This window comes from Myotis yumanensis, unplaced genomic scaffold, assembly GCF_028538775.1.
Source record: "Myotis yumanensis isolate MYYU_CA2020_CCGP unplaced genomic scaffold, mMyoYum1.0.hap1 SCAF_1, whole genome shotgun sequence".
In the NCBI taxonomy this organism is placed as follows: Eukaryota; Metazoa; Chordata; class Mammalia; order Chiroptera; family Vespertilionidae; genus Myotis; species Myotis yumanensis.
The window spans coordinates 140,962,297-141,022,879 of NW_027223752.1; the positions used below are offsets into that span (position 1 = coordinate 140,962,297).

General features: G+C 39.3%; 1 protein-coding gene across 2 annotated transcripts; it reads right to left on the bottom strand.

Annotated features, from left to right (window-relative positions):
* Window positions 1-23,726: 23,726 nt before the first annotated feature.
* Window positions 23,727-53,623, bottom strand: HACD1 (3-hydroxyacyl-CoA dehydratase 1). 2 transcript variants are annotated; one of them, XM_070408064.1, is made up of 8 exons: window positions 53,370-53,544; window positions 38,340-38,457; window positions 38,142-38,160; window positions 37,977-38,065; window positions 35,071-35,192; window positions 34,253-34,396; window positions 30,234-30,412; window positions 23,727-26,849 (listed from the first exon to the last, which is right to left on the bottom strand). In XM_070408064.1, exons 1-8 carry the CDS (start codon window positions 53,504-53,506, stop codon window positions 26,767-26,769), a joined length of 891 nt encoding a protein of 296 aa, XP_070264165.1. In that variant the 5' UTR covers window positions 53,507-53,544; the 3' UTR covers window positions 23,727-26,766. The 2 variants fall into 2 exon arrangements, with proteins under 2 accessions (XP_070264165.1, XP_070264168.1); XM_070408067.1 differs by lacking the exon at window positions 34,253-34,396 and having other exon boundaries at window positions 53,370-53,623.
* Window positions 53,624-60,583: the final 6,960 nt, after the last annotated feature.

The following is a 60,583-nucleotide window of genomic DNA, read 5'->3' on the forward strand; positions in this document are numbered from 1 at the left end:
ATTGCACAAGAACACATACTAAGATGGGTGAAAGTGTAACTGTTAAACAATCTATTCAAAAAATTTTTCTGGCCCTAGCTGTTTGGCTCAGTGGATAGAGCCTCCGCCTGCAGACTGAAGGGTCCTCAGGTTCAATTCCAGTCAAGGGCACGTGGTTCAGTTGCAGGTTCAATCCCCAGTAAGGGATGTGCAGAAGGCAGCCAATCAATGATTCTCTCTCATCATTGATGTTTCTATCTCTCCCTCCCTCTCCCTTCCTCTCTGAAATCAATAAAAGTATTTAAAAAATTTTTTCTGCTTCTAATTCATCCTTGATCTTTGACCTTCAATCAAAATCATATAAAATTAGTGGCCCAGTGCATGGATTTGTGCACATTTAAAGGAAATTAATTAGAAGAAATATTTTAATATCGCTATTCGCCCTTTCTCTATAATAGAAATGTCAACAAAAACAACCAAATTCATGATTGACAATGACATATCGAAACACACAAGTGTGATTGGTGCCAGCGAGAGCTTTATATGTATCACGCATGCACAAGTCAACGTTTATTTTTAAATTGCCAGTGCGAGTCATATCTACCAGCTGGTCGGTCGGTCACTTAGCCTTTTATATGTATAGATAAGGCAAATCCTTTTTCCAGATAACATCTTTTCAACTGTTTGAGGAGAGCTGTAATATGACTCATAGGTCTTCTCTCTTCTTTTTTTATTTTTTCCATTTCTCAACTTAACGTATGGGTTTTACTCTAGAATTATAGACTAAAACAGAGCCAATACTTCCACTTTTCTTTGAGGAGTGAATACATTCATGGAAGTAAAGAACATTAAGTGTACATCCTAATGAAGACTTATATCTATTTACATTTACTTCATTGTGACCCAAATCAAGATATAAAATATTGACAGAATGCTAGAGCCTTTTTTATGCTCTTCCCAGTCAATTCTACACTCCCAGCAATGACAACCACAATTCATCATTGAGTGGTTTTGTCTGTTTTTGAACTTAATATACATGGAATGAGACTGTATTTACTCTTTTGGGTCTGGCTTATTATACTCAACATAATATCTGTAAGTGTCATCCATATTGTTGTGGGTAGCAATAGTTTATTCTTTGATATTGCTGAGTATAAATTTTATGTGGTATGGCTATATTTATTTATTCATCTATTAAACTTTGGGTTGTTGGCAGTTTTAGACTGTTATAAATGAAGTTGCTGGGAACATTCGTGTATATATATATCTTTTGATGGATATATACATTCATTTCTCTTGAGTACCTAACCAGGAGCCTTTAGAAAACACAGCCAGTTCTACAAAGAGGTAGAACTCCCACCAGCAATGTATGAGAGTTCCAGTTGCTTTACATTTTAGCCATTATGAAGGTACCAAATGCTTATTATGTATTTATTCAGAGGGCCATAGTTTTTCTCCTTTATTCTGCTAAAGTGGGGAATTACATTAATTAATTTTCAAATATCACGTCAACCTTGTATTCCTGGGATAAATTTCATTTTGTCACAGCGTATTATGCAAATAGACCTGCTAAATTTGTTTAAGATTTTTCTGTATGTGTTCATTAAAGCAATTAACCTGTAATTTTCTCTTATCAAAATGTTCTTGACAGGGTTAGATGATAAAAGTTGTCTTGGCAAATGTCACCAAGATGGCTGGATAGGAGTCTTCTGACTTTGATTTGTCAGCAATTTGACTACTGTGTGCCTAAGCCTGTTTGTTGTTGTTGTTATTTTTGTTTGGTTTTATTCTCTTGGGATTTGCTGAACTTCTTGAATCTGTGGGTTAATATTAATCTTTAATCTTAGAATAATGTTTGACCATTACCTCTTCAGATATTGCTCTTGATCCATTCTCTCTTTCCTTTTCATCAACTACATTTTACTGTTTGTTTTGTTTCCCACTTATCTATATTTTTAATATTCTGTTCTTTTATTCTTCACTCTCTGTATCAGCTTAGATATTTTCTCTTCACCTGCCTTCAAGGAACTAATTGTATCTTCTTTTGTGCCAACTCTTCTCTTACACCCATGCAATGATTTGATTTCACATTTTATTTTTAAATTTCTGGAATGTAGATTTGATTCATTGTTTAATAGATATAATTTTCTTGCTGAAATTCTTCATCTTTTATTCCATTTTGGCCAACTTTGTCTCTATTTTCTTTAACTTGGTAATCTGTTCTCTTAAACTCTCCGAAAGTTAATTCCAATATATGCAGAATCTATGGGTCTCCTTCTGTTGTCTGCTTTTTCTCTTGATTATTGGACATATTTTTTCACTTTTTTGAATGGCTTTTTAAAAATGTTATGCTACACATTGTGTATAAAAGAACAATAGAGATTAAAATCAACATTTTATCCTTTAGCAACTTCCCTGTTTGCATTTTCCTCTTTATGAGACATTATGCAAATTAAAATTATTAGCATTAAATTTATTATCGTCACTCTGTCTTTCCAGCCCAACTCTTTTTTTTTTAATCCTCACCTGAGGATATTTTTTTTATTGATGAGAGAGAGAGAGAGAGAGAGAGAGAATTCAATCAGTTGCCTCCTGTATATGCCCCAAACAGAGGACAGAACTCGAAACCTGGGTACGTGTCCTGAGTGGGAATTGAACCTGCCACCTTTTGGTATAGGGGAGCCACACCAGCCAGGGCTCCAGCCCAGCTTCTTGACCTCCCATGCAAATATTCTCTAGGTAAAAAATTGCTATGTGCTTGGGATGCCTCTGTAGTTCATTCTGTCTTGCAAGCCTATGCAACACTCAAAATTTTACCAGTTTTTCTTTCCAGCAGTAGCATTTCCCTGTCTAGGCTAAGCCTTCCGTCTACAGCCAGACTCAGCAAACGTCCTTCAGGAAGACAGGCTAGCAATCTCTGCTTATTAGGCAGGCCTCTTCCTCTCTGAAACTTTGTTTCCTCTAGTCTGGTATAGTGCCCAGATCAGCAGCTACTGCAGCATCTGGGGACTTGTTAGAAATGACAATTCCCTGGCCCCAACTCATGCCAACTGAATCAGAAGCTCTGCGGAGTGGAAGCCAGTAGTCTGTTTCAACAAGCCTTCCTGATACATGTAAAAGTTTAAGGACAACTGATCTAGTCCTCTTTGTTTGATCAGCTTTCCAAAGTCTTTAAAAAATTATTTTTTGTAAATTATCTACTCTTCTCACTACTTGTTATCTACATCCTACCCAGAAACAAAAGTTCCCTGCTCTTGTTCTTGCTACTTTGTTAACAAGGTAAATGACTGGAATATTTGTTATGTGATAGCCAATATTATCTCCCTTCTCTTTGAGGGCATCAAGTTTGTTTTAGGAAATTGTTTCATCCACCACATACTTTGAGTGATGTGAACTTCATCTGCAAGTTCAGGGAGGGCAGAACCAATCACATTATTCCATCCATTCATCCATAGTCATTGTCTCAAGAGAGGACACATAAGCCCACCAAGGTCAGTGATGCCTGAGGGTTTCTAGAAGAGAGTCATCTTTCCCACTTCCACTGTTCTTTTTATGGAATGAGATCATAAAGTTTGAAGCTTGGCTTCTTTTGATTAAAAAATGAGGAACCTGAAACTATCAGTGGCCACTTGGTAAAGCCTGAGAATGCAGCCTACTGTAACATGGGAATCAGATGGCATTATTTGCACCCTGAAGCAGGCCACTCCTAAACCCTACACTATATGTAGACTTTTCATGTGCAAGTGGTATGACCAACCATTCTAGTTTGCCTAGGGCTCAGGAGTTTCCCAGGAAGAGGGATTTTTAGTGCTAAAACTTTCAAAGTCCTGGGTAAACCTGTGTGACTTATCTCCGCTAGATGCAAGAGATATTTAGAATTAATATATCTTTATATACTATCATTGGGGGAAAGATGAAAATTGTCACTACAAAAGAAAAACAGAGTCTTTTTTGTGATGTTGTTTTTCTCACTCTATTTTTCTTCCATTTTGTTTCGTCCAAGTTTTAGGAAAGATGATGCATTTTAAACTTAAGTCACAGCATGTCCATTTTCTGTTGCAAAATTGCTACAGGGCTTTTAAAGAAACTAAGCCATATATTCATCTAAGTCCATTTATCAAAATGATGAATGAGTGGGAATGCATTTATAACACATCATTAGCCAACAGTTTTCTGGAAAAGTACTGGGCAAGTTTGTTTCCCTAAGAAGTAATAAACTAAGAATAGTAAGAAACAAATTTAACGCTAATAATTTTAATTTGCATAATGTCTCATAAAATGTGTTTACAAAATGCCTGAAGAAATTTTTGTGAATTACATAGACATAGTAAAAGCTTTCCAGCTTATTAAATTAAAATTAGGGATATAATGTACAGCATGGGGAAAATAGTCACTATTATCATGATAATTTTGTATGGTGACAGATGGTTACTAGGTTTTTTGCTGTGATCACATCATAAGGAATAAAAATGTTAAATCACTATGTTGTACACCAGAAACTATAATGATATTATATGTCTACTATACCTAATAACAAAAAAGGTTAGGGAATATAGTTTCAATTTTTATTCTGTTGTTCCATTTGGTTAAACTTTATCTGCATTTGTATCCTCAGATGTTCAGTAGGAATAATGGCAATGACCTATTGCATTCGGTCATGATGAGGAAAAAAACTAAGACTATGTGCTTTAATAAATAACATCTGAGGTTTCCAAAACTACGTTGCAGGACACTTTTGGTTCCTTAAAAAAAATATAGCAAACAAACTCAAAAGTATGAAGATACATGCTGGCCAGTGCGACTCAGTGGTTATAGCATCGGCCCTCACACCTAAGGATCTTGTGTTTGATCTCTAGTCAAGGAAACATACCTGGGTTGCAGGTCTAATCCCTGACCAGGTCAGGGTGCATGCAGGAGGCAACCAATGGATGTGTCTCTCTCACACAGATCTCTCTTTCTCTCCCTCTTTCTTCCCTCCCTTCCACTCTCTCTAAACATCATAAATATCCTCGGGTGAGTATTAGCAAGAGATAATAAAGAAAAAAATACCAAAAAAAGTGTGAAGTTACAACACCCATTATTTTAAGAACATGATCCTAAACAGTGACACAAAATAAACCCTACCTTTCCCCTTCTGTGACACAGCTGTCATCTTAGCTTTTGATCGTGGCTGTTAATTTAGTCTGTGACTACTTCAGTTCCAGCTGAGCGAAAGAAACTGTAGTTCATTAAAATCCATTTTGCAGTTCAAACAACTGCCAGCCATACAAGCTGCCCTTGCAATTAAGGAAATGTAAAGTGATCCCCCACAGAGAGGAATGAAGTCAAGTCAGAAGCCAGGCCAACAAATCTTTGTCTCCTTATTGCTTCCCAGAAAAGCCTTGGCAGGGAACATGACCAGACCATGAACTAGAATAAGTGGGTGAAGGTTTGCTTGGATCATGCTTCTATATATCTACAACACGAAAGGACTCCTCCCCTGGACTGCACTAGATCCTAGATCCTATACAGGTTCTATATGCTTTCAATAACTCTGCGGCAACCAAGTTTTATATTATCAGGAGATCTGGAGAGTCTTAAGAATGATCACAACATTGGGTAGATCACATCTACACTGCTTTCCTTCTGAATTCCCTTATTAGAAATTCAAATAAGCCTCAGGCAGCTATAATTCTACTTTTCAGTGCATTCTCATAACTGAACTATAAATTTTTTTGCGCGTGAAGTAATTCTTTTTTATCTCCCAGCATAAGGAAATATGAATTCTGCACACAATTATGGCAGTGCTTATTCAAAATATCATTTATCCTATGTCTTCCTGAAAAACAAAATTATTTTACTAAACACCACACTGCTGTCCTCCTGATATCATTTTTGTGTGTCCTTAATTTTAATGCCTCTGTAGGTTGTTTGCTTGATTAGTTTTAGGGAAAATAGGAGAACCTGAATATAGTTCATTACCATGAATGACTCATTTTGAAAGCTTGTTTAAATCAGATATTAGTAATCAAATACAAAGTTATGCTCTATCAAGTCTGACAATTCAAAAGCTGCTTGGAATCCATGAAGTCAATAGAGAATAATTACAATACAATACAGAATAATTATGGCTTAAACCCCAAACAATTCATCAGCTCACTGGTTCTCTCACTCCCCCCACAATTTCTCAACGTCTCCCTTTGTCCTTCCTCTTCCCACCTGCTTCCTGCCACAGACACCCATGCGCACACTTATCTGTTATTGGACACATTTAAATCAAGCTAAGAAAAGATTATATGCAGAAAATGAAGTGGTTTATTTCTCCTTTCATCATACACACATCCTCTCCTATCTTGTAATATCTTTCAAATCTCTATTGTGCAGAATTATTATCAAGATAAACACATAGACCAATGAAATAAACACAAATCCCCAAGTAGATCCTATATGGATTTCTATGTTTTCAAACAATTGAGAGAACCATCATAAAGGAAATAAAGGAATAACAGCATGTATGCACCAAAGCACTTGTGTCCATTGCAAAGGGCATGTGAGAAACCTGCATTTATAACAGACGATACAGAGGAGAAGAAATTGCGGCAAAACCAATAAAAGAGAAACATCTCTACCAGATAAACAGCTTTTTCAAATTTATAGAGAAAACATCAAGAATTCCATAGATTCGAACAATAAAAATGTTCATCTTAGTAATCAATATTGAGACAACTCTGAAATACCATTTCACACCTACTAAATCCATTTCAGAAAACGTTTCATAAATGCTTGTGAGGCTGGAATAAAAGGGTAAGGTTAATAGCACTGAAAATTAGTACACACTTCTGGAAAAGCAACACAGTGGAAAAATGCATCTAGAATAATTAAAAACATTTGTACTATTGAATATAGTAATACAATTGACCTATTTATATTACTTTATTCTAAAGAAATAATTTAGTAGAATAAAGACTATCTGCTGAAATGTGTTCACTTCAGAATTATTTATACAATAATGCAACTGTACAATTATAAAAAACAATTCAACAGATTAAAAAACTGCAGAACTTGCTCACGGCATCCTTATTTATAAAAGTGGGGGAGGTCATAAGGGTATAAAGCACAGCTTAGGGTATATAGTCAATAATACCGTAATAACTATGTGTGGTGCCAGGTGGGTATTAGACTTATCAGGGGGATCACTTTGTAAAGTATATAAATGTCTGACCCACTATATTGTACACCTACAACTAATCAAATATTGAATGTCAACAATAAATATTTTTTAATTTTTAAGAGAAATCAGATTAATATCCAAATTAATATCCAAATTAATATCCAATTAATAAAATCAAATTAATATCCAAAAAAGAGAAGTTATGCCCTAGCCTGTTTGACTCAGTGGATAGAGTATTGGCCTGTGGACTGAAGGAACCCAGGTTCGATTCCGGCCAAGGGCACATGCCCAGGTTGAGGGCTCGGTCCCCAGTGGGGGGCGTGCAGGAGGCAGCTGATCAATGATTCTCATCCTTGATATTTCTGTCTCCCTATTCCTCTCCCTTCCTCTCTGAAATCAATTAAAATATATTTTGGGGAAAAAAAGAGAGAAGTAATATAAATAATACGGGTTCCATGACATGATATGGCCATTTTAAATAATCATTCCGATTTCGTACATAACTATGAGAATGACTCTGTATGACTCTTCTGCTCTGCTGCCTCAATACAGAAAGGCACACTGACCTTGAAGTCATGTGAAATATGGCACAGCCATAGGACGGAAGGAGCCTGGGTCCCCAAGTCAACGGGGTGAGCTGCACACCAATCCGTGTGTGTGTGTGTGTGTGTGTCTGTGTTTATTGCTTAAAGTTTTACATATGTCTCCTTTTCCCTGATTGACTCCCCCTCCCCTGGCACCAATCCATTTTTGACTGTGAGGTGAGCTGCTGAGACTTCTGGATATTTGACATTGGTTAGAGTAGCTGGCTTTACTGCTCCCTGGCCTGCAGTTTGATGATTTCCAATTAGCTTTAGCAAGGAATTAAAGGAAACAAACTCAGTCAGGCAAACATTCCAGTTAGAACTTTGTAGCTCCCACACAGAAACCCTGACTCTTAAAGGTCTTTCAATAAAAACTGTTCGTTCTGTCATCTGTCACTTCTCCTTCTTCCTGTTTAGACTTTAATTTTTTACCTAAGCAAAAACTCATAATTTTGGTGTCAAATTATCATATCAATAAGCATTTGAAAACAGCCTACTCCACGTCATATGGAGGAAGGAGAAATATAGCCAATTGCATCAGGTGGGTGTTGGGTGGACATAACTGCAGCTGATGATTAAACCAAGGGAAAGGAAGTTTAAGAGCGTATGGCCAGCCGTAGCCGGGCGGTGCAATTGTTTGGAGCATTGCCCAGTACACCAAAACGTTTTGGGTTCGATCCCTGGTAGGGGAGCATCTGGGAGGCAACCAATCCATTCCTCCCTCTCTCTCTCTCTCTCTCTCTCTCTCTCTTAAAAAAATAGCTTATGGCCATGGGGTGCATGCATATGCCAAAATTCAGTCCCTGTGACTCTTATGGTTCAAAAAGTTTAAAGTCAATGTGATTACCACATTTCTGGAGTTCAAAGGCTTTGGGGAGAAGGTGGAGAAGAGTTGTTTGAATTGTCAGAATATGTTGTCATCATCAGGGAGGGCAATACTTAGAGATGTGCCAGCACTGGCTCTCTCACGCCCATGCAGGTATCACTAATGATCTTGGCATTCTTTCTGGCCGATTCTGCATCCTGGGCACAGAGCCCTCGCAGCTGCTAACAATCAATCAGTTGGAAGGTGACATCAGAGATTCTTGTCCTGCTACAAAGGCTGAGAATTTCTCTAAGGATCTTGCAATTGTAGTTCAAGACTGCTTGCCCTCAGATAGAAGAAGGGACAAATGAAGCGGCCAAAATGATTTAAGTGCCTTAAAAAGGAGTAAAAAAATAAGAAATCCGAACTCTTGAACAGAAAAAAAAAGTACATATTTTTTAAATCTTAAAAGTCACAAATTCTACCATTAACTTTACTGATACAAATAAAACAGGAGTGTGTAAGTTTCAGTCTATAGTTATCAATCCAAATAATCTAGTCAGAATTGATGTGTGATCAGAACCGAAGTCTAGTTTGTTCTTAGCTTAACTTATATTACTTGAGAGCTTTTTAAGTAAAACTATTATTAAATGACGCCTGGAATTAAAAGTGAACTTCAATGTGGCAACATACATGCATTGTCCAGCCCTCTCCTCCTGATAGGTCCCCATTCTATCACAATGTACCCCGACTGGAATGACCATCACACATTTGTCTTCTATCTCCTTCAACTTTTCCCTCTGGGCCCTGCCTGTGTTATCATTTTTCATCCCGGTTTAGAAGATACCTTGTGTACCAGCCATGCAGAACTTCCTGGAGTGTCCTACCCCAAACTCCTCAGAACTGCCTGGCCCTGCTCAGGCCGCGGCGCCTCTGCCCAGCACACCCAGCCCCACTCTCCCACTCACATGGAACCCACATAACGCTTCCAGTCACCTCCAGCCTGGCCTTTGCAGACTCTTCTGTGCTCCCATAGCATAAATACAAAGCACTTGGCACACATTTTTAACTGCAGGCTGACTTGTGTGTGTGTTTTTTTAACAGATTGTAAGCCCCTGGAAGGCAGAAACAACCTTTCATCTTTGCATGCCCAGGGCACAGTGTTGGCATATAGGTAGCTGTTTAATAAATTTGTTATATGTTGGATGGAGTGATTTCTGCAGCTTATAGCTATTTTGAAAAAGAATGCGAAGATCACCTGTTAACCTAATCCCACACTTCAAAGCTTTTTAGTTTGCTGGGACACAGTCGAGTAGTATGGTTACTAAGGTATAGTAGAGATTATATTTGTTGAGACTATACTTTTTTGTGTGCTTTGTTATAGTTTATAAATTGTTTACTGGAAATCCTAACAAGTTGCTCGTCTTGCAGATCAGTTGCTGTATTTCAGGCACACATTAACAATGGGAGCGTGCAGCACACACTTGTGGGATTCAGCCTTCTGTTGATACAAACCACTCACTTATTCATTCCATAAACGTTTAATGCCCACTCTATGGAGCTCTTCTAGGTGCTGGAGATGCAGCAATAAAAGAAAACAAAAAGACCAATAAGCCTACCTTCATCGGTTTTCATTCTACATAAAGGGAGGACACGAACCGTACCAATTGTATTTTCTCAAGCGTTATGAAAAATATTAAGTGGCGGATCCAGACTGTAGCAAAGGGAAGAGGGTTGCTGCTTCACGGGGTAGTCAGGGAAGGCCTCGCTGATAAAGGGACATTTTGAACAAAAACCTAAAAGGGAGGGAGGGGGACAGCAAGTGCAAAGGCCCTGAGGCAAGAGCATGGTTGGCATTTTCTAGGAAGAGCAAGGTGTTAAGTGTGGCTGCAGCAAAGAGGAAAAAGACAAGGCAGAAGGAGACTGAGGCGGTGGGGGAGCCAGGAGCTCGTGCAGGGCTTCTAGGTTATAGGCAGAACTTTGGATTTCATTCTAAGTGGGGAATTACTGGAAGGTTTTGAGAAGAGGAATGTCATGATTTTACTTGTGTTTTAAAGATAACTCTGACGGCTGTTAAGAGCAGATGACAGGGAGCCAGGAATGAGTTGGGGAAAGTAGTTAGGAACTACCCCAACGACACAGGTGAAACAACATTGTGGCCAAATCCAGAATGATATCAGTGAAGGCAGGATGCAGTTTGAAGGTCAAGTCAAGGAACGGTGAGGTGTGAGAGAAATGAAACATCGATGACAAATGAAGGGTGAGGGGAACAGAGCAGATTCACCATTTGCTGAGGTGTGGGATTTCATTAATGCGTGTCTCTGGGGAAAAAGAGATCCTGTCTTCTGTATTTCCTTTTTCTGTTAGGTAAGGTCATATTTATTTTACATGCTTAATTTTCTGAGGATTATTTGAGGGTGTATCTTTTCCTCTTCTATTTTTTCAGTCACCAAACCTTGAAACCTCCACATCTCAAAATGTCTCAGCCACCTTGACCCTTTCTCTCAGGTCCCCCCAGTTAAGGTTCTCAGCACTTCCGGGTCCAATAATGCAGCAGCCTCCTAACTGGTCTCCAGCCTTCAGTCTAATGTCTCCAGTTTCCCACATGATAGTGGAAGCACAGATGAAATTGTCCCCATCACGTTAAAAAATCTGATGGCCTTTGCATGTTGAAAAAAACATATCTCCACTGGACAAGAGTCCACACAGTGTGCTTTTTTGGCTTTGCATCTACGTATGACATGGCTACCACTCATCCCTGGTTTCTGTTGCATATTCTCCTGACTTCTCAGTTATATTGCCTTGCATTATTCCCTTTTCCAAACCATTCCCAGCTTCCTTTTTTTTAAAAAAAAATGTTTTTATTGAGAGAGAGAGAGAGAGAGATTTGTTGCTTTGCTTATTTATGCATTCATTGGTTGATTCTTGTATATGCCCTAACCAGGGATTGAACCCACAACCTTGGCATATCAGGATGACACCCTAACCACCTGGCTACCAAGCCAGTGTCCAAGCTCACTTCTAACTGTGCTTGTTGGAATGTTTCCAGTTTTTTAATACCCATCATTCAAATGAAGCCTTCAAGCTTCACCTGAGAGAAACTAATCTTTCCTCCCCTACATCCTCACAGCCTTTGGGCCTCTGCTTAGCACTCTGTATTGTTTATATATGTACTAAAGGCCCGGTGCACAAAATTCGTGCATGGGAGGAGTTGTCCCTCAGCCCGGTCTGCAACCTTTCCAATCTGGGACCCCTCAGGGAATAACTGGCAGTTGGACATCCCTCTCACAATCCAGGACCCCTGGCTCCTAACCACTCCCCTGCCAGCCTGATTGATGCCTAATGGCTCCCCTGCCAGCCTGATCGCCCTCAACTGCCCTCCCCTGCCAGCCCAATTGACCCCAATTGCCCTTCCCTGCTGGCCGGATCACCCCCAATGTCCTCCCCTGCCAGCCTGATCGCCCACAACTGCCCTCCCCTGCCACAGCCTGCCTCCTCTGCTGGGACCCACCTCCTCTGCGTGAGGTGGCAAAGACGCTGGGACTGCGCGGAGCGGCTGCCAGGCCCCACATCCGCTGTGCGCATGGCCATCTTGTGGTGGCCATCTTGTAATGAAGTCATGTGCGAGGGCCACGTAGGCTTTTATTAGTATAGATTAGAGGCCCGTTGCATGAAGAGATTTGTGCAATAGGCCTTCCTTCCCCTGGCTGCCGGCACCAGTTTTCCTCCGGCACCCGGGACCCAGGCCTTCGTTCCGGCCGCAGTGGAGAAGCCAAGCATCTTCAGTCTTCAGTCTTTGCTCCCCGCCTGCATATGCAAATTAACCCCCATCTTTGTTGGGTTAATTTGCATACTCATCCTGATTGGCTGGTGGGCATAGCAGAGTGACACCAATTTGCATGTTTCTCTTTTATTAGTGTAGATGTTTCTATATCTCCTCTTGGACAGTGGCCTACTGTGTGAGAATGCAAACTTTGTTTTATTAACCACATCGCTACAGTTCTCAGCAGCATAGTGCTCAGAATAGATTGTCAATAAATATTCATAGTAGGTTTAAGTAGAAAATTGCTACTGCAATGAGAACAGTCTTAATTTTGAAAAAAAGATTTGCAGAATTTGGTTGATCTCCACGCATTACCAGTACAAACACACATTATTTTTAAGTGCATTTTCTTTTATAGTAGTCTGTTATTGTAGTCTGTTATTATTATTGTAGTCTGTTCAGAACAACAACTTCACCAAAACAATGTATTTTAAAGGTCATGTTCAAATACTCTTCATAAATATAAGCCTCTCTGGAGAAATATTTAGAAAACATTGTGAAATAGATTAGATATTTTGTTCCTCTGAGGCCAAGTACGTTTTGATTTTTGTGTGCAAATAAAAAAATATTGATTTTTCTTTTTCTTTACTGAAAAAAATCCTTTAAAACACACTAGGCAAATAGCTTATGTGCTGCAGAAAGCCAGGTGTCTAAGGGCACTGAAATAGATAAGTTAGTGCCTCCTACCTTAAGGATATCTGAGAGGAAAACTGATGAATGTTATGATTTGGAAACTTGAGGCTAGCTGGATATTCTGTTTAATATCCTGAGTGTCTCCTAACCCCCCCCTCACTGCCTTATATCAATATTATTGGTATAAATGTCTTTTCCTGCTAGGCTGCTACCCGCAGAGCTACACTCATGCACCCCCATGTATTAAAATTATTGGTTTATCTTTTTCTTCATAGATGAAAAATTCCTAGAAAGATATATTCCCTTAAGTGACTGGTACTTATAAATGAGTTTTTCCCCCCACTAGACTTTAAGTTCCTGGAGGGCAGGAACTGTCCTTTATGTGCCACCAGCTCTTACCACAGAGCCTTGCACATAGCATTCACTCAACAAACGTGACATTCATCTTGCCCCTTGGTTGACTACTCCATGTGACTTTGTTTCTTTGCTCAAGGACACTTAGCCTATTCCTAATTCCGAATCCTGTATTACTTATAATTTAGGTTCAGAAGCTATAAGCCAGATTCAGAATGACAGTAGTTTAAACAGTCCAGGTATAAGCTTGCCAAGACTTGCTCCTCCAGTCCAGCCTGCCTTCGCAGGTGGCTCTGGACTCCCACGAGATGTGCAGTGCACCAGCCCATGGGGACCCATCCACACGGTGGGCTGTGGGAATGGTGCCTGCTGTGCTAAGAAGACCGACAACCGCACAGCTGTATTCAGCAGCCCTGAGGCTGCTCCCTGGTGGTAGAGATCATGCTCCTTTTTCCCGTTGCCCCACTATTCCCAGGGAGGCCCAAGATCCATCACGTTCCAAGATGGATCACTGCCACCACAGCCACATGCTGTTAGGAGCGTGCTTACTGGAAGCTGCATGTGTCACTTCCACTCACATTCCATTTCCTAGAACTTAGTCACACGGCCACGCCTAGCAGTAAGGGAGACTGGAAAATATCCTTATTTTCAGTGCCAAGTTGTCACTCAAGGGCTCCATTACCATCAAAGTGGAGAGCAGATTTGGAAGACAACTAGAATTCTCCATCACAAACCACCTTTCATTTTCTCACTGACATTTCTATTTCTGCAATCTTTATTACAACTATCACTTCTTTATTTCTGATCATCAGGAATGCCTTATTTGATGTGTGAATTTTTGCAATATCACCTGTGAATAATGGCAGTTTTGTGTCTTTCTTCCTCATCCTTATGCACTCCCCAGAATAAGGTGGAACTGAAAAATGTACCAGTGAACACATTTATCTTGTGGTGACAAGGGAAACAGGCACTAGGCTGTTTGTAGATACTAGTTATTACATTAAGGAAATCCCTTTTATTCTCCTCGTCAGGGACAGGGCATCTATAAGCAAGCATTTTTGATAGTTTAAGTATCTCAGGACCAGCACGACTTTTTTACTTCACCCCCATCCCCCGAGTCCCCAGGTGATGAGCTGACATCACATGAACAGCAACAGCAACAACAAAACTATGAAGGAGCACGGGGGAGGGGGGGTGGGTTCTGCAGGGGGGAGGGGGCTGGACTTGTATGCATGCATATGAGAATGACCAATGGACACAGACTGGGTGGGGTGTGTTGGGGGGGGGGATGAGGGCATGTGCTGGGGGGTAGGGGGCAGCCTGGGAGAGGTCAATGGGGGGAAAAGGAGACTTATGTAATACTTTAAACAATAACGAATTTAAAATAAAAATAAAAACTATCCAGCTGAGCCCAGTCAACTCAGAGGAGAACAGTGAGAGTAAAATTACTGTTTAAAGCCACTGTCTTGCAGTTGTTTCTTAATTCAGAAATGTATTCTAAAAAAATACTTCTCATTCACATTGCAATTCACTGCATGCAGTCTTGCGTCTGCCACCAACACTTCAAAGAATCTGTTCCGGTAAACCTCATAATTTAACAAATCATTGGGAAACCTCATATAGGCCCCTTCCCATTCTTGCCTTACTGAAATTTCTGCCATGTTTGATGACTGACCATGCCTCCCTCTTTATAAAAAAAAGAATATGAGTAATACTTTCACATTGTTCAAAATCTAGATAGTTTAAAATTGTCACCAGCAAAACATCTCTATTTTTCCTCATGCCTGGCCAGATCCACTCCCACCTCTGCCCATAATAGATAAAAACTATCCTTATTTTCTTAGATACCTTTCTAGAGTTTGTGTTAATTACATACAAATATACATTTCTCTTACTACTACTTTTTAAACAAGATATACACACTGTTACACCCCTTGTTTTTTTTTTCCCCATTAATGATATATCTTGGGGATTTTCCTATGTGGGAAACTCAATTTTACAATCATATTTCTTAAAAAAGAAAAGAAAAGAAACTTCTACCATATTGCTAGTTCTACATTAAAATGCTATTTGTCCCACTAAAGGATTTCTACACAGTCCATCAAAAGATAAGAAATTTTAGAATATATGTGGAATAGATCTGCCCTTATAAGAAGAAAAAATAATCAAAAGTAGATCTTTAATGGATTTTTCCTACAATTAGTTCTGATTGTTATGTAAGTGGATGACATTAAGCTTTTGATTGCTGAGGCTCCCATTTCAAAGACACCCATCTTATATAAACACCTGTCCAGCTACACAACATGCCACCCCACCCATGAAGTTCCCCTTTTTATCAAGCCCTAGGTGACTCAGATAACTGACCGTTTGACAACTTGCTTTCCCTTTCCCGTGCTTTTCATTCCTGTTCATTTTAAACTCACCAATGAAGAGTAAACCCTCAAAATCCTAGGGTTCTAGGAAGAACCCTTGGTTCGGGCTCTCTCTCTTTATGCATGACCTTCCTGCCTCCAGGGCCTGTGAGTAATGAACTTTGTTTTATCAAACTTCCCTAGTGGTTGATGCTGGGAGGCAACTTGGAATCATAATAAGAACCACCTCAAGGGATGGTCCAGCCACAACATTGGCTCTGGCAGGGTAGTAGGGGCCCAGGTGTGTGCCCCAGGCATTCCAAACTGATAGCATCACTCTCCATAAGTTGCCACACAAAGCACACCATCACCCAACAAATATTTCCATTCCAAGTGAAAGCAGATTCGTGCTTGTATTTGAAGAGACTTGGAGACAAAAAATAGAGGAAAGAATGGGAAATGAAACACACAAGTCCCCTACACCTGTGACAAGCCCAAGAATCTTTTCCTTTGTCTCATAGTAGTAATTGTACATTCAAGTAACTTTGGAATGAAAGGTCCCCCTGACACACATCACAGGCAGCATTTCACTTCAGTGAGAGAAAAGCTGCGTTCAATGAATACTGCTAGAAACATATGGAATTCATACAGGTAAAAAATAAATAGATCCCTACCCTATACTGTAACACTCAACATTTCAAATGAAAAGAAAGTTACACAACCCATAAAAAATATAGGAATAAAAGAAAATGTACTTAATATTTTGAGGTAACTAAGTCTTTTTAAGCAAACTATAAAGTCAAGGATAAAATCAGCAATTTGGTACATAAAATTTGTCTTCTGTAAGACAAAAGCCATCATAAACAAAGCTAAACATAAGCACTTGGTGGAAACATATATGTCAACGCATATGCATACATGAATACAACTTATATATCATAGCAATAACAAAGACTAACAATTCCACAGAATTGTGGGAAAACAATACGAAAAGGCAATTCACAGAAAAAATACAAATAACCAATAAGCATAAAATATGTTCAATTTTAATAATCAGGTAAGTACAAGTTGGAAAAGTTAAAAGACTTACACTATTTAGTGTAACAATATAAGAAAACAGGTGCTCCCACACCTTGATGTTAAGTTTGAATTGATAAAGCTTTTTGGAACACAATTTAGCAGAATTAAAAATGGTGAAATATTCCCTTTCACCTGACAATCTTACACATGCAAATCTCTTACATGCATACAACTGTAAACAATGTACTTGGAATGAAACGATGTACTTGGGCCTGTTACTAACCTTTATGAAACTAAAAGCCTTCACTGATAAAATGTTTATTTTAATAGTGTATACTTTATTTGGTTGTTAATTATAAATGAGATAAATTAGCACATGCCTGATACATACTAACTTTCAATAAATGTTACCAGTTGATATTACTATTATTATCATTACTACTTTATTATGACATGGTTATAATTATAGATTGTAAACAAAAATGTCCATCAACAGAGAAATATGAGACATAACATGCAATATATGTACATGCATGAATCTCCAAGACATTGTGCAAAATTGTATAAAGTATGTATACATTATTTCCATTTAATTAACTCTTTGTGTGTGTGCAAACAAAAATAGAAAGGATGAATGTGTGTTTTATAAAGGTCTGAAGATACCAAGCTGTTATTAATGCTAGTATTGGAAAAAGATGAAACAAGTGAAGAGAAACTTACATGTTTTACCCTGTGTCATTCTATATTGTTTTAATTTTGACCTTTCTGATCAGTCAAAAGAAGCTGCAATGTTCCTTCTAAAACCAGTGAACTCACCTCATCTGAAACCATAACATCTGGGCCATATGACTTCAGTCAATTCTAGCCAATTTGGTCATCTAGTTTGGTCATCTAGTTTATCTTCTATTAAAAACAATAGAAGATAACATTATCTATATTTTGCACACCATCTAAGATAACAGAGATGTACATCTATTTTTTTTTAAATGGGGACATAAGATGAACTTAAGTTTTTTGAAAAGTCATCTTATTGCTAACAATTGCAGATTAATGAGACATTTCCGAATAAAATTATTTCATCATATTCTGATTAAGGAATTCTTCATTTGAGAACCCTATAAAGCTTTATATTCTTCTATTAACAACAAACATAAAAATTATTAATATCATGCTGACACAATGGAATTCTCTAAAAGGATCTGTTGTAATGATAGTGGTCATGTCCTCCCATCCCTGAGGCTCCTATGAGGGGATCTGAGCCCCCTCTTCCTTCACCACCAGCCCTGCCAGGGGGCCAGGCTGGCTGGAGAGTTTCTCGAGGAAGCCTCTGCCTTGTTGGAAACACTATCAGAAGGCACGACCATCAGGATACCACACATATCCTAAAGGAGAACAATTTATAGGTAGCCGCTTTCCACTGTTCTACTACCAAATGAGACTATAGTCTTCCAATTCAAGAAAAATAGTTCAATAGAAGCAATCCAACAGATCAAAGTTAAAAAAAATGTAGGAAAAGAAAATGACCCTATATAATAAAAGCCTAATAAGCTAAGTGCCTGGTCATCCATTCAACCAATCAAAGGGTAATACGCTAATGATATGCTAAGGTCACTCAACCTCTTGCTATGACATGCACTGACCACCAGGGGGAAGACAGTTGGCTGGTCGACCAGTCACTATGACGTGCACTGACCAACAGGGGGAAGACGCTCCAACCAGTAGGTGAGCTTGCTGCTGAGGTCTGGCTGATAGAGATTGAGCTAGACAGGCCGGACACACCCTGGAGCTCTCCTGTGGTCCCTCCCCAGCTGGCCAACCTCCCACATCCCTTCCCGGCCCTGATCATGCATCGGTGGGGTCCCTTGGCCTGGCCTGGGCCCTCTTGCAATCTGGGATGCCTCAGGGGATGTTGGAGAGCTGGTTTCAGCCCGATCCTGCAGGCTAAGCCAAGGGACCCCACTGGTGCACGAATTCGTGCACCGGGCCTCTAGTACTAAAATAATTCTCTATAAGTAATATTAAATTCTACCAAAGACCCCGGCTGATATGGCTCAGTGGTTGAGCATCAACCTATGAATCAAGAGGTCACAGTTCAATTCCTGGTCAAGGCACATGCCCAGGTTGTGGGCTCGATCCTCAGTGGGGGCCGTGAAAGAGGCAGCTGATCAATGATTCTTTCTCATCATTGATGTTTCTATCTCTCTCTTCCTCTCCCTTCCTCTCTGAAATCAATAAAAAATATATTTTTAAAAAATTCTACTCAAGAAATAGTGGGTTTGGTATGACTTTTGAAATTTCACCTGGCACAATATAGTTGTTATAAAATCATTAAAAGCAAAAAATGTCATTAATAGCTAACATTTAGTATGTACATATATTTGACAAGTTCTGTGCTACATAATTATAGATGTTATCCCATTTGCAACTCAGACAACTTCTTACTCCATGTTACAGATGAGGGATCTTCAAGCTAAAGAAAGTTAAGCACTTTTTCCCAAATTAGTACAAGTGTCACTCCCAGGTCCCAGTCCTTAACCATTCATTACACATGTCACCATTCCACCAATGAATGTGACTGATGAGACAGAATTTATGTATGTATCATCAGTCTAATAATATTGATATCCTAACATATACCTTATAATTTTTATTTTGCTAGTATTTGCCAATAAATAAATCCATTTACTCTTTACCACTAAAGAAATATTTATAGCTTTAATCTATTTAATTTCACTACAAACTAGACTTGATACTAAACGAACAGCTCAGACCTAATTCCACAAAACTTTTAAATAAATGTGGTAATTTCTTATCTTCTCTTAATGTTTACCCAACAGAAACCATATTTTAAAATAAGAAAACTCAATGCGTGTTTGCAAAGTGTATGTGCATGTAAAGTTAATTCACAGAAAATACTTTTTAAAAGCTTTCTCAAAAAACTATATGAATGCATTTACATAAAGCAGTTCATCCCATAGCATAATAAACAACTAGGAATTTTCCAGGCCAAAAATCCTTCACAATTATGAACATGTTCAACCTGTAAAATAACCAGTATTTCCAAAATATAACCATTAAAACCTTTTTTCTAGCCATGCACATATTTAACTTTCACTATTTAACACACTGTGTAGTTCATACTGATTACTAAAATCTCAACTCCTCTATAAATTCTGAACTTTCCAAAATATTTTCATAAAAATATGTATGCTTTGAATGCTGCAAATTCAGTTTCTATATACATTATCTCATATATGTTGATTTTGGAATTGAAACAAAAAAGTAACACCAGATTTTGAAGCAAATATGCAGGTTATAAATTAAGTTGTAAATTAAGTTTTGAAAATAATTTAATATCTGAAGCTTAAAAATGTACATTCTCCTGGATGAAAATTGTTTTAAAGTCTATTTTTTTTCTCAAGTACACTTAAGGTAATTTTTCATTTTCTCTATTCATAAAATTTCTGTTCTAAGGGACTTAATAAATTTCAATTAAAGTTTAACTAAAAAAAAAAAACAGCTTCTGAACATATCTATTTTGCCACAAACCTATTTTAGTCAATTTAGGATTCAATTAAAAATCATTCAGGCAAATTATAATTACTTCCTGTCATGCAGATTTCTCAAAAACTGGACCATGTATGTTTTCCACAATGTTGAATTTATTCCTAAAATGTTTTATTAAAAAAAACAAACCACTAGAGGTTCTGTTCAATTAACAGTACTACTAAAGAAAAATCCTTTAACAGTTTCTAATTATAATGCTGTCCATTTATTTCGTGTCATTAAATTCAGCACAACAAAAAACCTGACTATTAATCTGGATTTTACTACTGTTACCTGTCTTATGCTCTACATTACTTAAGTGAATGAACAGATCAATTGTTTGGCTATAAAAACACATACAAAATGTCTTACTACTTCATATTTGTAAATACCAAGTTTTTCATTTTTATAAACTTAAAACTATGCTGATTTTTTTTTCAGTTCTGTATGTACATTGAATATGGGATTTGGAAAAATTCATGTCCCTCCACCCTGATATTTCACTATTGCAGTGTTTCTCAAAGGGAAACGACTAAGCTGCCTGCATCAGAACTGCCCAGCACCTTGCCAAAGATGAGGAGTTCACAGCCCCACAGCCACTGATGCAAAATCCCTAAGGGAGGGACTCTGGGTCCTCAGATGACTCATAAAAGCTGCAGTCTGAAAATAATTGTTGTACAGTCATTATCCTCAGTGTACCCTAAAACCACAAAGTGTTAAGTGGATTTAAGAATAATTTTTAATTTTCAAATTGTACAAATTGCATATAAAATTACAAATTGCATATAAAAATATAGGGGTAAGGCCCAGCTGGTGTGGCTCAGTGGATTGAGCATCAAGAGGTCACTGGTTTGACTCTCAGTCAGGGGACATGCCCAGGTTGCTGGCTTGATCTCCAGTAGGCAGGAGGCAGCCAATCAATGTTTCTCTCTCTCTCTCCCTTTCTCTATCTAAAAATCAATAAAAACAAATTAACATATGTATTTATAGGGCTAACACACCATTATCAATCAAGAAATGTATTTTGACAGGAATTTCAATCATGCAATATATCTTTTTAGTAAAGCAGAATACTATGATAAGGGTATATAATAATGTAGAACAGAATGCTGTAGTTATGAATTATAAAGCAAAACCAAAGTGTATTAATTACACAGAGTTTTATAATCCAGCAGCATAAAAACCAATATAAAGGTAAGTTAATAATATGCCTGCAAATTGCATGTGTAAAAGGATTTAAAAAGACATTCATTTTCAGGTATCAGAGCACAGGCATATTCAGGTAAAAAATAAAAATCCCAGTGCCATATGTCAAAGTCAAACTCCAATGAATTAGGCCAAAAGGCCTTCTACTTGCAAGATATCTATGTGTTGCTCTGCAACAAAAATATTTTTAAAAAATATTAAAAAACACAAACCCTAAAACATCAAAATTAGTATCATTAGTAAGTGGAACAAATCAAATTCCTGCTCAGGAGTGAATTAAATCTAATGATGAGACATCAAACAAATCTGAATGGAGGGACTTTCTATAAAACACCTGCCTGGTTCTGTTGAAATGTCAGTCATGAAACACGAAGAAAACAGCAAGGATCAGCTCCAGGCTAAAGGAGATGAAAACTGAATGTAATGCCTGACCTGGATTGGACCTGGTCCCAGAACATACACGTGCTCAGAACATCATGCTGATGAGATTCAAACAAAGCCTGTGGCTTAAAGGGATTCTATCAATATTAATTTCCTGATTTCGATCACTGTACTGTGGCTATGTTAGAAAATGTCCTTATTCTTAGGAAATATGCCCTGAAGCAATTAGGGGTTAATGTTTTCAACTTCTCTCAAATGATTCACAAAATATTATAAATACTTATGGAGAGAAAACAACAGCAAATCAAACAAAATGTTAACCTGTGGGGAATTCAAGTGAAGGCTTCCTACATTTTTGCAGCATTTCTGTAGGTTTCAAATAGAAAAGTGGCCTGGCCTGTCTAGCTCTGTTGCTTGGTTGTCGTCCCATGCACCGGGAGGTCACTGGTTTAATTCCTCGCCAGGGCACATACCTGGTTTCGGGCTCAATCCCCAGTAGGGGACGTGCAAGAGGCAGCCAATCTATGGTTCTATCCCTCTCCCCCTCTCCTCTGAAATCAATGAAAAAATACTTCTAAAAAATTGATAAAGATGTTTTTTGAAAATATATTTTTATTAATTTCAGAGAAAAAGGCAGAGGGAGAGATAGAAACATAAATGATGAGAGAATCATTGACTGGCTGCCTCCTGCATGCCCCTCATTGGGGATTGAACCCATAATCCAGGCATGTGCCCTCACCAGGAATCAAACCGAGACCTCCTGGTACATAGGTTGAAGCTCAACCACTGGGCCACGCTGGCCAGGTGATAAATATATTTTTAAAAGTTGTTACAAGAACACTAAAAAAAAAAAAGCTAAAACTTTTAGGTTATATATTTAAGCTGTTTTGAATTATCTATTTAAGATGTTTTATAAATTTAGCCTAAAAATATGAAGAAATTGTACTTTCAATTCCATTTAATGCTTTCATAACTGTGTTACTCATATTTTTATCCTATCAATTATATGTATATTCCAGATCTACATATGTTAAATAAAAATCCTCTACCTTTTGCACATTCATTTACAAAATATTTTAAATGCTGCTTTTTATAGTTATTTTTAAATGATGACAATAATTTTTTTATCTTTTTAAAAGTATATTTTTATTGATTTCAGAGAGGAAGGGAGAGAGATAGAAACATCAATGATGAGAGAGAATCATTGATTGGCTGCCTCCTGTATGCCCCACACTGGGGATCCAGCCTGCAACCCAGGCATGTGCCCTGACCAGGAATTGAACCGTGAACTCCTGGTTCATAGCCGATGCTCAACCACTGAGCCAATCTGGCCGGGCTATTTTATCAATTATATTCAATGATTGTTTTTAGTTTGTTTGAACGTAGTTTTAAACCAGAATGCTATCTATTTAGTGGTGCTCTGACACACTTATACATATATAAATAACAAAGAACCTTGCAACCATCAGATTACCAATGCACTATATTTTGTTAAAGCAGAGATAATTATTTTGCAATGTGATTTCCTAACCAATTTAACCTGGTAAATATGTCAAAGATTTGAGCAGAGAAAGGTATAACAGGAGGAAGATGGTAATTCCCTACAACAATATTTGACACACAGTGGGCACAAAATAAATATTTGTGGCAGGGGAAAAAGTATTATTACATAATTTCATATCATTTGCAATATATCATTAGAAACAATAAGAGTTGAATGATAATTAGATGCTTATGAATCTAAAGATGCAAAAATAATGTTTCTTAAAATCAACAGAAATCAAGTCACAAAAGCTTTTGGTGAAAATGAAGTTTTAAATATTTATTTTGACATGCTGTTTTTATGAAGCTATAACCTAGCAGAGATGTTGCTGTATTAATATCAAATTAAGACCATGAAAAATAAGACATTGTATATATTATATAATACATCAAGCTATAAAGTTATTAAAATTTTAAAACCAGAATCATATGTAATACCCTTTGTAATGCTTTAAGCAATAAAAAAATTAAAAAAATAAAAAAAATAAAAAAGCATATAAGAAAAAAAATAAAATAAAATAAAACCAGAATTAGAAGGAATGTCACCAAGCCAATAGAAAGTTGCTAGTATTAAAATTTGTTGACACATGTCTACAGGACCGAATTCACGTTCTACTTGATTCAAGCCCTGACTCAACACTTATGGTGACTTCAGAAGCAATCCAAAAAAAGGTACAGTCCACAGGAAACATGTGCAAAGGGCTTTCAAATACTTTCTCTTCTTTAAATCAAAGTACCATTTAAGCACTTTATTTTCTACACAGAATGGTTTAGAATTAGTTGAAATAGGAGATACTGAAGATAAACTGAAGCTATGCATACTAGTATTTATGCATGCTTTGAGTATATTACCATAGGACACTGAAGAGTTTGATGCATTTTTATCATTCCATATGAATTTATCGAATACCTTTTACACATACTGCAGTGTGGGCATACATATTTAGTGTAAGATATGTCCTGATCTCTGTGAGTTTGTACTTTTAGTTTTTAATTTTTTTTGTTTATTAGGGTGGCATTTATTCAGGTGTAAAACTCTATATACATCACCTGTATATTGAATTGTGTGCTCACCACCCAAAGTCAAGTCTCCTTCCATTACCATTTATCCCCCCTTCACCCTCTTCTACCTCCCTCCACCCCTTTTCCCTCTGGTAATCACCATACTGGGGTGTGTGTGTGTGTGTGTGTGTGCGCGCATGTTTGGGGTTTTTTTTGCTTAATCCTTTCACCTTTTTCACCCAGCCTCCCAACCCCTACCCCTCTGATAGCTGTTAGTCTGTTTCTGTTTGTTAGTTTATTTTATTTGTTAGATTCCATATATAAGTGAAATCATATGGCACTTGTCTTTCTCTGACCGGCTTATTTCGTTTATTACTCTCTAGGTCTATCCATGCTGTCACAAAAGGTAAGATTTCCTTCTTTTTTACGGCCAAGTAGTATTCCATTGTGTGAATATACCACGACTTTTTTATCCACTCATCTACTGATGGGCACTTAGCTGCTTCCAAATCTTGGCTATTGTAAATAATATTGCAATGAACATAGAGGTGCATAAAGTCTTTCGAATTAGTGTTTTTGGGTTTCTTCAGATATATTTCCAAAAGTGGAATTGCTGGGTCATAAGGCAGTTCCATTTTTAATTTTTGAGGTAACTCCATACTGTTTTCCACAGTGGCTCCACCAATCTGCATTCCCACCAACAGTGCACGAGGGGCATTTTCATTTCTAATTAAAGTTAATCACAATTTCTACTTCAAGATATTCCACAACTTAAGGGGGGGGGGGGGTAAAAAGAGTAGTACAGTTGCTCAAAGGAAGCATGAGTTGAATTAATACAAATTTCAGGAAAAGGATTTGAAGTATTTTTCATAAGACAGGAATCTAACAAGATAAATATGTGAACGTTTTATACTATATTACCAAAGATAAAATCTCCCTGAAAATCTCTTCCATATAAAAATTCAAAATGAAAACTGATCAAGCCATGTAAGCAGAGAATGTACGTCAGCATTTTGAGAATTAGTAACCGAATACATAATTGCTCATTAAAACATTCAGCTGCACAGGAAATATTACAATATAATGTAATAAAAGAAATAGCACCTTATAAAATTCAAGTTATCTAAAATGAGAGTTTGCAAAACTATTCTGAACTACAAATCACGTGAAATCATTTGGAAAGGACGTGGTAACAAAATTTTGAAGTGTAATGTTACATGTTGATATAAACACAAGCAATAACAGAACATTTCAAGCCAAAATTATGCCTATATATTATGGAAGGCAAAAGTTCCTTCTCTTTTTAAGTCACATATTTAGTGTTCTCTCTAAACTGGGTTAGTTTACTTGACTAAGCAGCATATCTTAACAGAAGGAGGAAAATTTTTAAAGGACCTACTTTAGAATTAAAACAGTATAAAAGTGTATTTTTCAGTGTATCATTCTATTAAACACACAGAGAGCTTTACTATAAGACTTGCTTTCCAGTGCAATTCAGATAAAATGAGTCTGTTTTAGGACATAGCCCAAAACTTCTTACCTCAGTACCTCAAAAATGTTATTATAACATGATTTTTATTAGACGATTCCATGGAATAGAGCAGCCTTTCTCAGCCAGAGTTCCGAATGTAATATTATGATCAGACCTAATGTCTTTATTTTTTAATAAGGGAGGCAAAGTATATACTTATGTTGTTTCTAATACTTTAAAATCTTTAGAGTTGAAAAGGTTGTCTTTGAATGGATATTTCAAATAAAAATAAATTTGCTTAGTAGTGTAAGTAATTTCAATGGCGCAGACATATTTTCAAATAATATTTTCCAATTGTGACATTTATATCAAAAGTCTCTCGACAATAAAGTATATCCATGCTTCCAAAAACTGTTATTAGTCAAAATGCTCCCTTATAACTTGAAAAAATAGCTCTTGGTTTCAAGAAACACCAATACATTATTAATAAGCTATTATAACTCTGTATTTACTTTCATTTACAAATATCACATAAATTATTACTGGTAGAAATATAATGTTAAATTACTAAACTAATTTCTAAATATTGGTTTTTAAAGCTTTGAGCATACGTTGCAAAACAATTTAGTGAAACTAAAAGAAAAAACTAACGAAAGGGTTTTTTTGCAAGTAATACACTGACTGTTTTCTTAATGATGATCGCCTACCCAGGAGTTGATAAATACTTGCATAGTTCTTGTAGAAAATGGACCTGGCACAGTGTGAAGACAAATACTGGCAAACACCACGTGTCTCAAGTTATATTTGAAGAAATAATACAATCTGTAGTATTTCATGAAGTTGTTTATTCTTGTTATTAAAACTTGGACTCAAGTAATCCTGGTTATTCTGGAAAAAGCACCTTGTTTGTAGAGGTCATTTAATCATCCTTTTCTACAATCACCTCTCCATGAAGCACCTTTCTTCTTTGACGTAACATGTGGAAATAGAGTTGTGGAAACACTTCATTGAAAAAAGAAAAGAAAGATAAGCTATTGTTGGATATTATTTAAACTTGAAACCTCTTAAAAGTGGCAAAGTTTGAAAGCAAGCACATCAGATGCCACCTGCTACCCCTTAGTATTTACAGAGCTCTGGGTGAGAGTACAAATGGAGGCCATAGACCAGGGGTGGGCAAACTTTTTGACTCGAGGGCCACAATGGGTTCTTAAACTGGACCGGAGGGCCGGAACAAAAGCATGGATGGAGTGTTTGTGTGAACTAATATAAATTCAAAGTAAACATCATTACATAAAAGGGTACGGTCTTTTTTTTTTTTAGTTTTATTCATTTCAAACGGGCCGGATCTGGCCCGCGGGCCGTAGTTTGCCCACGGCTGCCATAGACCATCTGCCTAAATACTTTAATGCCATAAGCTGTGAGGTCTCATGGCAAACTTTAATACTACCTTGACAAATATACTTTCATGATGATCTGGAAGGCCATGTTTGAATTTAGTTATAATTTGGAATATTGTGCCAGAACATTCCAGCACAGGAGAGCTGCCCGCCTGGCCCCCTGCTCTTCATTCCATTGGCTGTCCTATACCACGAGGGGTATTGTGAATATATGTGTGGATATGCAAGCCCACACAACTCATACCCCCATCCATACCCCTCACAAACAGCTGCCCATAGCTACCTCTGGGTTTTAGGGCCGTGTACACTGCCGACATGGTTAACCCTCAGGAGAACGGATTGGGGAGGAGGCCTATGTGGTGCCTAGATGTATACTCAGTGCCATGTGGGCAGCAAATTCCATGGCCCTGGGTTTCCAGAGTGTGATCTAGAAGGCGAGGGGTGGAGAGGTGATCAGTGGACAGCCAGAACAGGGCCCAGAGCAGAGGCCCCTCTTGGCTGGGTATAAGGGTAGTCTGTTTTATACAATCACGTACATGTGCGTGTATTAGATCAGTTAGACAAACTGTCATCTGCCCTATCAAATTTGGAAAATTATTCTGAGCCAATGTGAATCAGTGATTTAAATTACAGTGTAAGCGTTAATAGATGAACAAATTCATATTAACTAGCAACAATACCAATGTAAAAACATCCCTGAAAATGGAACACAGAATAATCAAACCAATGACTTTAATGACAAAACAAGCTTTGAATATCTAGCTTCAGCAACTTCAGATAAGTATTTTTAGACCGGCTCAAATGGAGCAAAAATGCACAACAGATTTTACTTTTTAATATGTAGGTACTACTCATCTTAATATATGTAACCATCATACTATACCTAGAGGTCTAAATATATTCAGGTCATATATACTTAAAGCTAACTGACCAGTGATTGCAAATGATTCTCTAACATTCTGAGTTTAAGTGTAAGCTTGAGTTCAAATCCTGACTTTATTTACTAGTTGGGTGACTTTTAATCCATCCACTTAACCTCTCTAATCTATAAAGTCCTCATGATAAATGAGAACTAACAATACTTCGTTTGAAAATTAAAATAAGTACTCAAAAAGTACTCTTAATATTTTAATTAGCAAGGAATTTAGTAAGCAAAGCAACATTAGTTATCATTACTAATAATAATCAAGTGGAAAACATCCCCCTGGCTCAGTGGTCGGCAAACTGCGGCCCCTTGAGCGTGGCTCTTCCACAAAATACGACGTGCGGGCGCGCACATACAGTGCGATTGAAACTTCGTGGCCACACTCAAGGGGCCAAAGAGCCGCATGTGGCTCGCGAGCCGCAGTTTGCCGACCACTGCCCTGGCTGACTGATCTCCCAGCAAGTGAGCCACTCAGGTAAATGTCAGCATAATAAACTGAGAAGCTGCTACTGGCATAGGATGGGGTCTACGCTTCCCAGTACACCTGAAAACACATGATCTTAAGTTATTAGTTTGCTGGTTTCAACCGTGATCTGTTGGGCCCTGGGTTTTCTTGCAGATGGCTCAGTGGTCCAAAGGAATGAGAGCCCAACCCCTGAAACTGCAACTATGATATGACAGACACTGAAGCAAGGTCTGGCTCTGCTCAAGGTGTCCTGCCATTCACTGGGTGTCGGGAAAAGCAGGGGTACAAACAATTGTCATAGGTGTACTACTCCTTAGCTCTCCTGAACCAACGCTGGTGAAAATCTAATGAGAGCCAGGCTGAAATGGTACAAGTGAGGGGAATAAAAACACTAACTGACAAAAGTCCATTTTGATTTTTGAAAAGCTTAAAAATTGGCTGGGCTGGTGTGACTCAGTGGTTGAGGGTCAATCTATAAACCAGGAGGTCGTGGTTCAATTCCCGGTCAAGGCACATGCCCGGGTTGTGGGCTCAATCCCCAGTAGGGAGCGTGCAGGAGGCACCCGATCAATGATCCTCTTATTGTTGATGTTTCTATCCCTCTCTCCCTCTCCCTTCCTCTCTGAAATCAATAAAAATCTTTTTTTAAAAATTGGAGGCCTCCAGGTGCTGGCCAGTTTTTATGTTCATCCCCTTTAGATGACGTATTTCATACTGCATCAATGTAGACTTTAGATTCTATAAACTTTTCTTATTTCCCTTTCCCTTCACTGACACCAATCTCTAATTTTATTCAGAAGGGTAACTAACCACCTTGCTTTACATTATTTCCTCCTAATAACGATCAAAATTTGACTTAAACATATATCATTAGTACTTAAATGAAGCAAGTAAAGTCTCACTAATTCATTGCAACTATTGAAAGATGATGAGAAATTAGAGGAGGCTGAGTTACTCAAAATATTTTAAGAAAAGTAGCTTCTTTATTTTCCAGAGCATAGAGCAACACATATAAGACTAAAAAGTACTCCTAGATGATTTCTCCAAGTATATGCTTAATGAATAGATAAAAATGACCTGACATTTTCTAGGATAAAATGTTTCTATTCAGATACATAACTCTAAATGCTTACAAATAGTTCACTGACCCATGCTTTATCTTTTCTTTAAAAAAATAAATCATACTTAGCTTATTTTTAAGTAATTTTGAGAAGGTAATCATTTGTAAATTAATTTACTTACCTTTCTTCTCATAGCTTGGAAAAAGCCTTTTCTAACTCACTAGCTCTTCAATTATTTCATATTAATGAATATATGTGGGATTGAATAGAGGGGTTTTTTTATATATACACATTTATTGAAATGTCATTTTCATATCATAAAATTCACCCATTTTAAGTGTACAGTTTTAGTTTAATAAATTTATACAGCTGTGCAACCATCACTACAATCAAGTTTTAGAGCATTTCCATGAATAGAAATTTTAATGTATTTGTAAGCTGTTACTTCTCCTTGCTTATTAAGCTAGCAATTATGATATCTTTCCAAAAACTTTCATAGCACATGCTAAATCAAAGTACTAATAAATACATACTTACATGGTATATACGATGCCATGGTTATAAGAAGAAAATAATAGTAGTCAAAAGAGATATTGTATTTATTAGGAAGTCTTATTGAAAACATTCCAGTTTTCTTCACATATGGTAAGGCAGCGTATATCGTGAGAAGTTCACCAGCAACTCCAACAGGATATAAGATGATAAAAAAATTATATCTGGAAAAACAAAAACCTCAAAGTTATTTTTCTAGAATAAATATTGAATTTTATATCATGGTTCTTTTGCTATTGCTATGTTTAAACTTAAAAATTCTCCTTCCTATACATATTTATAATAACTTCACGTAAAAAGGTTTTTTTCCTACTTTAATCATTTGCTTATTAATTTAATTATCATCCTTTTTTCCCAAAGCAGTTTCCATTTCAAATAGCAAGATCATAAAGTAGTCAATTTACTTTAAAGTACTATACATTTTTACATGTATATGCAGTTTTTAAACTATTTTGACCAGTTAATTGCCACAATATTTTGAATTTAATTTAAAAAGGTCTGCTGCTTGCATCTATAGATGCTTATGGCATACAAATGGTTAAAGGGTGTAAGCATTAATTTATAAAGCATATGTAAGCTTGTAAAGTATTTTAAAGGTAACTTCTTTGACACCTGGAATCATAACTGACTGATTTATTCCCCTGAAGCTACACATTTATCACTCAAATGCTATGCTTTAAAAGACCAGCTATGATCCTAATTTTACATCTAAACCTTGAAATTACCTATTTGAAGGGATTTGGAAAACCCTTTGTGGTTACTAATTAAAAGAGAATTAATATTTCAGAAAACTGATATTACCTAACACATCAGTAACCAGTAATTGTCTAAGACTACTTTCACAACAAAACAAGGAAAACAAGCTGTCCCCTGAATTCCTACATTAATAAATACTGTAGTTTAGGTAGCCTGGCCAGTGTGGCTCAGTGGTTGAGCATCAACCCATGAACCAGGAGGTCAAGGTTAGATTTCTGGTCAGGGCACATGCCTAGGTTGTGGGCCAATCCCCAGGAGGGGGTGTTTCTATCTCTCTCTTCCTCTCCCTTCCTCTCTGAAATCAATAAAAAAATATCTTTTAAAAAAATAGTTTAGCTTGCTTAAATTAGAACTAAAAAGGTTCTATTCTAAATCCAAAAATCACAATTCGTTTACGTGGACTGTGGCAAATTCCCTGACATAGAGCAGGACAGGCATCATTTATGCTGGAGTTAGGGCAACAGTCTCCAAGTTCCTACTGGTATCCAGCAGCAGCAGCCTCAAGGACCCAAGGCATTAAAGAAAAGTTTTTCTCCAAGTCAGTCATTATGTAGCCGAAAATCAAGGTCAAAATTTGGGTGGAAAAAGAATCCATATTTTATTTAATCATTTTGTTGGCATTAAGAAATGTTTATAAATAAGTATCAAATTTGTCAGTATGACAGAAGCCTAGAGACAATCTTATTCCTATACTAAAGGCCCAATGCAGGAATTCGTGCACCAGTGGGGTCCCCCGGCCTGGCCTGTGGGATCTGGCCAAAACTGACTCTCCGACATCCCCCGAGGGGTTCCGGATTGCGAGAGGGCGCAGGCCAGGCTGATAGGCCAGACCCCAGCAGCAAGCTAACCTACCAGTTGGAGCGTCTGCCCCCTGGTGGTCAGTGCACATCATAGTGAGCAGTTGAGCAGCCTTAGCATATCATTAGCATATTACCCTTTGATTGACTGAACAGCCGACTGGACGACCGGACAACCGGACACTTAGCATATTAGGCTTTTATTATATAGGATGCCGGTTATACAAGGATAAAAGATGGTCAACAGGGACAGAATTATATGCCCAAATAGATTAACTAGTAAAGAAAGAAAACTGGCCCAGCCGGCATGGCGACTGAGTGTTGGCATGGCGATTGGGTTGCAGGCTGGATACCCCGTGTGAGGCGTGCAGGAAGCAGCCAATCAATGATTCTCCCCCATCACTGATGTTTCTATCTCCCTCTCCCTCTCCTTTCCACTCTGAAATCAATAAAAATATATATTTAAAAAAAGAAAGAAAAATTATCCTTTTCCTGTCCCCGTTTACCCCCTCCTTTCCTTCAGTATATCTAACCTGCTTTCTTTCCAGTCTGTGTGGTTATTTGTATCATTTAAATCAATCTTTTCCAATATCATTTTCCTATCTCAATTTAAAATCATATTACTGAACATATTATATTCCTTTTTCAAGTAAAACTTATTTAAGTCATTTTTATTAACTTTATGTGACTCTCAGCTTTTTTTGGTAGCATTGTTCTTTAATAGAAAAAAATCACTCCTATGATAAACTCGTTTAAAGCCTTAAAGAGTGATTATTTTTAATAAAATGGGAATAAATTATATAATTTATTTGACTTTATCTGTATTTTTAAAAGATTACATCATCACTCTCTAAGTTCTGATGGCAGTATGATTTAACTACCATTCAGAAAAAGATATAATGTTCCTTAAAGATTCCTAATTTTCACCTAAAAATTTTTGAAGGGAATGTATTTTTTAAGTTAAACTGGAAATTAAAATGAAAACAACGATATACAATGATCTGTTTGGTGGACTTTCTAAGAATACTTATAACACAAATAGGTTCAAGTTGTATTCAAACTGTCACAGTAGGCTAACTAGTTATAAATAAAAAGGCATTTCTAAAGTGAAGCTTTATTTGAGAACAATATCTTCAATATTTGAACATAAGTACAAATACGATTTTAGGTTCCTTAAGGGGGTTGGCAAATATATATATATATAGACAGTTTGGATCTTTACAATTTTTGACACAAAATATGATAATTATAATGAACTGACATGATGTATTATGCTAACATGTGCATTTCAAATTTGAAAGATTTTACAGTACCTTATTTAACATCAAGGCAATTGACAAAGGATTTCTGAAGAGCAAATTTTAAATGCTATGGCAGAATTGTGAACTTTTCCAGAAATTCAAAACATGCAAATGCATCCCCAAAGGCAAACACACAAAGCATTCAAGACCACTATCTTCCACAAATGTTATAAATAACAGCAAATTTAAAAAGACTATATCATGAATTTATATTTTTAAAGGCGTTAGAGGACGGAAAGACTGAGGTCATGCAAAATGGCACTAAGAAGCATTCTGTATTAGAGTACGGCTTCCAAACCGCCAACATTATGAGGGGCCCAATCACCGAAAGTGAGTGTGTTTTATTCAGATACAACAGGAATAAAAACCAACCAAACACATATAAATGGTAATTCAACTTTCTTAAGACAGGCAGTATGTTTAAGCTAAAATTATAATTTCAAAGAATTTTATTACATACAAAATGGTAAGCCAAAAATGTTGAAAAATAACTATAAAATATTTTTAAAAGTTTAAAAAATTATATAACACAATAGTGATTATCCAAAACAAACCTGACACCAGCTTACAGATTACCTTCAAACAAGTTAGGAATGTATGAGTATAAATATCAGAGCTTTAAAAAACATCAGAAATATGGATATAGCATTATTTGAGATGCTGTATTTATAACATTTGAAAATTGAAAATGATCTAAATTCTAGCAATACAAAACTGGGTCCTTAATACCATGGGATATTAAAGAGTTAAAGAGCTAAATCTAAATATACCTATAGTGATTTAGAAAAAAGAAAGATCTCCAACATATAAACAAAAAGCAAGTATAATGTCATCCTATTCATGTTTTTTAAAACTCACACTGTGTTCACATTTTTGATAATATGAAAAAGTCTGGATGGGTAAAGGCCACACTTTTTCCCTCCAAGGGGTAGGGAGTGGGTCAGGTAAGAGTGCAAAGAGAAACTTTCTGTGTTTATTCTACAAACTTCTGTGCTATTGGAGCCTTTTACAAAGAAAACATATTACTTCTGTAGTTTAACAGACAAATGTAAAGAAATGGAAATACTGTGAAACCCTTTTATCCCACCCACACGGAACAGACGTACACGAGGTGCACATCTCTTATCCTGTGCCTCGTTGAACTTCTTACCGCCTGGCATTTCCCAGAGCTGTCAGTGGGATCATTATTTGCCTCCTCCATCTTGAGTGGGCAGGGATTTTGTTGTGCTCATGCCTGCATTTCAACTGTGCAGTTGGCGCAGAGCACATTAAGTTGTTATTGATGTGATTGCCACTAGAAGTACAACAGAAAATGAAATGAACAAACCTATGCTTTGCGGTTTGTTCTCCAAAGAACAATCTGGTTTTTATAATAATTTTGTAAAATATCAGCTGCTCAAAGAATTCAACCTTTAAAAAGAAAAAAAAAATCTTTTGCTTTAAAAATTACTGTTTTAGGATAGAACCTTTGAAATATAAATTTTGTTCCGAGTCCAAATAATACAATTTCAACTAAGTGTGATTTTTTTAAATGTCTGTCGCTTAGTATTTTATACATATAAAAAATTGACATTGTATGTATAAGATACTAAAAATTGTGGCTACTACATTGAATATTAAAATAATTTAAATCAATCAGACAAAATGCCATGTCTTTGGCACACTGTTTATCCAATATAATTTCCAAAACGTATATTTTACTTTTAAAGAAAAACGAATGACCAGTTTAGAGGTTAAGGGTACTAATATAATTTGTCTTATATTGATTTCCTAAAAGTATAGATTATTTCTCTCTGATCATTAATTTAAGCCTTTTGAATGCAGCTTATAATGTTTTGCTAAGTATGCAGAACAACAGCACCCCGGCATTACAGGGCTGAAACACAAATTTTAATTCTCTGGTGTTAGCTCAGCAACAAAATACGCATGCACAGGACTGTGAGAAACTAAACTACAAGGCATCGCCACCTGGCCCACTTAATGAAGTATGGCAAGTGGTTGAGGAGACTGAATGTGTAGAAGGAATAGCGAGTAATCTCTGTCACAGTCCACGCGACCAGAAACAGCACCACACTCTCCTCATTCTGGATCTGCAGAATCACAGAGAAATCCACAGTGTTGTTGGAGCTTGAGCTTTTATCTCCACGAAGATATTGTATCTTAATTATTTACGGTGTGTCTTTTATTATAATGGAATGGTAGGGTTAGACAGATGTGATACAGAAAACTAATGCAGTCACCACTACGTAATTCATTATAAACGCACAACTTCAGTGTATCCTCAGCACAGGAATGGCCACATTTGTACTGGATTCTCTCTCACAATCCACTCCAGCCAGTAACTCAGCTAACCCAGGGCAACATCGCCCCCTCAAAACAGCATGGGAACAATCTAACCCCCCGGCTTTCTGTTAGTCATCAAATCAGACCCATTCCACTGTAGCACGAACTCTTGAATCTGCCCACTCATCTTTGTCCCTGCTACCAGGGCCTTGTCATCTCTCATCCAGACTATCGGGACAGCCTCCTGACAAATCTCGCCACTGCTTTATTCTCTTCATTGGTGAAAGTTTTCTCTTAAAAGCAAAACAAAGAGCCGAAACCGGTTTGGCTCAGTGGATAGAGCGTCGGCCTGCTGACTGAAAGGTCCCAGGTTCAATTCCGGTCAAGGGCATGTACCTGGGTTGCGGGCACATCCCCAGTGGGAGATGTGCAGGAGGCAGCTGATCGATGTTCCTCTCTCATCGATGTTTCTAACTCTCTATCTCTCTCCCTTCCTCTCTGTAGAAAAATCAATAAAATATATTAAAAAAAAAAAAAAAAGTAAAACAAAGAAGCAAACAAAAACAAAATTGGAGGCAGCTAGTCCTGTGATTTGAGTCTCACTATTTAAGAGGAAAGGATACAATCCTACCACCTGAGCATGAAGTTCAAAGTTCTTTATAATCTGAGCTCAGAAATCTCTCTAACTTCATCTGCAAACACTTGATCCAACCCCACCCCAAACTCCCACCCCAAAGCCCCAACACCTCTCTCTGATGACACTAAACTTTGTATTCTTTCCAGAACATGCTCTGAACACTTATGCCTTAACACATGCTATTCCCTCTAACTAGAATGCTAATCCCATAGAAAACCCTTTCTCATCTCATATTTTAAGATCCAGCTAAAATATCACATCCTTTGAAAAACTTTTCCCAAACAATTCCTTTCACCCTGAGCAGTTATTTGCTCACTTTCCTTATTCTCACAGTATTTTGTTCATATCTGTATTATAACACTTGCCAATTTTGTACTAAAATTTGTCTGTCTGACTCTTGTATCCCTATCAATACTCAATTTATACATTCTTTCCTCAGGGAGCCTTCCTTCACTCCCTAGGTCAGGCTAAGTCCCGAAGTATATTGCCATGCATGCTGGTCTCTTGGTTCAAAGCACTAACGTTAATATAATGAAAAAATTATTTGTGCAACAACTTGTCTAGTACCTGTATCTATCCCAATCACAGGCTCTGAGTCTGAAACTCTCTTTGCATTACTAATAGCCAGATCCCCAGCGCGTTGGCTGCGACTGCCTTATTCATTGTAAATCCAGAAATTAACACAGTGCCAGGTATATAGAATGCACTCAATAAATGTTGAATTAATTAAAGAGTTAGACAAAATTAAATAGTACTATTAAGGTAGAGATCCTCTGGAGGATAAAAAAAAAGGAGCAAGCAGATGGATCTTTTTTCTCTTTGGGGACTAGCCACCTTTACTTGTCTTCAAATTCTTTTCTCCAGTTAATGTTGGCCACCCTGTCTTTTCTTTCTTCTTCCTCAGTCTTCAGACTCTTTGTGGTCCTGGCCCAGCTGTTATATTCATTCCCTGTCCAGAATAGTCTCTCTTTTATTCTGTTAATGTCCGACCCCTGCTTTTAAACTACAAGGCAATCTGAATTAAAAGTCTGGCTCTCCATGTGGCACGCACTCATTGCTCTCTATATGGCAGTCATTGGTTAGGGACCAGATGGATGGAGTAAGTTGAGTGAAAGATACTGGTCAAGAGGGCTGGAGTGTAGAGTAATAAAAGGGCAGAAGGTCAACAATCTGTCCCCATGCAGACAGGGGGGAGGGGGGGACAGTGAGTCCTGCGGGCAATGGAAGGGAGGTTAAGTATCATCCCAAGTAGAGAAAGGCATCTGAGGAATGGAAAGGAGGCCAGAGATCTGTCCTCAAGTAGACAGGAGACTCCAGAGGCTGTCAAGAAGGTCAGAAGGGCCCATCTGGGAAATGTTTGTCATGGGTTTAAAAGGCCCAATGTCTTGACATAGTAAGCACGTGTTTGTTTGTCTAAAAGGGTTTAAGCCATTAACTAGATCCGGGTCTCTCTCCTGTCATGCCTCAATATATAACATGCTTATTTTCCCTAAGTTCCTTAACCCTTCTAACTTTTTGTCTTTGACATTTGTTCATATCTCCAGAACTACATTTACTTTTTATGTGTGTTGCTACAACACTCAATGCTAAATGAGGAAAAATAAATGGTTTACATTGACAAGTTCAAATTACATAAACAAAGACAATATACATAACTTCAGTAGAAAATTTTCAGTTAAGCATTTGACAGAATAGTAATATTAATTTTAAAAACTGAAACACACCAGAGGAGAGTATATTATGAATATAAAATGCTAATATTTGGTTGTGCTTGTGTTTCAAAGTTATTCTACTAATTCGTTGAGTCAATGGACAAACACTTAAATCGAAACCCAAGCTTTCTTTTGTTCAATGATTCTGCTTCCTGAAATATACCAGTACTAATATTTTAGATTCCTATTAATAAAAGAGCTGTCTTGCAGGCTCAAGTAGAGAACATGTTCATGTCACTTACTGGTTTTATGCTATGAGTAATGAGCCACACCATAAAGATTCTGGAACTGACTTGGACCCCAGCCACAAGCACAGAAGTAGGTACAATTCCTTAAAGAAAAAAACAAGTCAACCATTGTCTTCAAGGTAATTTATACCAAATATAAAAATTAAATAAAAAACTCACCAATTAAACAGTGGACTATCTGTAAGCAAATAAAAAAAAATCACAAGTCAGTACCATACAACATAAAATAAATCCTAGTTGACATTGGTTTTAAATGAATCTGTAAGTGGTATGTAATCAGCAAAATTGCTTTTGCTCAACAAATATATTTTCAAATAAATATTACAATGACAAAAAATAGAATCATTGAAAACTTACCTCAAGCAAGGCAAATGTCTGGAAAAATTTAAGTGTCTTCTGAATACTTTTATATAAACCTTTGTGTGTTCCTTTTTCCATATAAAAACGCACCATGGTAATAGCTAGAACCAACCACCTAGAGAAAATGAAAGTATTTTATAAAGTGTTGTTAAAATGAATACAACTAATCTTCCTATATAGAATGCCATAATTCAAATAATAATAACATGTATGTCTTATGCTCTCAATTTGTTATTCTGTTTTTAAAACCTGAGGAAGAAATAACAAATATTACTTTCACATGAACTCTTCAAGGGGATGAACAGAACATATTTGCAACCAACTACGTACAAATGTCAAACAATGTCCGCTGTATCTTTGGTTCCACCAGATAAACTGACAAGAAAAAAATCAGGTTTATTAGCAAAAATGAACTTATTATAAAGCATTTAGTAATCATATAGCTAATTAAGGTAGAAAGCTGTGTAAATATGTACTTTATACAAATACATAATACATAACTACATATAATTATAAGTAAAGTCATTAATAAGAATCAATTAATATTTTTATAATTTTCATTAAATAAAAACAATCGTTGTGTCACACAACAACCCCAAATCTATGGGACACAGCAAAAGCAGTCCTGAGAGGGAAGTTTATAGCATTATAAGCCTACCTCAAGAAACAAGGAAAAGCTCAAATGAATGATCTAACCCTAAATCTAAAAGAATCAGAAAGACAATAACAAGAAAATCCCAGAGTAAATAGAAGAAATTATAAAGATCAGAGTGGAGATAAATGACATACAGACTAAAAAAAATAATAATAATACAAAAGATCAATGAAACCAAGAGCTTGTTCTTTGAAAATATAAACAAGATTGAGTAATGAGCCACATTTAGCCAGGCTTATCCCACTTCTAGGAATATATCCCAAGAAACTAGAAACACCAATTAGAAAGGATATATGCCTCCCTATGTTCATAGCAGCACAATTTACCATAGCAAAGATTTGGAATCAGCCTAAGTGCCCATCAGATGAGTGGATTAAAAAAACTTTGGCACATCTACACAATGGAATACTATGCTGCTGTAAAAAAAGAAGGCGTTCTTACCATTTGCAACAGCATGGCTGGAACTGAAGAGCATTATGCTAAGTGAAATAAGTCAGTCAGAGAAAGATAAATATCACATGATCTCAATCATTTATGTAATATAATGAACAACATAAACCGAGGAACAAAAACAGATCTAGAGACAGAGAAGCATCAATCAGATGCTCAAACTTCAGAGGAAAGGTATGGGAGGGTGGGGGTAAGGGGGAGAGATCAACCAAAGGACTTGTATGCATGCATATAAGCATAAGCGATGGACGCAGACAACAGGGGGTGAGGGTGAGGGCAGATCTGGGGGGATGGGGGGACAATGGGGGAATAAGGACACATTTGTAATACCTTAATCAATAAAGAAAAAACAGAAACAAATAGAAAAGATCCAAGTCAATAAAATCAGAAGTAACAACTGACATCACAGAAATACAAGATTTTTTCAGAAAATACTATGAACAATCATATGCCAACAAACTGGACAACCTGGATCAAGTGGACAAATTCCTAGAAACACACAATCTTCCAAAACTCGATGAGGAAGAATCTGAAAACCACAATAGGCCAATGACAACTAATGAAATTGAAGCAGTAATCAAAACACCCCCAGCAAACAAAAGTCTTGGTTCAGATGGCTTCACCAGCAAGTTTTACCAAACATTCAAAGGAGAACTAACACCTATCTTCCTCAAACTATTCCAAAAAATTCAAGAGGAGGGAATTTAAGTTCTTTTGACAAGGCCAGCATTATCCTAATTCCAAAACTAGATAAAGATACTGTACTACAAAGAAAGAAAATAACAGGCCAATATCCCTGATGAACATAGATGCTAAAATCCTCAACCAAATATTAACAAATCAGATCTAGCAATACATTAAAAAGATCATACACCATGACCAAGTGGAATTTATTCTGGAGATGCAAGGCTGGTACAATATTCACAAATCAATAAACATGATACATCACATAAACCAAATGAAGGATAAAAAAATCACATGATCATATCAATAGATGCAGAAAAAGCATTCAACAAAGTCAACACCCATTTATGATAAAAACTCTCAGCAAAGTGGGAATAGAGCGGTCATACCTCAACATAAAAAAAGCCATATATTGCAAGCCTTCAGCCAATATCATACTCAATGGGCAAAAATTAAAAACGTTTCCTTTAAGATCAGGAACAAAACAGGCATGTCCGCTTTCACCATTCTTATTCCACATAGTACTGGAAGTCCTAGCCCCAACAATCAGACAAGAAGGAAAAATAAAAGGCATCCAAATCAGAAAGGCAAGAGTAAAACGGTCATTATTTGCAGATGACATGATATTATACATAGAAAATCCTAAAGACTCCACCAAACAAAAAACTACTAGATTTAATAAATGAATTTGGCAAAGTGTCAGGATACAAAATTAATATCCAGAAATCAATGGCATTTTTATACACCAATAATGAACTGTCAGAAAGAGAAACTAAAAAAAAAAAAAATACAATTTACCACTGCAACGAAATAATAAGATACCTGGGAACAAACTTAACCCAGGAGGTAAGAGACCTATACTCAAAAAACTATAGGACTCTGAAAAAGGAAATAGAGGAAGATACAAATAAGTGGAAACATATACCTTGTTCATGTATTGGAAGAATTAATGTCATTAAAATATCATAATACCAAAAACAATCTATGCATTCAACTCAATACCATTAAAATACCAACAGCATATTTCACAGATCTAGAACAAATATTCCAAAAAGGTATATGGAATCAAAAAAGACTCTGAATAGCCTCAGCAATCTTGAGAAAGAACAAAGTTGGAGGGATCACAATATCAGACATCAAACTACAGTGGGGCCTTGACTTACGAGTTTAATTCGTTCAGAGCTCGTAACTCAAATTACTCGTATGTCAAATCAAAAGTGAATGAGTGAGACACGTGATGCTGGGCTGATGTTGTGGCGTTCACTGAGACATTCGCTGCGCCAACTTGCGGTGGGGTATCTGAAGCTGGCTCGTAACCCGAATTTTAGCTTGCAACTCAAAGCAAAAAATCGGCCGAGAGACAGCTCGTATCTCGAAAAACTCATTAGTCGGGACACTCGTAAGTCAAGGCCCCACTGTATACTATAAAGCCACTGTAATAAAAAGAGCCTGGTACTGATGCGAGAATAGGCATATACGGTAGATCAATGCAACAGAACAGAGACCCCAGAATTCGACCCATGCCAATATGTTCAATTAATATTTGACGAAGGAGGCAAGAGCACACGATGGAGTAAAGACAGTCTCTGCATAAATGGTGTTGGGAAAATTGGACACATACATGCAAAAAAAAATGAAACTAGACCACCAACTTACACCATGCACAAAGACTAAACTCAAAATGGATAAAAGACTCAAATGTAAGTGTAATAAAAATCCTAGAAGAAAACATAGGCAGTAAAATCTTAGATGTCTCACATAGCAGAATTTTCACTCATACATCTCCTAGGGCAAGAGAAACAAAGGAAAAAATAAACAAATGGGAATACATCAAGCTAAAAAGCATCTGCATAGCAAAAGAAACCATCAAAATGAAAAGGAAACCCAAAATATGGAAGACATATTTGCCAATGACACATCTGATAAGGAATTAATTTCCACAATATACAAACAACTCATACAATTTAACACCGGGAAGACAATGTTCAGCGAATGATTAGCACGTGATTACATCAAATTGCACATGGTAATTGGTTCTGTTGTCCTGTGGTGTGACTTTCCACAGCAGGTTTAACGCATGTCAGCCTATGCTCCCACGGGCACTAAGCCACGCCGCAAGAGTGTGTATTTGTTTACTCACAGTGACTGATGAATGCACACTTTCACTAGACTTATTCAGCCTAAATGTAAATTACTGTGATGCATATGGAAAACTTTTCTGTGAAATTAAACTTTTCATGCTTATTTTTAATCACACAAAGTGTCTACATAAGTAAAAACTAATTTGTCAATCTCTTACCATACATATTCAGGAAAACCTACTTTAAATAGCATGATATGAAAATCCATGCATTATAACATTATAACAAGTTTTACTGTTGCTCTATAGGTGGCAGTATTGTACCAACTAGTATAGTATGATAACACACCTGTTTAAAATAAAGGAAATTAACACTGTGGGGTTAGAAAGGGCCACTGAACCATCTGCTAACCTCTCATCTGTTTTTCAGATTATGCTAGGACCTAATCTGAACTAATTCGTGCTCTCTCCTTAAGTCCTACCATCACAATCTCTCCTAAGTGCCCTACCTTTACCTAATTTTGGACTTCTTACATCCATCAGTTTAGAAAGTGTAATAAAACCAAAAGTATTCCAAAAACTATTATAGCTTCTGCACTTAGAAATTCTTTTCTTAAAATTTGTGTGTTTTTTTTTAATATGCCAGAGCTATTGATTACCCAAACACTAACCCAAATGGATACATTCAGTCTTTGATAAAATACTCTCTTGGGAAAATATAAACATGTATTCCATTTGTAGAAGGTTCCTTGCTTACTTGCTTACTTCATCTGTTTATTCATTCGTCTTTAGGTTCAACATTTATTGCTGAGCCAGATAGTGTGCTGGATGCTGGGGAATTAGAGGTAAACAGGATAGTTCTTACCTCAAGGAACTAAATTAGTAAGTGGAGACAACAGAACAGTGCTGTAACAGGAGATATATGCCATCACTTGCTAAACACAGGGCCTTGTTCTCATGCCAGTATGGCTACAATGACCCCGAAAAACCCTATAGAGAGGGGAGCTTTCCTCCAGCTGTCTTCTCATGCTTCTTTCTCTCCTGAGATTTCTTGGAGATCACCTGCTCCTTGAAAACCTGATTATCTATATCTCCTTTAAAAAAAATTAAACACTGCTTTTTAAATTTTTATTACAAACAATTTCAAACATATACAAAGATATAGAGAATGGTATAATGTGCCCATTGCCCACCTTCAAACCACTGTCTGTGTACCTTGTTTCATCCAAACCTCTATTCATTTCTCTCCCCACCATCACTCTCCCCTCATTATTTCGAATCAAATCATACATCCTATAATTCATAAATGCTTACTATGCATCTCTAAGAGCATTGTTTTTAACCAACATAACCATAATACCATTATCCCATTTTTAATCCTCACTCAAGGATATTGATTTTATTGATTTGAGAGAGAGGGAGGGAGGAGAGAGAGAGAGAGAGAAACATCGATGTACCCCAACTGGAGATCAAACCTGAAATCTTCTGGTTTACTGGGTGCCCCAACCAACTGAGCCACCAAGCCAGGGCTACCACTATCCCACTATCCCATTTTTTAAAATAAACAATAACTTCTTAAATCACAAAATAGTCAGGATACAAATTTCCTCAATTGTCTCATAAATTTTTACATCATGATTGAAATAAAAATCATACATAGTTGCTATGAATTTTTTTTTTTAATCTTCACCAGAGGATATGTTTCCATTGATTTTTTTAGAGAGAGAGGAAGGGAAAGAGAAACTTCGATTAGTTGCCTCCCATATGTACCCCAACTAGAGATCGAACCTGCAGCCTAGGTGTGTTCCCTAACCAGAAACTGAACCCTCAACTTTTTAGTGTACAGGACATGCTCCAATCAACTGAGCCATCTGGCCAGGACTAGTTGCTATGTCTTTTATGCCTCTTTCAATGTACTAATGGCCCGGTGCATGAAATTCGTGCACGGGAGGGGGGTGTTCCTCAGCCCAGCCTGCACCCTCTCCAATCTGGGACCCCTCAGGGGATGTCCAACTGCCGGTTTAGGCCCGATCCAAACCGGCAGTCAGACATCCCTCTCGCAATCCGGGACTGCTGGCTTCTAACCACTCACCTGCCTGCCTGCCTGATTGTCCCTAACCACTCTGCCTGCCAGCCTGCTTGCCCCCAACTGCTCCCCCTTGCCAGCCTGCTCACCTCCAACTGCCCCTCCTGTTGGCCTGCTCACCCCAAAATGGCCCCCTGCTGGCCTGCTCGCCCCCAACTGCCCCCCCTGCTGGCCTGATCACCCACAACTGCCCTCCCCTGCTGGCCTGATTGCCCCTAACCGCCTCTGCCTCGGCCCTGCCACCATGGCTTTGTCCAGAAGGACGTCCAGAAGGTCTCCTGGTCTAATTAGCATATTACCCTTTTATTAGTATAGATAGGTTTCCCCTCACTCCCTCCCTCTTATAATTTTTCTGTTGAAGAAACAAAGTGGTTTGTCCTGTAGAGTTACCTGAATCTGGGTTGTACTAATCAAATACCCACATGTCATTTATTATATTCTTCTATCCCCTATAATTCCTGTAAATTGATAGTTCTAGGGGCTTGATCATACAGATTCACGTTCCAGGCTAATTCACAGGCTGTGTTGTGTACTTCTCTAGGGAGTACATAATTTCTCACTGTCTCTCTTGTCTGTGATATTAGCCATCATTGATAATGATTGTCCAGATCCATTATTTTAGCAGTTATTGAAAAATGATATTCTAATTTTATCATTTCTTCTTAATACTGAACCTCCTTTAAAGTAACCACTAGGAGGCATGTACTAGCAATGGTCTTGGACATTCATACCATCCGTACTTTCACATATTATTCACTGACACCTCCAAATTTCCTTTCCTAGACTAAACTGAAACTTTCATTTAGCAACCAATCTATGTTTTAACCTTTAAGACCTGCTGTTTGAGAGACACTATAAAGAGAATGTAAAGCTAAGCCACAGCTTGAACAAAATATTTACAAGTCACATAATTTGGTAAAGGACTTGTATCCAGACTAAAGTACTCTCAAACTTAACAGAAAATGAAACAACTCCCAAAAATATGAGCAAATGATCTGAACAGACACTATACCAACAAAGGTAAACAACTGGTAACCACATGAAAATATGTGCAGTGTCATTAGTTCCTGGGGAAAGGGAAATTAAAACCACAATGAGATAACACAACATACCATTTAGAATGTCTAAAACTATGACTGACCAGACCTAGTGCTGGTGAAGATATGCAGCAACTGGAACTGTCATTCATTGACCATGAAAATGGAAAATGGTACAACCACTTTGGAAAACATTTTGGCAGTTTCTTAAGAAGTCAAGAATGTGACTACCATATGACCCAGCCATTCCACTTGTAGACATTTACCCAAGAAAAATGAAAGCATGTATCCATATAAAAATCTGTACATGAATGTCCATAGCTTTATTTGTCATAGCCCCAAACAAGAAAGAACGTAAGTGTCCATCAACAGATGAAGGGATAACCAAGTTGTGGTAAATCCATGCATGGTTCTGTCCTCAGGAATAAATATATGTCTATTACTTATCATTTTGGGAAACTTATACAGGGTGAGGCAAAAGTAGGTTTACAGTTGTGAGTACATCAAAGAGTTTATTCTTGTATTATTATTTAAGAACTAGATGCCCGGTGCACAAAAATTTGTGCACTCGGGGGGGAGAGGGGGCCCCTCAGCCCGGCCTGTGCCCTCTTGCAGTCTGGGACCCCTCAGGAGATAACGACCTGCTGGCTTAGGCTTGCTCCTGGGTGGCAGATGGCAGGCCCAATCCCTAGGTGCAGCCCCAGGTCGGGCTCAGAGCAGGGCCAATTGGGGAGTTGGGGCGCCGCCCCCTGTCATGCACAGAGCAGGGCAGATGGGGAGGTTGCGATGCCACCCTCAGTCACGTTCAGGGTAGACTGATTGGGGGGTTGGGGCACTGCCCCCTGTCACACTCAAGGCAGGGTCGATAGGGAAGTTGCAGCGCCACCCCCTGCCACACACAGAGCAGGGCCAATCAGGGGATTGGGGAGCTCCCCCCTGTCATGCACAGAGCAGGGTCAATCAGGGGTTTTGGGAGCTCCCCCCTGTCACGCACAGAGCAGGGCCGATCAGGGGGTTGAGGAGCTCCCCCCTGTCATGCACAGAGCAGGGTCAATCAGGGGTTTTGGGAGCTCCCCCCTGTCACGCACAGAGCAGGGCCGATCAGGGGGTTGAGGAGCTCCCCCCTGTCACGCACAGAGCAGGGCCAATCAGGGGGTTGAGGAGCTGCACCCTGTCACGCAAAGAGTAGGGCCAATAGGGGAGTTGGGGCACCGCCCCCTGTCACATACAGAGCAGGGCCCATGGGGGGGGGGGGGGGAGTTGGGGCACCACACCCTGTCACACACAGAGCAGGGCTGATCAGGGGGTTGGGGCGCCGCCACTGTCACACTCTGGGCAGGGCCGATGGGGAGGTATGGCTCTACCCCGTCTCACATAGAGCAGGGCTCGTGGGGGGGGGGGGGGGCTTGGGACGTCACCCCCTGTCACACACAGGGCAGGGCCGATCAGAGGGTTGGGGCGCTGCCCCCTGTCACACACAGAGCCACAGGGCAATCAGGGGGTTTGGGCGCTGCCCCCTGTCACGCTGATCCCGGTGCCAGGAGGCCTCGTAGCTCCGCTGATCCCGCCCGGCAGGGTCACAGATCTGGGTCCCAGACTGCAGACAGCCTTGCCTGCTGCCGCCCGCCTTCAGTATGCAAATTAGCCGCCATCTTGTTGCTTCAGGGTGGGGGTCCCCACTGGGGTGCCTGGCCAGTCTGGGTGAGGGACTGAGGGCTGTTTTCAGGCTGGCGGGCGATTGGAGCTCCAAAGCTCTCCTTTTTTTCTTTTTTTTTTATTCTGGCATTTATTTACCTTCTATGGCTGTCACTGGAGCTGAGAGCCGGCTTTCTCTCTGAGGCTCGGCTGAAAGCAGGTTTCTGGCCTTTGTTTTCTGTATTCGAAACAATGTTGCGACTCCAGCTCTGAGATCTGACTGACAGGAGGTTTCTGGAGTTTTGTTTATCTTCTATAAATGTTACTACGTTTCCAACTGAAGCTCAGAGGCCGGCGAGGCAGGCGGGAACGTTGGAGTCCTCTGTCACTGAAGGAAGCAAGCCTCCCTGTTCACATCAGCTGCCTGGCTGCCGGCCGCCATCTTGGCTGACAGTTAATTTGCATATACTCACTGATTAGCCAATGGGAAGGGTAGTGGTCGTACGCCAATTACCATATTTCTCTTTTATTAGTGTAGATTATTGAATTATTTTCAATATGAACAACTGTAAACCTACTTTTGCCCCACCCTGTAGCCTGAACTGTGGATTTGGTGTCTAATAATTCATACTATGCTTACTGTAAAAAAAATATTAAACTAGAGGCCCGGTACACAAAAATTTGTGCACGGGGGGGCGGGGGGGGGGCTCAGCCCGGCCTGTGCCTTCTCGCAATCTGGGACCCCTCGGGGGATGACCACCTGCTAGCTTAGGTCTGCTCCCAGGGGGATTGGGCCTAAGCTGGCAATCAGACATCCCTCTGGCAGCCTGGCAGCCCTCGGGGGATGTCCACTTGCCAGCAGGGAGCAGACCTAAGCTGCAGTCAGACATCCTTAGCGCTGCTGAGGAGGCAGGAGAGGCTCCCACCACCACTGCTGTACTGGCAGCCATCAGCCTGGCTTGTGGCTAAGCAGAGCTCCCCTATGTGGGAGCACACTGACCACCAGAGGGCAGCTCCTGCATTCAGCGTCTGCCCCTGGTGGTCAATGTGTGTCACAGTGACCAGTCATTCCCAGTCTTTCTGCTGTTAGGGTCAGTTTGCATATTACCCTTTTACTATATAGGATAGAGGCCTGGTGTACGGGTGGGGGCCAGCTGGTTTGCCCTGAAGGGTGTCCTGGATCAGGGTGGGGGTCCCGCTTGGGTGCCTGGCCAGCCTGGGTGAGGGGCCAATGGCTGTTTGCAGCTGGTCACACCCCCTTCAGGGTGGGGGTCCCCACTGGGGTTCCTGGCCAGCCTGGATGAGGTGCTGATGGCTGTTTTCAGGCTGGCCAACCCCCTTTAGGGTGGGGGTCCCCACTGGGGTGCCTGGCCAGTCTGGGTGAGGGGCTGAGGGCCGTTTTCAGGCTGGCCGGCGACTGAAGCCCCCAGCCTCTCCTATTTTTCTTTTTTCTTTTTTAAATCTGGGATTTATTTACCTTCTATAATTGAAACTTTGTTGCCATCACTGGAGCTGAGAGCCAGCTTCTACTCGCTCCAGCTCTGAGGCCATGGCCTACTGAAAGCAGGTATCCGGAGTTTGTTTACCTTCTATAATTGAAACTTTGTTGCTTTCAGAGCTCAGAGCCAGGCCGCGGCAGGCGGGGAACCTTGGCTTCCTCCATCACTGGAGCAAGCAAGCCTCCTGCTCGCTTCAGCTGCGTGGCTGCTGGCCGCCATCTTGGTTGGGTTAATTTGCATATCGTGCTGATTAGCCCATGGGAGGCGTAGCAAAAGTACGGTCAATTACCATGTTTGTCTATTATTAGATAGGATAGTTGCTCTTTCTGCAAGAAGTGCATTTTTAATAGTTTACAGAGCCCTTGGTGCTCTTTTTTAAAAATATATATTTTTTATTGATTTTTTACAGAGAGGAAGGGAGAGGGATAGAGAGTTAGCAACATCAATGAGAGAGAAACATCGATCAGCTGCCTCCTGCACACCCCCCAGCCCGCAGCCAAGGTACATGCCCTTGACCCGACTCGAACCTGGGACCCTTCAGTCTGCAGGCTGACGCTCTATCCACTGAGCCAAACCGATCAGGGTAAGAAGTGCATTTTTAAATTAACCACTAGAAATAGGAATTATCATTTTTAAACATCCACTGTGTGTCAGGAATTCAGCTGAACACTTCATATCCATATGTTTATTCCTTTGTAATAATTTAGCAAAGCTGTGCTGTTCCAATTTTCCAGATGAGAAAACTTAGGGTCACAGAGGTTAAGTAATTTATCTGAGGTTACCCAGTTAAAAAGGAGTGAAACATAACCTTTAATCAACACCTTCCTGTACTGCTTACAGATTAAATCCAAACATGTTAGCAAGGCATTTAAAAAGCCTTTGCAGTGGCCCAAGCTGCCCCTCTATCTCCATTTCCCTCCCTATACTTCAGCCCAGGGGTGGGCAAACTTTTTGACTCGAGGGCCACAATGGGTTCTTAAACTGGACCGGAGGGCCGGAACAAAAGCATGGATGGAGTATTTGTGTGAACTAATATAAATTCAAAGTAAACATCATTACATAAAAGGGTACAGTCTTTTTTTTTTTTTTTTTTTTAGTTTTATTCATTTCAAAAAGGCCGGATCTGGCCCGCGGGGCTGTAGTTTGCCCACGGCTGCTTCAGCCCATCTGTTGCTGTCTCATCAGCACGTCCAGCAATGGCAAACCTTTATACCCTATTTCATGCTGTCTCCCCATCCGTGCCTCATAAATCCTACTCATCCTTCAAAGCTCAGTTGAAATGCTATGGTCTCCCCCACAAAGCTTTGATTCTCTGATTCCCCCCACCTATCTGACCTGACACCTCTGTAGAGATTTATTTCATTTGTCTTTTATTGCCATATATAAATGCCCCAGGTTATACTTCTTCAAGGACAGGGCCTAAAATATTTATCTTACGTCACTTACTCAACCTAGAACAATGCACTTAACAGCTTCAAAAGTATTTGTTAGTCATGCATGTTCATTGTTTGCAGTGATAGAAAGTGTATATATATTTTTAATTTGTCTTTATTGTTGAAAGTATTACAGATGTCCCCTTTTCCCTCCATTGACGCCTTCTAGCTCGCACCTGCCCACCTCCCCCCACTCCCCGCCCCAGGCCTTCACCACACTATTGTCTGTGTCCTTGGGTTATGCATATATGCATATAAATTCTTCGGTTAATTTCTTCCCACCTGCCCACCCCCACCCTCCCTCTGAGATTAGACAGTCTGTTCCATGTTTCCATGTCTCTGGATCTATTCTGTTCATCAGTTTATTTTGTTCTTTAGATTCCACATATGAGTAGGATCATGTGATACTTATCTTTCTCTGACTGGCTTATTTCGCTTAGCATGACTGTTTTACATAGTGAACATGCAATAAATACTTCTTAAATTTAAAAAAAGTATTGTTTGAAAAGCGAAAAAAAGAAATGCTCACTTTCCTAGCCAAGTACCATAAAAGTCCTTACATCCTTTAAATGTGTAATCCTACTTCTGAGAATTCATCTTAAGCAACTAATTCAACAGAAACAAATAAAAGCAACATGTCAGTAGAGCATGATTTTACATAATTCTATACACTCTTATGCAATCAGGAACAAGTGTATTTATGAAAATTATATAGAAATATGTGACAGAATAGTAAGTGAGAACAGATACTATAACTATAATACTCTGTAATATGTATTCATTCACAATAAATATTTATTGAGTATTTCAAGGAGCTTACACTCTAATAGGGGATGTCTGACAATAAGCAATAAATTAAGTAAAATAGATTATACAGTTATATAGCAATAAGTGGGGTGGAGAAAAGCAGGCAAGGGCAATAAGGAGTGTTTGGGTGGGGTTGCTATTTGAATGAAGATAGCTAGGGAAGGCCTCCCTGAGAATAGAGGTTTGAAAAAAACCTGAAGGAGGTTAGATACTCATGAAAAATAAGGACACATGAAAGGTCGTGCTAAGCTTATGGAATTAGGCAAGTTCTGTTATACATTTGTGTAAAATGTTTGCTTCTTAATTATAATTTTATTGTTTTCAAAACTATTACAAAAAAACACACCAAAGTTCTGCTAAGAGAAAAACAAAATAAGCAAGTTCAATGAACAAACGAAAAGACCCTCAACTAACCCTCTGCTATCCACCCCATTAAATGTAAACCTTGGTGTCCCACTTCTAAAACAACTTCTCCAACCTTACCTGTCACTATTCCCCAACCTTCCACTTAAATCAAGATAATATGCCAAGCTTTCTGACATCCCATGCCTATTTCCAGAATTTATCTTACTTGAAATATCTACCTCTACATATGCAAATCCTATTCCTTCTTCAAATCTCAGTATCTCTAGAAAAACTCCAAAGAGTTAGTTATGTAGATTATTCCGTTTCAATTATCCTTACCTTTAAACAGAGATGAAAATAACAAGAGACCTTCTCACTACAGGCAGGGAGACAGACAAGTTGCAGACAAGCAGTAATTTGCTGGGGCAGGTAGGAAGGAGAGGAATGAAGTGTGAGAACACAAAGGAGAGAGCGTTTAATTCTGCTCCAGGTCAAGCAAGAGACCTAGAAAACTTCAACGAGAGTGACCTGGTTAGAAGTCATGGGAGGTACATGGAGGATATTAGACGAAGAGAAAACAGCCTGAGCAAAGATGGAGAGAGCCATGAAAATTAAAATGCATGGTGCTTTGAGGGCATCGTGCATTAGAGGGAATTTCAAATGCAATAAAACTGAAAAGGGAAATCCAGAAGCATAGTGCAAAGGGCCTTGAATGGCACACCGCCTAAATCCCTTCGATTATGGTAAAGGTAATGGCAAGTCACGTAAGGCATTAAACTGGAGTTATTGACTTTTGTTTTTTAAAAGGTAACGTGGCCTTCTAAAGAAAGGCTGGACTGGAAAGAGAAGGGACAGCAGACCAGTTAATACATGGCAGGTGTTCCATAAATGTCTATTAACTGGATGAGACTATCACACCGAGAAGAGAGAATTCTTTCAGTCTCCACATTTACAGGCAGCAGCACGCAGTGGGTGCTCAATTGTCCTCCAGTTGCTTTGAATATATTAGTTTCCCACTTTCAAGATCATAAAATTTAGTAAAACAGAAAGGTGAAGAAGAAACATGGCTCCAGGGTCAGACTTGGCTGAAGTCCAAGTCTGATAATTGCTAGGTTGTGGGATTGTGAGCAAGCTACTTAATTTCTTTGTGCCCCAGTCTCCTAATCTATTAAATATAATATTATATACCCCTCACAGGATTGTAGAGGATTAAAAATGAGATGGTACCAACACAGTGCCTCGCACATAGTAAATCCTCAATAAATACTATATTTCTTATGAACTGTATTTGGTGTTCGGGATTACACTAGCACACTAAGCACAGAATAAGGTACTCAGTACTGTGTCCAACCATTTATTCAATCTTTGACAGTCACGTTTTTCTATAAACTTTCTATAAAAGCTTTAAACTTTCCCCCACATTGACATAGGTTAATTACATTCAGGCCACATGGAAAATAACTTCTTTTTAAAAGCAAGGCAACTGAGAAAGGGAAGAGCATGCTCCTAACAGCTTTTGAAAAGCAAGTCTACACAGAAGTCACTTTGACAGGTGTCTGAAGAGCGGTAGTCACTGTGTAACCTTAACAAACCCAAAGGCAGAAACCAAGTACAGGGTATCAATAACGGAGCACGGGGCCAGAAAGATGCTGGACACGAGCAACATGCTCCAGTAAGGCAGGGTGGTTTTTTGTTTTAAATCGTACCAAGTGAGCTCTAGTCTAGAGAGTACTATTGCTTAAAAAAAAAAAAATCGTGGTGACATTAACAGTTAAGAAAACTCTACCCAGCGATCTGCAACACGAGGAAAAGCACGCTAGGGGCCGGCGGTCTGGAAAGCTGGTTTGGACAGCTCAGGGTTCCGGGGTGACGGGACCCAGGCGTTTCTTCAACGGCGGTGGCAGCGGCGGCGCCGGGGCGGTCGGGCCTCCTCCGCGGGTCGGCCCCGCATTCCTGCCCGGGTCTATACTTAACCTCCGGCCCGCGCCCGCCGCCGCCGCCACGCCGTGCACCGTATTAGGCAATGCCCGGTGCGCACGGCGATCCCCCGCCCAGCTCCATTCAACCCGCCGGCGGCGGCGCCCGCGCCCCTCCCCCACGGCCGCTGCCCGGGTCCCCCACGGCCTCCCCCCGCGCCCCCTGCGCCCCGACCACCCCGCGCCCCGCCCCGCACACACCTCCGTACGCCCCTCCCGCGCGCTTCGGGGCCGGGCGCCCCTCACCACCCAGTCGCCGCCCGGGGCGCAGAGTAGCGGGCGCGGCAGCGCGGGGAGGGCCTGGGGGAGAGCCGGGTCGACCCCCTCGAGGCGCACGTACCCCGCGGTCATGGCGATGTTGTAGAACGTGAGCCAGGCGGTGGCCGCCCAGCCCAGGCGCCTTCTCCTGCTGGGGGCCTCCCTCTCCTCGCTGGCCTCCGAGGCGCCGTTGGTGCCGTCCTCCTCGCTGAACGCCATGGTGGCCGTGCAGCCGGGGGAGGTGGCCGAGAGGGGCAGGGGAGTGGGCGGGGGCCCTGCCGAGCTCGCCGCCGCAGCGCCGCCGCCCGCTGCCGCCGCCTCGGTCAAGCGCCCCATGGGCCGCGCGCAGGGGGCTCGGCGCCGCCAGCCCGGCCGCTCGCGGGGGGAGGAGCGGGCGCCCCCGGCCAGCACCCCGCGCGCCCCGCCCCGACCTCGTGAGCGCGCGCGAGGCGGGACCCGGGACCCTGCCCTCCGCCCGGAGCGCGCGAGCGGTTCCCCGAGTAGGATTTCGAGGCTCCCACGGAAAGCCTGTCCGCCTCGCGCCCGGGGGGAACCTCCGCTCGGAAAGACGCCCCGTTATCGTGTACCTGGCGCCGCGCGCTAGCGAGTGCTCTCAGTCGGGACACACGGAACTCACGGCATTTCCCAAGGTGGCTTCTGCGCGCGGGGACAGGTGCTGGGATCTCCCCGCCAGACGCATTCCTAAGAGTTTTGGGGGAGGTTTGTCCACTTCACCCCGTTTTACTTGTACTGGCCTGTGGGGCATGGATGGCGGAAACTCAGGATTTGGCCAACTTGTGTGGATTCCATGGAGCCAGGGGTTCTCAGGGCATTCATTGAAATGCGCGGAATAACGGATGTTAGGGGAAGCTGGAGGAAAGACAGGCATGTCAAGATACCAAAGGAGAAAAGTTTGGATAGATAGACAGTCCACAGACGTAGGGCTAACAACGAGAACTCTTTTCCACAGGAAAAATAGTAACCCGCTGTTCTCCACATTATATCTCTTTCCTTTAAATTTTTTTTTTCCTCCAAATACCCACGCTTTCTCCTAATAGCTCTTGTCTATTTTTCCTTAAAGCACACAGTTACCTGGTAAATAGGCAGGTTCTGGAGTCAGAGTACTGAAATTCAAATTTCACATTTCTGGTTCCACCGGTCTTATTAGTTGTGGGCAACTAAACTTCTCTATGCCTCAGTTCCCTCAATGGGGAGAATTTAAAAACCTACCTCATGAGGTTGCTGTGAGATATAAGTGTAAACCAGTTACAGGCCTGAAACATTTTGAGTCACCCCCAATCAGCGCATTCGAACTTTTCTGATGATACCTGAACTCCGTTGATAAAAGCTTATCATAAAAACTAAAACTACATTCTAGAAAGCAGAAACTTTGGAACCTTGAGGAAGGCAAAGATTTCTTAGATACAATGACAATAAAAGGCATTAATCAGAAAAGGAGAGACAGATGGAGCTTCATCAAAATGTAAAACTTCTGTTATCCCAATGACATCATTTAAAAAGTGAAAATATTCACAATGTATATTGTGATAAGGAACTTGTATCCAGAATACTATATATAAAGAATCTTTGCCCTAGCCAGTTTGGCTCAGTGGATAGAGCATCTGCCTGGGGACTGAAGGGTCCCGGGGTTCAATTACGGTCAAGGGCACATTTCCAGGTTGCAGGCTTAATCCCCAGTAGGGGAAATGCCTCCTGTGTTTAAAAAAAAAAAAAAGAATCCTTATAACTCATAATACAACACTCCGGTATTTTTAAATGAGCAAAATATTTCAATAGACATTTCACAGAGAAGATATAGAAATGGCAAAAGATTTTCTGCACAGGCCAACAGAAGCAATCTGCTTATTAGGCCTTCCTACTGGCCACAGTCAGAGGACGGCCACCTGAGGACTAGAGACCCAGCTCCGTGAGCTTCTCAGGGTATGGAGTCATCCTCACCTGGAGGAGAAGGTGAGGGACTGCACCAAAGAGGAAAAAAAGGAACCTGGTCCAGGAGGGTGGTGATCCAGGCTCTAAGCCCATTGCCCAGGCAGTTCTACCAGCCTGCTCCAGAGAATTTAGATAATTTTAATTTTTGTCTTTTAAAAAAAAAATAATTCTTTATTATTGAAAGTATTACATATGTTCGTCCCCCTTTCCCCCCTATTGACTCCCCCCAGAACTTCAGCACCCTATTGTCTGTGTCCATGGGCCATGCATATATGCATACAAGGTCTTTGGTTGATTACCTCCCACCCACCTTCTTCCACCTTCCCTCTGAGATTCCTCACTCTGTACCATGCTTCCATGTCTCTGAATCCATTCCATTCATCAGTTTATTTTGTTACTTAGATTCCACATATCAGTTCGATCATGTGATACTTGTCTTCCTCTGACTGACTTATTTCGCTTAGCATGATACTCTCCAGGTCCCTCCATGCTGTCTCAAAGGAGAATTTAGACAATTTTGAGGAGGACATTCCAATAGGGGAAGGGGGAAATGGGGTACGGGAGTTTGAGATGCACCTAGGACAGTGGTCGGCAAACTCATTAGTCAACAGAGCCAAATATCAACAGTACAAGGATTGAAATTTCTTTGGAGAGCCAAATTTTTTAAACTTAAACTATATAGGTAGGTACATTGTAATTAACTTAATTAGGGTACTCCTAAGCTGGCCTTTGCTAAAAACGTCCTCAATCTGAGGGGTCGACCTCAGTGAATGTACCCCCACTTCTTCTAACGCCACTTCTTCAAAATAGACTCGCCCAGGCTGAAAACCCACTTCTGCGCATGGGCCACGAAGTTTCAATCGCACTGTACGTGCACGCCCGCAGGTGTTATTTTGTGGAAGAGCCACACTCAAGGGGCCAAAGAGCCGCATGTGGCTCGCGAGCCGCGGTTTGCCGCCCACTGGCCTAGGAAGATATAAAATGGCTCAAAATTGTTCAAATTTGATGAACACTGTGAACTACTATTTTTAAAGGCATTTAAATTGGAAAGGAAGAAGTGAAACTATTGGCAAATAACAACATTGTGTGATTAGAAAATCCTAAGGAATCTACAAAAAAAAAATTACTGGAACTGGTTGCAGGATACAAGGTCAGTGTAACAATCAATCATTTTCTACATAGTAGAAAAGCACAACTGGGAATTGAAATTGAAAAATAAAACCATATAGTGTTCATCAGCATCCCAAAACATGAAATGTATAGGAATAAACCTAAAATATGTACAAGACCTGAACCCTATAAATCACTGCCAAGAGATATTAAAGACCTGAATAAATAGCTATTCATGCATATGAATCAGAGGACTTGGGATTGTAAAAATTGTCAGTTATCCCCAAATCCCAGAAGAAAAAAATTTTAATTTGACAAGGTGACTCAAATTTATATGGAAATACATGCATAGAAAACACAAAGTTGGAGCACATACATATCTGTTTTCAAGCCTTAGTATAAAACCACAGTTTACAGGACAGTGTGGTAGGTAGGCATAAGGATAGACATACAAATCATTGAAACAGAATACAGTCCAGACGCATATGTCAACTGATTTTCAACAGGTTCAAGGTAAGTCTTTTCAACAAATGGTGCTGAGACAATTGGATATCCACACACAAACAAAATGAAACTTGATCCTTATGTTATACCAGAGACGAGTATTAATTTGATATGGATCATAGACCTTATCATAAAAACTAAAACTATAAAATTCTAGGAGGAAACAGCATCTTTGGAACCTTGAGGAAAGTAAAGATTTCTTAGATACAATGACAAAAAAAAAGGCATTAATCAGAAAAGACAGATGGAACTTCATCAAAATGTAAAACTTCTGTTATTCCAATGACACCATTTAAAAAATGAAAATAGCCCTGACCGGTTTAGCTCAGTGGATAGAGTGTCAGCCTGCGGACTGAATGGTCCCAGGTTCGATTCCTGCCTAGGGCATGTACCTTGGTTGCAGGCACATCCCCTGTAGGGGGTGTGCAGGAGGCTGCTCATTGATGTTTCTCTCTCATCGATGTTTCTAACTCTCTATCCCTCTCCCTTCCTCTCTGTAAAAAAATCAATAAAAAATATATTTTATTTAAAAAAAGTGAAAATATTCATAATGTATCTGATAAGGAACTTGTATCCAGAATACTTACTATATATAAAGAATCCTTACAACTCAATAATACAACAACCTGGTATTTTTAAGTGAGCAAAAGATTTCAATAGACACTTCACAGAGAAGATATAGAAATAATAGCACATGCAAAGATGCTCAGTCTTATTAGTCATTAGAAATGCAAATTAAACACACGAGATATCACTACATCTAATATTTTTAAATGTTGGCAAGGATGTAGAGCAATTGGCATTCTCATACATGGCAAAAGAGATACAACTTTGGGAAAAGGATTTGACAATTTCTTAAAAATATCAACATACACTTGCATATGACCCAGAAATTTCATTCCTAGGTCTTTATTCAAGAGAAGGAAAATAGGTCCACACAAAGACTTGGACACAAATGTTCACAGCAGTTTTATTCATAGTAACCCCTGAAAATAATCCATCAACATGGGAATGGATAAACAAATTGTAGTGTTACTCACTCATGGAATATTATTCAGCAATGGAAAAGAACTCACTACTGTACACACAATATGAATGAATCTCATAAACTTTAGCTGAGCAAAAGAAGACAGACACAAAAGATTGCATAGTGTATGATTACATTTATATGAAACTCTACAAAAGGAAAATCTACAATGACAAAAAAGAGAAAAGTTGCTGCCTGGCACTGGCGGTATGTGTGTGGGTAGAACTGACTGGGAATAGACACAGGAATCCTTTTGGAGTAATATATATGTCTATTCAATGATTGTGGTATATACATTTGTCAAAACTCATTATATGAAACAGATAAAATGGATGCATTTCTTTGTGCATAAATTATTACATGGAGTTGATTGTAAAGTATCATGAATAGCCCTGACCAGTTTGGCTCAGTGGATAGAGCATCGGCCTACGGACTGAAGGGTCCCATGTTCGATTCCGGTTAAGGGCATGTACTTTGGTTGCCGGCACATCCCGTCGATGTTTCTAACTCTCTCTCCCTCTCCCTTCCTCTCTTTAAAAAATCAATAAAATATATTTTTAAAAAATAAAGTATCATGAATAATAAATATTTTAAAGTGTAAAATTTACAACATTATTGATATGTTTAACATAAAACCCACATACTGTAGCAAAATGGGCTTGTATATTGCAGTTAATAGTTTCTCTTCCAATTATTCAATTATTCCTTTAAACCATTAAATATGACATGAAATGTAACTCATTTTTACAATGGCTATCGTTTTTTTTTTTAACTTTTTTTTTTATCCTCACCTGAGGATATGTTTTTGATTGATTTTTCGAGAAAGATAAAGGGGGAGAGAGAGAGAGAGAAAGAAACATTGATGTGAGAAAAAAAAACATCAATCAGTTGGCTCCCTTATGCGCTCCCATCAGGGATTGAACCCGCAACCCAGTACGTGCCCTGGCTGGGAACTGAACCTGCAACCTTTTGGTGTGTGGGATGATGCTCCAACCAACTGAGCCATCATACCAGGCCAATAGCTATGTTTTTTACAAAGTTGAATGTGACATTCAAAAAAAGATTTTTTATTGGTTTTTAAAGAGAGGGGGGAGAGGGAGAGGGAGAGGGAAAAGGAGAGGGGGAGGGGGAGGGAGAAGGGGAGGGAGGGGGAGGGGAGGGGAGGGGGAGGGGGAAGGAAACATCAATGTGAGAAACAAACATCAGTCAGGTGCCTCCTGGGGATGGAGACTGCAACCTGGGCATGTGCCCTGATTGGGAATCAAGCCAGCTACCTTTTGATACACAGGACAGTACAAAACCAACTGAGCCACACCAGCCAGGGCTGAATGTGACACTTTGAAAAAAAACCTTTTAAAAGTCTTAAGAGTAACATGCTAACAGACTTCTAAAACTTTCCCTTTAAAAAGTTAATAAATTACTATGTACTATGTACAAATAGGTAATACCAAAATGAATGAAAATAGGGTTTGTCCTCATGAAGTTAACAGTACTTTATAATGGATAAGAAAGTCATACATATGCTCCAAAATATGTTAGTAACATACCACCTCTCCTATGCCAGGCACTTCAGTTGATTTAATCCACACAACCGTCTTTACAGGTAGGTACTAGTATTCACATTTTACAAATGGGGTAATTGAAGTCTGGAGAGATTAAGAAACTTGCCCAAGTCCAGCTAGTATGGCTCAGTTGGTTGAGCATTGGGCCATCCACTAAGAAGTTACCAGTTCAATTCCCCGTCAGATAATGTGCCCTGGTTGCAGGCTCAATCCCCAGTAGGGTTGGTGCTAGAGCAGCGGTTCTCAACCTGTGGGTCACGACCCCTTTGGGGGTCAAATGACCCTTTCACAGGGGTCTCCTAAGACCATCGGAAAACACATATATAATTACATATTGTTTTTGTGATTAGTCACTATGTTTTAATTATGTTTAAAAAAGTTTTACAAGTAGATCAGAGAAATTAGGTTTCAAAGAGAAAAGACAGGTTTTTTGTTTTTTTTTCAGAAAGGAATGAAAATTGGAGATAGAGATATTTTGAGGTAGAGAAAATTGAGGTAGCCTAATTGAAAGCAAAGAGGGTTTGTTTTCTCACAACATCTTTTATTTTATCAATCTATAGATTAGCCCTTGCATTTAGGATAAAAACTGATTATTTAAGTTGCCTTCAGGGCTTTCTACTATAACCTGAGGCCAGGGGAGCCGATAGAACATTATTTCTATTCTTTTTTTTTTTGACATTTTTTTTCCTTTATTGATTAACATATTACAAATGTGTCCTTATTCCCCCATTTTTTCCCCATCCCCCCCACTCATGCCCTCATCCCCTGGTGTCTGTATCCATTGGTTATGCTTACATGCATGCATACAAGTCCCTTGGTTGATCTCTCCCCCTTAGCCCCACCCTCCCCTGCCTTCCCTCTGAGGTTTGAGCATCTGATCCATGCTTCTCTGTCTCTAGTAGAACATTATTTCTTATTAAGTACCTGTCACCAAAATACTATGATCCCTTAAAGCAGGTCTATTCATTTTCCATGAACTAACCCAATTCTCCATTCTTAGCATCCTACCCAAACAGCTATTTTGCCTTCTTTCTTGTTTTCATAAATCTCATTCACTCTTCACGGCTGCATTCAATACCAATACTTTCAACTGGCTTTCCCTGACCACTCCAACTCATACTGGATGCTTATTTCCCCAGCTAA

Bases quoted from the DNA above. Each gene is read 5' to 3' on its own strand.
- HACD1 (XM_070408064.1), bottom strand. From the start codon at position 53,506: ATGGCGTTCAGCGAGGAGGACGGCACCAACGGCGCCTCGGAGGCCAGC. The intron at 38,458-53,369 runs GTACGTGCGCCT...CATTTTCTCTAG, and splicing joins AACATCGCCATGACCGCGGG to GTGGTTGGTTCTAGCTATTA. The intron at 30,413-34,252 runs GTAAGAAGTTCA...TTGTTTTTCCAG, and splicing joins GCTCTGGGAAATGCCAGGCG to ATATAATTTTTTTATCATCT.